Source organism: Lolium rigidum, chromosome 7 (assembly GCF_022539505.1).
Source record: "Lolium rigidum isolate FL_2022 chromosome 7, APGP_CSIRO_Lrig_0.1, whole genome shotgun sequence".
NCBI classification, from domain to species: domain Eukaryota; kingdom Viridiplantae; phylum Streptophyta; class Magnoliopsida; order Poales; family Poaceae; genus Lolium; species Lolium rigidum.
This window is the reverse complement of record NC_061514.1, coordinates 117,446,605-117,518,511: the sequence shown is the minus strand read 5'-3', so window position 1 is coordinate 117,518,511 and position 71,907 is coordinate 117,446,605. Positions and strand designations below refer to the sequence as shown.

The 71,907-nt window shown below is 43.8% G+C and overlaps 4 protein-coding genes across 4 annotated transcripts; 1 reads left to right on the top strand and 3 right to left on the bottom strand.

Moving 5' to 3' along the window:
• Positions 1–16,404: 16,404 nt before the first annotated feature.
• On the bottom strand, positions 16,405–20,517 carry LOC124671889. The gene is made up of 6 exons (XM_047208209.1): positions 20,107–20,517; positions 19,508–19,594; positions 18,329–19,006; positions 17,656–17,757; positions 16,531–16,824; positions 16,405–16,458 (listed from the first exon to the last, which is right to left on the bottom strand). Exons 1-6 carry the CDS (start codon positions 20,515–20,517, stop codon positions 16,405–16,407), a joined length of 1,626 nt encoding a protein of 541 aa, XP_047064165.1.
• Positions 20,518–26,694: 6,177 nt separating this feature from the next.
• Positions 26,695–31,070, bottom strand: LOC124671888. The gene is made up of 11 exons (XM_047208208.1): positions 30,678–31,070; positions 29,606–29,665; positions 29,395–29,457; positions 28,888–28,983; positions 28,629–28,691; positions 28,348–28,443; positions 28,083–28,142; positions 27,279–27,674; positions 27,046–27,155; positions 26,818–26,925; positions 26,695–26,722 (listed from the first exon to the last, which is right to left on the bottom strand). Exons 1-8 carry the CDS (start codon positions 31,068–31,070, stop codon positions 27,279–27,281), a joined length of 1,227 nt encoding a protein of 408 aa, XP_047064164.1. The 3' UTR covers positions 26,695–26,722; positions 26,818–26,925; positions 27,046–27,155.
• A 5,507-nt stretch (positions 31,071–36,577) lies between these two features.
• Positions 36,578–41,296, bottom strand: LOC124671887 (protein NRT1/ PTR FAMILY 6.4-like). The gene is made up of 4 exons (XM_047208207.1): positions 41,155–41,296; positions 40,858–41,075; positions 40,230–40,756; positions 36,578–37,388 (listed from the first exon to the last, which is right to left on the bottom strand). Exons 1-4 carry the CDS (start codon positions 41,294–41,296, stop codon positions 36,578–36,580), a joined length of 1,698 nt encoding a protein of 565 aa, XP_047064163.1.
• Positions 41,297–45,230: 3,934 nt separating this feature from the next.
• On the top strand, positions 45,231–51,009 carry LOC124670693 (plant UBX domain-containing protein 4-like). Its single transcript, XM_047207167.1, has 4 exons — positions 45,231–45,432; positions 49,045–49,339; positions 50,206–50,301; positions 50,395–51,009. The coding sequence occupies exons 1-4, from the start codon at positions 45,263–45,265 to the stop codon at positions 50,767–50,769; spliced, it is 936 nt and encodes a 311-aa protein (XP_047063123.1). The 5' UTR covers positions 45,231–45,262; the 3' UTR covers positions 50,770–51,009.
• Positions 51,010–71,907: the final 20,898 nt, after the last annotated feature.

The window sequence follows — 71,907 nt, the reverse complement described above, 5'->3', positions numbered from 1 at the left end:
GGCCCTAGCGTGTGGGGCCCCCGTGACTCCTCCGACTCCGCCCTTCCGCCTACTTATAGCCTTCGTCGCGAAACCCCCAGTACCGAGAGCCACGATACGGAAAACCTACCAGAGACGCCGCCGCCAATCCCATCTCGGGGGATTCAGGAGATCGCCTCCGGCACCTCGCCGGAGAGGGGAATCATCTCCCGGAGGTCTCTTCATCGCCATGATCGCCTCCGGATCGATGTGTGAGTAGTCCACCCCTGTACTATGGGTCCATAGCAGTAGCTAGATGGTTGTCTTCTCCTCATTGTGCTATCATGTTAGATCTTGTGAGCTGTCTATCATGATCAAGATCATCTATCTGTAATGCTACATGTTGTGTTTGTTGGGATCCGATGAATATTGAATACTATGTCAAGTTGATTATCAATCTATCATATATGTTGTTTATGTTCTTGCATGCTCTCCGTTGCTAGTAGAGGCTCTCGCCAAGTTGATACTTGTGACTCCAAGAGGGAGTATTTATGCTCGATAGTGGGTTCATGCCTCCATTGAATCTGGGGGAGTGACAACAACCTCTAAGGTTTTGGATGTGCTGTTTCCACTAGGGATAAAACATCGATGCTTTGTCTAAGGATATTTGTGTTGACTACATTACGCACCATACTTAATGCAATTGTCTGTTGTTGCAACTTAATACTGGAAGGGGTTCGGATGATAACCTGAAGGTGGACATTTTAGGCATAGATGCATGCTGGATAGCGGTCTATGTACTTTTTCATAATGCCCTGATTAAATCTCATAGTACTCATCATGATATATGTATGTGCATTGTTATGCCTTCTTTATTTGTCAATTGCCCAACTATAATTCGTTCACCCAACATGCTATTTATCTTATGGGAGAGACACCACTAGTGAACTGTGGACCCCGGTCCATTCTTTACATCTGAAATACAATCTATCGCAATACTTGTTCTTTATCGTTGTTCGCAAACAAACATCATCTTCCACACAATACATCTAATCCTTTGTTTACGAGCAAGCCGGTGAGATTGACAACCTCACCGTTACGTTGGGGCAAAGTACTTTGATTGTGTTGTGCAGGTTCCACGTTGGCGCCGGAATCCCGGTGTTGCGCCGCACTACACTCCGACACCAACAACCTTCACGTGCTCCTTGACTCCTACTCGGTTCGATAACCTTGGTTTCTTATCGAGGGAAAACTTGCTGCTGTGCGCATCACACCTTTCTCTTGGGGTTCCCAACGGACGTGTGTCTTACACGCAATCAAGCTCTTTTTCTGGCGCCGTTGCCGGGGAGATCAAGACATGCTGCAAAGGGAGTCTCCCACATCCAATCTCTTTACTTTGTTTTTGTCTTGCTTTACTTTATTTTATTTACTGCTTTGTTTGCTCTTATATCAAAAACACAAAAAAAATTAGTTGCTAGCTTTACTTTATTTACTGTCTTGTTCTCCATATTGAAAACACACAAAAATTAGTTACTTGCATTTACTTTATTTAGTTTACTTTATTTACTACTGCTAAAATAGGTACTGTTGAGAATACTAAGTTGTGTGACCTCACTAGCACAAATAATAATGATTTCTTATGCACACCTATTGCTCCACTCGCTACTACATGCAGAATTCTTTGAAATTAAACCTGCTTTACTAAATCTTGTTATGAGAGAGCAATTTTCTGGTGTTAGTTCTGATGATGCTGCTGCCCATCTTAATAATTTTGTTGAACTTTATGAAATGCAAAAGTATAAGGATGTAGATGGTGACATTATAAAATTGAAATTGTTTCCTTTCTCCTTAAGAGGAAGAGCTAAAGATTGGTTGCTATCTCCGCCTAGAAATAGTATTGATTCATGGACTAAATGTAAGGATGCTTTTATTGGTAGATATTATCCTCCCGCTAAAATTATATCTTTGAGAAGTAGCATAATGAATTTTAAGCAATTAGATAATGAACATGTTGCTCAAGCATGGGAGAGAATGAAATCTTTGGTAAAGAATTGCCCTACCCATGGACTAACTACTTGGATGATCATCCAAACCTTTTATGCAGGATTGAATTTTTCTTCGCGGAACCTATTGGATTCAGCTGCTGGAGGTACCTTTATGTCCATTGATACGTCTCCGACGTATCGATAATTTCTTATGTTCCATGCCACATTATTGATGATATCTACATGTTTTATGCATACTTTATGTCATTATTATGCGTTTTCCGAAACTAACCTATTGACGAGATGCCGAAGTGCCGGTTCTCGTTTTCTCGCTGTTTTTGGTTTCGAAATCCTAGTAAGGAAATATTCTCGAATTGGACGAAATCAACGCCCGTGTTTCTATTTTTGCACGAAGCTTCCGGAAGACCGGAGGGGAGACGAAGTGGGGCCACGGGGCACCGACACGAAGGCGGCGCGGCCAAGGGGGCTCGCGCCGCCCTAGTGTGTGGCCCCCCGTCGGGCCTCCGACTCCGCCCTTCCGCCTACTTAAAGCCTCCGTCGCGAAAACCCTACCACGTTCGACGAAACCGGAGAAAACCTTCCGCAGCCGCCGCCATCGCCAAGCCAAGATCTGGGGGACAGGAGTCTCTATTCCGGCACGCCGCCTGGACGGGGAAGTGCCCCCGGAAGGCTCCTCCATCGACACCACCGCCATCTTCATCAACGCCGCTGTCTCCCATGAGGAGGGAGTAGTTCTCCATCGAGGCTAGGGGCTGTACTCGGTAGCTATGTGGTTCATCTCTCTCCTATGTGCTTCAATACAATAATCTCATGAGCTGCCTTACATGATTGAGATTCATATGATGATGCTTGTAATCTAGATGTCATTGTGCTAGTCAAGTGGATTTTACTTATGTGATCTCCGGAGACTCCTTGTCCCACGTGTGTAAAGGTGACGAGTGTGTGCACCGTGTGGGTCTCTTAGGCTATATTTCACGAATACTTATTCACCGTTATGAATGGCATAGTGAAGTGCTTATTTATATCTCTTTATGATTGTAATGTGTTTTGTATCACAATATATCCGTGTGCTACTCTAGTGATGTTATTAAAGTAGTTTATTCCTCCCGCACGGTGTAATGGTGACAAGTGTGTGCATCGTGTAGTACTTGGCGTAGGCTATGATTGTGATCTCTTGTAGATTATGAAGTTAACTATTGCTATGATGGTATTGATGTGATCTATGCCTCCTTTCGTAGTGTGAAGGTGACAAGTGTGCATGCTATGTTAGTACTTGGTTTGGTTATGTTGATCCGTCATGCACTCTAAGGTTATTTAAACATGAACATTGAATATTGTGGAGCTTGTTAACTCCGGCATTGAGGGTCCGTGTAATCCTACACAGTTAGTGGTGTTCATCATCCAACAAGAGGGTGTAGAGTCTAGCATCTATCTATTTATTCTCGTTATGTGATCAATGTTGAGAGTGTCCACTAGTGAAAGTATGATCCCTAGGCCTTGTTCCTAAATATCGCTATCGCTGTTTGTTTACTCGTTTTATTGCATCTATACTTCCTGCAATATTACCACCATCAACCACACACCAGTCCCGGACAGACAAAGCACTTTTCTGGTGCCGTTGCTACTGCTCGCATTTATTCATACCACCTGTATTTCATTATCTCTTCGCCGAACTAGTGCACCTATTAGGTGTGTTGGGGACACAAGAGACTTCTTGCTTTGTGGTTGCAGGGTTGCTTGAGAGGGATATCTTTGACCTCTTCCTCCCTGAGTTCGATAAACCTTGAGTGATCCACTTAAGAGAAACTTGCTCAGCTGTTCTACAAACCTCTCGCTCTTGGAGGCCCAACACTGTCTACAAGAATAGAAGCACCCGTAGACATCAAGCACTTTTCCGGCGCCGTTGTCGGGGAGGAAAGGTAAAAGGCACTCATACTCCGGTCCCGGGTAAAGTACTTTTCTCGTTGTCGTTGTGTGTGTGCTCGAAGCTATTTCCTTTAGATCCTGCAATTGCATCTTTTTGTTTCTTGTTTACACTAGTTAGGCATAATGGACAGCAATGAGCTTCTTATTCTATTTCCTGATTTAAGACATGGATGGTTCGATGCGAAAATTAAAAAACCTATGGAACCTTATTTGCATGCTGGTAGTAATATTAGTATGAACGCTTTGAACACCATTGTTGATAATGATATAGAAAGTTCTAAGCTTGGGGAAGCTGGTTTTCATGATCTTTTTAGTCCCCCAAGCATTGAGGAGAAAATTTTCTTTGATGATACTTTGCCTCCTATTTATGATGAGTATAATGATAGTGATCTTTTGGTGCCACCTACTATGGAGAGTAAATTTTGTTGTGATTATACTATGCGTCCTACACTTGATGAGAATAATAATGATAGCTACTTTGTTGAATTTGTTCCCACTACAACTAATAAAATTGATTATGCTTATGTTGGGAGTAGTAATAATTTTATGCATGAGACTCATGATAAGAATGCTTTATGTGATAGTTATATTGTTGAGTTTGCTCATGATGCTACTCGGACATTATTATGAGAGAGGAAAATATGGTTGTAGAAATTTTCATGTTACTAAAACACCTCTCTTTTTGCTGAAAATCTTGAAGCCGCACTTGTTTTATCTTTCTATGCTTGTTGCATTATGCTTCATGAATTTGTTTATTTACAAGATTCCTATGCATAGGAAGCATGTTAGACTTAAATGTGTTTTGAATTTGCTTCTTGATGCTCTCTTTTGCTTCAACTACTATTTCTTGCGAGTGCATCATTGAAACTGCTGAGCCCATCTTAATGGCTATAAAGAAAGAACTTCTTGGGAGATAACCCATGTGTTTATTTTACTACAGTACTTTTGTTTTATATTTGTGTTTTGGAAGTTGTTACTACTGTAGCAACCTCTCCTTATCTTAGTTTTGTTGCATTGTTGTGCCAAGTAAAGTCTTTGATAGTAAGGTTCATACTAGATTTGGATTACTGCGCAGAAACAGATTTCTTGCTGTCACTAATCTGGGCCTAATTCTCTTTAGGTAACTCAGAAAATTATGCCAATTTACGTGAGGGATCCTCAGATATGTACGCAACTTTCATTCAATTTGAGCATTTTCATTTGAGCAAGTCTGGTGCCTCAATAAAATTCGTCTTTACGGACTGTTCTGTTTTGACAGATTCTGCCTTTTATTTCGCATTGCCTCTTTTGTTATGTGGGATGGATTCCTTTGCTCCATTGACTTCCCAGTAGCTTTGGGCAATGTCCAGAAGTGTTAAGAATGATTGTGTCACCTCTGAACATGTGAATTTTTATTATGCACTAACCCTCTAATGAGTTTGTTTCGAGTTTGGTGTGGAGGAAGTTTTCAAGGGTCAATAGAGGAGAATGATATACTATGATCAAGAAGAGTGAAAGCTCTAAGCTTGGGGATGCCCCGGCGGTTCACCCCTGCATATTTTAAGAAGACTCAAGCGTCTAAGCTTGGGGATGCCCAAGGCATCCCCTTCTTCATCGACAACTTATCAGGTTCCTTCTCTTGAAACTATATTTTTATTCGGTCACATCTTATGTACTTTACTTGGAGCGTCTGTGTGCTTTTGTTTTTTATTTTTGTTTGAATAAATGCTTGTGTGGGAGAGAGACACGATCCGCTGGTTCATATGAACACATGTGTTCTTAGCTTTTATTTTTCATGGCGAAGGTTGAAACTGCTTCGTTAATTGTTATATGGTTGGAAACGGAAAATGCTACATGTAGTAATTGGTAGAATGTCTTGAATAATTTGATACTTGGAAATTGTTGTGCTCATGTTTAAGCTCTTGCATCATATACTTTGCACCTATTAATGAATAAATACATAGAGCTTGCTAAAATTTGGTTTGCATAATTGGTCTCTCTAAGGTCTAGATAATTTCTAGTAAAGAGTTTGAACAACAAGGAAGACGGTGTAGAGTCTTATAATGTTTACAATATGTCTTTTATGTGAGTTTTGCTGCACCGGTTCATCCTTGTGTTTGTTTCAAATAAACCTTGCTAGCCTAAGCCTTGTATCAAGAGGGAATACTTCTCATGCATCCAAAATCCTTGAGCCAACCACTATGCCATCTGTGTCCACCATACCTACCTACTACATGGTATTTCTCCGCCATTCCAAAGTAAATTGCTTGAGTGCTACCTTTAAAAATTTCCATTCTTTACCTTTGCAATATATAGCTCATGGGACAAATAGCTTAAAAACTATTGTGGTATTGAATATGTACTTATGCACTTTATCTCTTATTAAGTTGCTTGTTGTGCGATAACCATGTTCCTGGGGACGCCATCAACTACTCTTTGTTGAATATCATGTGAGTTGCTATGCATGTCCGTCTTGTCTGAAGTAAGGGAGATCTACCACCTTAATGGTTAGAGCATGCATATTGTTAGAGAAGAACATTGGGCCGCTAACTAAAGACATGAATCATGGTGGAAGTTTCAGTTTTGGACATATATCCTCAATCTCATATGAGAACACTAATTGTTGCTACATGCTTATGCATTAAAGAGGAGTCCATTATCTGTTGTCCATGTTGTCCCAGTATGGATGTCTAAGTTGAGAATAATCAAAAGCGAGCAATCCAAAATGCGAGCTTTCTCCTTAGACCTTTGTACGAGCGGCATGGAGGTACCCCTTTGTGACACTTGGTTAAAACATGTGTATTGCGATGATCCCGGTAGTCCAAGCTAATTAGGACAAGGTGCGGGCACTATTAGTATACTATGCATGAGGCTTGCAACTTGTAAGATATAATTTACATGATACATATGCTTTATTACTACCGTTGACAAAATTGTTTCTTGTTTTCAAAATAAAAGCTCTAGCACAAATATAGCAATCGATGCTTTCCTCTGCGAAGGACCTTTCTTTTACTTTTATGTTGAGTCAGTTCACCTATTTCTCTCCACCTCAAGAAGCAAACACTTGTGTGAACCGTGCATTGATTCCTACATACTTGCATATTGCACTTGTTATATTACTCTATGTTGACAATTATCCATGAGATATACATGTTATAAGTTGAAAGCAACCACTCGAAACTTAATCTTCCTTTGTGTTGCTTCAATACCTTTACTTTGATTTATTGCTTTATGAGTTAACTCTTATGCAAGACTTATTGATGCTTGTCTTTAAGTACTATTCATGAAAAGTCTTTGCTTTATGATTCATTTGTTTACTCATGTCATTACCATTGTTTTGATCGCTGCATTCATTACATATGTTTACAATAGTATGATCATGGTTATGATGGCATATCACTCCGTAAATTATCTTTGTTATCGTTTACCTGCTCGGGACGAGCAGAACTAAGCTTGGGGATGCTGATACGTCTCCGACGTATCGATAATTTCTTATGTTCCATGCCACATTATTGATGATATCTACATGTTTTATGCATACTTTATGTCATTATTATGCGTTTTCCGGAACTAACCTATTGACGAGATGCCGAAGTGCCAGTTCCTGTTTTCTGCTGTTTTTGGTTTCAGAAATCCTAGTAAGGAAATATTCTCGGAATTGGACGAAATCAACGCCCAGGTTCCAATTTTTGCACGAAGCTTCCAGAAGATCGGAGGGGAGACGAAGTGGGGCCACGGGGCGCCGACACAGTAAGGCGGCGCGGCCAAGGGGGGGTTCGCCGCCCTAGTGTGTGGCCCCCCTGTCAGGCCTCCGACTCCGCCCTTCCGCCTACTTAAAGCCTCCGTCGCGAAAACCCTACCACGTTCGACGAAACCAGAGAAAACCTTCCAGAGCCGCCGCCATCGCGAAGCCAAGATCCGGGGGACATGAGTCTCCGTTCCGGCACGCCGCCGGACGGGGAAGTGCCCCCGGAAGGCTCCTCCATCGACACCACCGCCATCTTCATCAACGCTGCTTGTCTCCCATGAGGAGGGAGTAGTTCTCCATCGAGGCTCGGGGCTGTACCGGTAGCTATGTGGTTCATCTCTCTCCTATGTGCTTCAATACAATAATCTCATGAGCTGCCTTACATGATTGAGATTCATATGATGATGCTTGTAATCTAGATGTCATTGTGCTAGTCAAGTGGATTTTACTTATGTGATCTCCGGAGACTCCTTGTCCCACGTGTGTAAAGGTGACAAGTGTGTGCACCGTGTGGGTCTCTTAGGCTATATTTCACGTAATACTTATTCACTCGTTATGAATGGCATAGTGAAGTGCTTATTTATATCTCTTTATGATTGCAATGTGTTTTGTATCACAATATATCCGTGTGCTACTCTAGTGATGTTATTAAAGTAGTTTATTCCTCCCGCACGGTGTAATGGTGACAGTGTGTGCATCGTGTAGTACTTGGCGTAGGCTATGATTGTGATCTCTTGTAGATTATGAAGTTAACTATTGCTATGATGGTATTGATGTGATCTATGCCTCCTTTCGTAGTGTGAAGGTGACAGTAGTGCATGCTATGTTAGTACTTGGTTTGGTTATGTTGATCTGTCATGCACTCTAAGGTTATTTAAACATGAACATTGAATATTGTGGAGCTTGTTAATTCCGGCATTGAGGGTTCGTGTAATCCTACACGATTAGTGGTGTTCATCATCCAACAAGAGGGTGTAGAGTCTAGCATCTATCTATTTATTCCGTTATGTGATCAATGTTGAGAGTGTCCACTAGTGAAAGTATGATCCCTAGGCCTTGTTCCTAAATATCGCTATCGCTGTTTGTTTACTCGTTTTACTCGCATCTATACTTCCTGCAATATTACCACCATCAACCACACACCGGTCCTAGACAAGCAAAGCACTTTTCTCGGTGTCGTTGCTACTGCTCGCATTTATTCATACCACCTGTATTTCACTATCTCTTCGCCGAACTAGTGCACCTATTAGGTGTGTTGGGGACACAAGAGACTTCTTGCTTTGTGGTTGCAGGGGTTGCTTGAGAGGGATATCTTTGACCTCTTCCTCCCTGAGTTCGATAAACCTTGGGTGATCCACTTAAGGGAAACTTGCTACTGTTCTACAAACCTCTGCTCTTGGAGGCCCAACACTGTCTACAAGAATAGAAGCACCCGTAGACATCATCCATCACTTTGGGGGCGGCAACAAAGCTTCTTGATAATATGATGATCAATTACTCTGAATGGCACACGGAAAGAGCTCCACAAGGTAAGAAGGTAAATTCTGTTGAAGAAACCTCCTCCTTGAGTGATAAGATTGATGCTATTATGTCTATGCTTGTGAATGGTAGATCTAATATTGATCCTCCTTTAGCTTCATTGGTTTCCCAAGAAGAACATGTTGATGTGAATTTCATTAAAAGTAATAATTTCAACAACAATGCTTATAGGAATAATTCTGGTAATAACTATAGGCCATATCCTTCTAATAATGGTAATGGTTATGGTAATTCTTATAGTAGACCTGTTTCGCCTAATGAGGAAAAGATGTTAGAAATTGAAAGAACTACTAAGAGTTTTATGCAATCACAATATGAGCAAAATCAATTGTTTACTAAAACTATGAATGAACAATCTGCCTTGTTGAAAAATATAGGAAATCAACTTGAAAATTTAAATATGGAGATTTCTGGTTTGCAAACTAAGCTTTCAAATGCTGAAAACCGAATCTCATACATGTCTGCGTCACAATCTTCTTTAATTAATAAAATGGCTGCTAAACCTGAGGATATTGATAATAAAAAATTTACCAGAGCAAATACCATCCAAGTTCGAATTAATGAGAATATTAGATTGATGGCTGAATTGCATGCTAGGTGGTAAAGAGAAGAAAATGAAAAACTAGCTAAGGAAAATAATGTAGCTAAAGTTTGGACTATTACCACCACTAGTAATGATAATGATTCACATGTTGCTACACCTCCTACTATCAATGGTAAAATAATTGGTGTTGGCAATGTTTCTACTCCTAGTGTAAAGCGTGCAAAATTGCCTGAAACTGCTAAAACTGCTGAATTTTTTCAAAATGTTGGGGACAATGATCCCATTGCTGTAGATCATAATGGTTTAGATTTTGATGATTGTCACATCTCTGAAGTTATAAAGTTCTTACAAAAACTTGCTAAAAGTCCCAATGCTAGTGCTATAAATTTGGCCTTTACAAAACATATTACAAATGCTCTCATAAAAGCTAGAGAAGAGAAACTAAAACTTGAAACCTCTATTCCTAGGAAGTTAGAAGATGGTTGGGAGCCCATCATTAAGATGAGGGTCAATGATTTTGATTGTAATGCTTTATGTGATCTTGGTGCAAGTATTTCTGTTATGCCTAAGAAAATCTATGATATGCTTGACTTGCCACCATTGAAAAATTGTTATTTGGATGTTAATCTTGCTGATAATGCTATAAAGAAACCTTTGGGGAGGATTGATAATGTTCGCATTATGGTTAACAATAACCTTGTCCCCGTTGATTTTGTTGTTTTGGATATTGAATGCAATGCATCTTGTCCCATTATATTGGGAAGACCTTTTCTTCGAATTGTTGGTGCTACTATTGATATGAAGGAAGGTAATATTAAATATCAATTTCCTCTCAAGAAAGGTATGGAACACTTCCCTAGAAAGAGAATGAAGTTACCTTATGATTCTATTATTAGAACAAATTATGATGTTGATGCTTCGTCTCTTGACAATATTTGATTCACACTTTCTGCGCCTAGCTGAAAGGCGTTAAAGAAAATCGCTTATGGGAGACAACCCATTATTTTATTTCTGCACTTTTGTTTTATATTTGAGTCTTGGAAGTTGTTACTACTGTAGAAACCTCTCCTTATATTTATTTTATTGCATTGTTGTGCCAAGTAAAGTCTTTGATAGTAAAGTCAATACTAGATTTGGATTACTGCGCAGAAACAGATTTCTTGCTGTCACGAAATTGAGCCGCCTCGTCTGTAGGTAACTCAGAAAAATCTGCCAATTTACGTGCGTGATCCTCAGATATGTACGCAACTTTCATTCAATTTGGGCATTTTCATCTGAGCAAGTCCAGTGCCTCTAAAAATTCGTCTTTACGGACTGTTCTGTTTTGACAGATTCTGCCTTTTATTTCGCATTGCCTGTTTTGCTATGTTTGATGGATTTCTTTGTTCCATTAACTTTCAGTAGCTTTGTGCAATGTCCAGAAGTGTTAAGAATGATTATGTCACCTCTGAATATATGAATTTTCGATTATGCACTAACCCTCTAATGAGATTGTTTTGAGTTTGGTGTGGAGGAAGTTTTCAAGGGTCAAGAGAGGAGGATGATACAATATGATCAAGAAGAGTGAAAAGTCTAAGCTTGGGGATGCCCCCGTGGTTCATCCCTGCATATTTTAAGAAGATCCAAGCGTCTAAGATTGGGGATGCCCAAGGCATCCCTTTTTCATCGACAACTTATCAGGTCACCTCTAGTGAAACTATATTTTTATTCCGTCACATCTTATGTGCTTTACTTGGAGCGTCTGTTTGTTTTTGTTTTTGTTTTTGTTTAAATAAAATCGGATCCTAGCATTATTTGTTTGGGAGAGAGACACGCTCCGCTGTTTCGTATGAACACATGTGTTCTTAGCTTTATTCTTAATGTTCATTGCGAAGGTTGAACTACTTCATTCATTGTTATATGGTTGGAAACGGAAAATGTTGCATGTGGTAAATGGTATAATGTCTTGAATAATTTGATACTTGGCAATTGTTGTGCTCGTATAGATCATGTTTAAGCTCTTGCATCATGTACTTTGCACCCATTAATGAATAACTACATAGAGCTTGTTAAAATTTGGTTTGCATGATTAGTTTCTCTAGAGTCTAGATATTTTCTGGTTAAGGTGTTTGAACAACGAGGAGACAATGTAAAGTCTTATAATACTTACAATATGTTCATATGTGAGCTTTGCTGCACCTTTTATACTTGAGTTTGCTTCAAACAACCTTGCTAGCCTAGCCTTGTATTGAGAGGAATTCTTCTCGTGCATCCAAATCCTTGAGCAAAAAACTATGCCATTTGTGTCCATCATACCTACCTACTACATGGTATTTCTCTGCCATTCCAAAGTACATTACTTGAGTGCTACCTTTAAAATTCTATTATTTGTCTTTGCAATATATAACTCATGGGAAAATAGCCTTAAAAACTATTGTGGTGAAGAATATGTACTTATGTGTCTTATTTCTTAATAAGCTGCTTGTTGAGCGGTAACCATGCTTCTGGGGACGCCATCAACTTTTACCTTTGTTGAATATCATGTGAGTTGCTATGCATGTTCGTCTTGTCTCGAAGTAAGGGCGATTTTCATGATCAAATGGTTTGAGTATGCATATTGTTAGAGAAGAACATTGGGCCGCTAACTAAAGCCATGATTCATGGTGGAAGTTTCAGTTTGGACAATTAATCCTCAATCTCTTATGAGAATATTATCTGTTGTTGAATGCTTATGCACTAAAGAGGAGTCCATTATCTGTTGTCTATGTTGTCCCGGTATGGATATCTAAGTTGAGAATAATAAAAAGCGAGAAATCCAATGCGAGCTTTCTCCTTAGACCTTTGTACAGGCGGCATAGAGGTGCCCCTTTGTGACACTTGGTTGAAACATATGGTATGCAATGATAATCCATGTTAATCCAAGCTAATTAGGACAAGGTGCGAGCACTATTGGTATACTATGCATGAGGCTTGCAACTTATAGGATATCTTATACATAACACATATGATTTATTACTACCGTTGACAAAATTGTTTCTATGTTTTCAAAATGGAAAGCTCTAGCACAAAAATAGTAATCCATGCTTCCTCTCGCGAAGGGCCAATCTTTTACTTTATTGTTGAGTCAGTTTACCTATTCTTTCTATCTCAGAAGCAAACACTTGTATCAACTGTGTGCATTGATTCTTACATGTTTACCTATTGCACTTGTTATATTGCTTTGTGTTGACAATTATCCATGAGATAAATATGTTGAAGTTGAAAGCAATTGCTGAAACTTATATCTTCCTTTGTGTTGCTTAAAAGCTTTCTACTAAGAATTTATTGCTTTATGAGTAACTCTTATGCAAGTCTTATTGATGCTTGTCTTGAAAGTACTATTTATGAAAAAAGTCTTTGCTATATGATTCATTTGTTTACTCATTATCTTCATCATTGTTTCGAATCGCTGCATTCATCTCATATGCTTTACAATATTATTGATCAAGATTATGATAGCATGTCACTTCAGAAATTATCCTTGTTATCGTTTACCTACTCGAGGGCGAGTAGGAACTAAGCTTGGGAATGCTTGCTACGTCTCAAACGTATCTATAATTTCTTATGTTCCATGCTACTTTTATGATGATACTCACATGTTTTATACACATTATATGTCATATTTATGCATTTTCCGGCACTAACCTATTGACGAGATGCCGAAGAGCCGCTTGTCGTTTTCTGCTGTTTTTGGTTTCAGAAATCCTACAAAGAAAATATTCTCGGAATTGGACGAAATCAACGCCCAGGGTCTTATTTTTCCACGAAGCTTCCAGAAGACCGAGGGAGAAACGAAGTGGGACCACGAGGCGCCGCCACACTAGGGCGGCGCGGCCTAAGGGGGGCCCGCGCGGCCCTAGCGTGTGGGGCCCCCGTGACTCCTCCGACTCCGCCCTTCCGCCTACTTAAAGCCTTCGTCGCGAAACCCCCAGTATCGAGAGCCATGATACGGAAAACCTACCGAGACGCCGCCGCCGCCAATCCCATCTCGGGGATTCAGGCGATCGCCTCCGGCACCCTCGCCGGAGAGGGGAATCATCTCCCGGAGGTCTCTTCATCGCCATGATCGCCTCCGGATCGATGTGTGAGTAGTCCACCCCTGGACTATGGGTCCATAGCAGTAGCTAGATGGTTGTCTTCTCCTCATTGTGCTATCATGTTAGATCTTGTGAGCTGCCTATCATGATCAAGATCATCTATCCGTAATGCTACATGTTGTGTTTGTTGGGATCCGATGAATACTGAATACTATGTCAAGTTGATTATCAATCTATCATATATGTTGTTTATGTTCTTGCATGCTCTCCGTTGCTAGTAGAGGCTCTGGCCAAGTTGATACTTGTGACTCCAAGAGGGAGTATTTATGCTCGATAGTGGGTTCATGCCTCCATTGAATCTGGGGGAGTGACAACAACCTCTAAGGTTTTGGATGTGTTGTTGCCACTAGGGATAAAACATCGATGCTTTGTCTAAGGATATTTGTGTTGATTACATTACGCACCATACTTAATGCAATTGTCTGTTGTTGCAACTTAATACTGGAAGGGGTTCGGATGATAACCCGAAGGTGGACTTTTTAGGCATAGATGCATGCTCGGATAGCGGTCTATGTACTTTGTCATAATGCCCCGATTAAATCTCATAGTACTCATCATGATATATGTATGTGCATTGTTATGCCTTCTTTATTTGTCAATTGCCCAACCGTAATTCGTTCACCCAACATGCTATTTATCTTATGGGAGAGACACCACTAGTGAACTGTGGACCCCGGTCCATTCTTTACATCTGAAATACAATCTACTGCAATACTTGTTCTTTACTGTTCTTCGCAAACAAACATCATCTTCCACACAATACATCTAATCCTTTGTTTACAGCAAGCCGATGAGATTGACAACCTCACTGTTACGTTGGGGCAAAGTACTTTGATTGTGTTGTGCAGGTTCCACGTTGGCGCCGGAATCCCTGGTGTTGCGCCGCACTACACTCCGCCACCAACAACCTTCACGTGCTCCTTGACTCCTACTGGTTCGATAACCTTGGTTTCTTACTGAGGGAAAACTTGCTGTTGTGCGCATCACACCTTCCTCTTGGGGTTCACAACGGACGTGTGTCTTACACGCAATCACGGCCGACTTGTCAATGAAGATCGGATGGTGTCGTCCGTGCGCGCGTGGCGCGTCTGGATCAGCTGCATAGGAAGTAGTACAGGCCATGTGCATGCACGTTGCCGGCGCATGCATGTGCAATGGTGCAGGCCACAAATACCTTCATGCGTGCATCTCTGGTGTAGACGCAGCATGTTGCCTGCTGAAGACCGGTGGGCTATTGCTGCATGTCGCCGAGGCGCCGCGGCTGCGAGTCCGATGCTGGGCGTCGTGTTCCACGCGCGTGGCAGCATAGAGGCCACCTGCGAAACAGTCAGCGGCGGATGGATCTGCACTTATTTTCACCGGAGTTTAGGGTCATGGTTTAGATCTAGGGATTTATTTGGTGGCTAATCGAATCTAATCTAAGAACAATTTCGAAAACTGGATCTAATCTATTCTAAAGAAACCGATCTAATCTTTGATTTTGATCGGGTGCCGCGCCCCCGAGGAGAGATCTCCCCGGGGGCAGCGTGATGCAGAAGTGGTGGGAGGACCTAGGATCGGCGCCGTGAGGCTAACCGCTCTGATACCATGTAGAAAATATAGAACCCTAATTCTTGTGTGCAGTATTGCCATGATCCTTTGGGGGTATATATAGAGGTACAAAGAGGAGGTAGATGGTACCAAATCCTAGTCTATCTCTATCCTAGTATACACACGTATAGTCTAACAAATTTGTCCTCCCTGTTCCTCTGGAGGATTACAAATTAAACTTGATTTTCAAGGAAACTAGCTAACTTCCCGATATGGTTTATATTTTTACCATTCGGTAGAAGTCCAATAACGAACTCTAACACAACTGACAATCCCTGATCTCCATGGACCATGCAAACCTACAGTGGCCAGCATATGTGCAAACACCTCATTTTGGTTCTGGAACAGACAGCTCGTAGAGCCTCTTCACCAATTGCCGGGTCCTCTTTTTTTTCTCAAGCAGCAGCAATACCAGTGTTGGCCCGGGTGTGACATTCCATAAAAATAGAAGATTCACACTTGTCCTATCATCTCTGATCATGCTTCGTCTGAACTTCAGGACCCTCTTGAACATCTCACATTGCTCTCTCCGAGTGTTTGAGAAAGAAGCACTACTCTCTCTCTCTCTCTGAATGTGTTTGACGGTGACACTCGAACCTTGACAGCGCCAAAAATGAAAGGAAAGAATTGAGATCTGCCTCCCACCATGTAATCCCTGATATGAACTATGGCTGTAACCATTCTGCCTTTTCACAATAAAACTAGTGCAGGGGACCCCTTCCTACTTTCCAACCCAAAAAAGTTAAACAGTAAATAGAATAAAACATGCAAGACTGGGAGTATGCAGCAGCTTTCATGTATTAGTTTTAGATCATAGTAGTCATTTTTTCCTGGCTTAAAATTAAATAAGCCGCAAACAGCAGCATGGCAGCTGCCCCAAAGGTGTCGGAAAAAACAGGGATGAAACACCTGCTTTCTAGCTGATCTCACATTTTCGAACATATAAAATTTTCTCCTGCCTAGCTAAGTCTAACCCCAAATATATCTTCAGCGAAGGCCTCACCGCGGCCGCTCCTTCGCGACCTCCACTCGCAGGGGACGTCCCTCCATTATCTGCAGAACACGCTTCATCCGGTTAACTATGTAACACAAATGACAGCAAATCAGAACCAACAGTATACTGACCTGTTTGTCAAGGGCCTCAATGGCGACGTACGATTCCTCCTCCGTCGCCATTTTGACAAACCCAAATCCTCGCGAGCGCCAGGCCCGTCCATCATGCTCCTTGTCGACGACTCTAGCCTCAACCACTTTTCCATGCTGGCTGAACAGCGCCTTCAACCAAGAGTCACTCGCTTGCGAAGGCAGATTGCCCACGTAGAGTCTGAACGGTGACTTGGATTGACACAGGGGAGCTTCCACCCGGGCGACTCTCCGAGCTGCCTTGTGCTGCACAGTTAGACGCCTCCCGTGCATTTTCTGTCCAAATTTAATGTCAATGATCAGAAAAGCATGGAATTTATTCGTTCTTTAGCATAAGCTTATGTGGCATATGAATTACGTATGACACTGACCTCCAGAAGTAAAGAACAGCCAAATGAATTAGATTCATGAGCATTCTCATGTGCATCACATATGAATGAATAAGCTGGTAAACAGAATGAAGAGGGCGATGACTAGGTTGGTTCAGACTAAGGTTCTCCTCATATAAGGAAGTAGGAACACTGTGGTGTACATCATTGAGATTTCAGAATGATAAACCAATACCACATCACCACCAGAACTTATTACATGAAAAGATGCCAATGCAAACAAGGAGCACCCCATTTGACTGTATTTGAAAGCATATAAATTACTAGCCCAACTATGAGCACAGGAGATGCAGGCAAGACGGAAGTGGTTCATGATAACTTATTGATATGCAGGCTCCAGTTAGCCCAGGCACCAAATAAATCAATTTCCACATTAATTAAATTATGAGAAAAATACACGTGTCACAGGTGTACAACTATTATATGCGGGTCAGCAAAATTTCCTGTAAATTTGTGCATTTCCCTCAACTATTGAGAGTAACAAACTAGATGCATCTACATTTGTAATTTTGATCCCTCTTTCTCGTTTCATTTGTGCAGGACACACAATTTTTTTTCCTGTGTTTCCAATTTTCTACCATTTACAATATTAACAAGGGGCTCATTGGAGCTCAGGTTCCAAAAACTCCACACCAAACAAGCTCTTTTACATATTATGAAATTCAGAAAGTACATAGCAACTAGCCCCACCAAATTATAATTTATAAAATGTACTCACAAAGCCATTGAACATCTCCACAGCTAGCTCTGCCTCCTTAACAGTACTCATGGTGACAAACCCAAATCCACAGCTCTGCCATGTTTGTCTGCTGTACACAACCTATGCATTCAAAAATTAGAGACTGTGTTTCAGAAGAAAGAGAAAACCAGATACAAGAGATGCAATAAATTATATTTGCCTCCCAGCAGCACTGATGAATATGCATAACACAGCACATGAATATCATAACGAAGGCGAATAAACAGCAGAATGTTCATAAAACATGTATTCAAATCATTTCACAGCTTCTTAAGAAGCATCACACGCCTAACAAATCAATGAGTAATGACCGCCAAGTGGCAAAACATAAATCCGATGTAGCTTGTAATCAACAGGCATCACAAACATCCTGTGAAAGCTAAAACATTATCACAGAGAACCTGATTCTAACCAAAACATATCAAGCTTACAGAGCAGAAAAGTAGATTCAAGTAGATACACCACGCAAGCTTCAACAGCGCATATCACATTACAACTATACAGGAAGTGCAAAGCAGTGTCATGTTGCAGAAGTTGTTACCGGGTCAATTTTTTAGCTGTGTGTATACACATTATTAAGAACTCAAGGACTTAACACACTTGTGCACAGAGCGGTGAACAGACAAAGATAATGAAAAGCAAAGTGGCTTACTTCTGAGAACTCAACAAAACCGGCTTGCCCAAAGAGCTCGTCCAGGTCCTCACGGACAATGTCATAGTGTAGGTTCCCCACGTACACCTTGGCCTTCTCAGATGTGTACTCGCCATCCTCCTGAGACGTGTACTCTTCGTCCTCCTCCTCAGATGTGTACTCTTCGTCCTCCTCCTCAGACGTGTACTCTTCGTCATCTTCCTGCTGGTACGGCTCTTGTCCACAGGGTGTATGGAGGCGGGTAGCTTGAGTGGTTTGAACATTGTCTCTACCTCTTCCCTCTCTTGTCAAATGGGATACTCTTGGTGCACCGACAGTTTGCCCTGCATTAGGTAAGACTCCCTGAAGTATGTGCCTCCGTTGGTTTTGATGTACAACATCCAGAAGGGGGCTTCCATTAGTAAGAGAAAAGAGACCAAAACCTGACAAGAAAAATGGATCTGACTGTAGAGCTGAGACTTGACGCTGTATATCTTGCTGTCTGAGTGGCACCATTGCTGGGTACACAACATTCTGGTGTTTCTCTGAATGAGATGCCGGCAGATGTTTGCACTTGAATGCCTGCCTCAGTGTTGTCCACCTAGTTTCCTTATCAGTAGCATGACAATGATCATCAGTAGAGAGACCTTTGCCCCAATAATTGCATGGAGCTGGAGCATCACATACAAAACAGTAGCACTGCATTTGAATAACAAAAGAAGTCAGCATCGGGAATGGTGTTTTGGCACCCGGGAGCATATGCTCCCGGTTGTTAAACTTCATTTTAAATACACTTTCAAAATGTTGAAAAATTCAAACACAAAATTTAGTGGGTACATTTCGAAATTCTACACGTTCACAAAGTGGTTCCACAGAAAACCGACATTTTGAGTGTCATCGGTAAAAAAGACAAATTTTGATGTAGAAAAAGGTTGTGTACGAGATGTTTTGTTTTTCTTTTTCATACAAGTCACAAAAAATGTCGGTTTTTCGTAAAACTTGATGTGCGCACGTAAAATGTCGATACGTAAGCGAGAAAATTTTTGTACGAATTTTTTCGACATTTCAAAATTGTTTTACGAGTGGCAGGAGCATATGCTCCCATGTGCCGAATTGAATTTCTGGTCAGCATCTACGAAACTATTGTCTACTGAGGACTTCGATACTATATTCGTTGTGTCATCATATTGGAGTGCTTACCATGCTACAATGCTTGACGTGAGAAGTGGCGCTGAAGCGCAATTTAGAACATAAATGGCGCGAGTGAGGAAAGTCCCTGCACGCTACCTACAGAAGCATAGCCAGCTATTAATGCCAATGTCAAAGGAAAGTTATGCTGCAACAGTAAGACCATTTCATCTCTACATATAGCCTCCATATAGCAAGGTATTGCTTGTAAGGCATGCACAATTTAAGTACAGTGAAACGGATCATAACTTTATAATGTAACCTGGCCTATCTCTGCAACTGCAGTTCATATAACCATAGACAAGACAAATAAGCAAACATGGAACTCACAAGTACACAAGTACTTAACCGGAGGTTATGTCCTGAAGCAGTGAACACACGGCACTCTTGAATTAAACGCATGCTCTATAAATCACCTTTGCTACTCACACAAGCCAAATCCAAATGAAATCGGCACAAGATAGTCGCGCACACACTCAGTACACATACCCCATTTCGAAAAAAAAACACACTCAGTACACATCACAATTCATCTCTACAGGTAGTCTCCATTCTCCAATGTAGCAATGTATTGCACAAATTCGTAAATTCGGTACGGAAGGTACAAATACCTGGCCTTTCTCTGCAACTATCTGCAGTTCATCCAAGCCGCCATCAAATCCCGCACTTCCCTTCTCCTCCCCAACGGGCACCACCCCATCAGGGTCGCTGTCCAGAACCACGCAATCGTCGTCTTCCTTGCCGGCGCCACAGGACTCGCGCTTCTTCTCCACACCAAGAACGCAGCCCCCAGTGGCCCCTTCATCAACAGCATCGTGAAAACGCAACTTCCTGGCCACGGGGGTAGATCCGTCGTCCTCCTCCTCGTCGGAGCTGATCTCCACAACCTCCCGCGGCGGCCCCGTCCTCCCGCCACCAGGATTTTTGGCAAGAGCAGGTCGATCAGACAGAGATCCAGAGCTTCCACTGACCAAGAAACCCTTCGCGAAGCCGCAGAAGCCCGAGCCGTCGCATCGCGCCATGGATCCGGACCGGAGCCCCGGGGACTGATGTCAGGAAACGCCTCCGGTCTAGGAGCACCTCGCACGAGCGCGTCGAAAAATGCGGCAGATGCTGGCTCGATCGCCGGAGGATTCGGCGGCGATTGGGGGCGAGAACGAGAAGAATGGGGAAAGAAAAACGACTAGCTCTGCCCCTGTACTGTCGCCGGGGATGTGACGGCTGCGGGAGCGGGACCCACCAGTCTTTGAAATTTGAACTCGTTTGGAGAAAGCTGCCGTCTCTGATAATTGCGGGCTGGGCCGGGCAGACGGGAGCGCTCCTCCATGGGTTCATGCCCCGCTGCAAGTGTTGCTCCGGCCCGTAGACGCTGGCCGTCCACACCCGAGACTGGCCGACTAGGACACCAATAATTCTTTTCCTCAAAAAAAAGGACACCAACAATTCGTGGCTTGGCATTATAACAAGTTCGGTCTATTCTCAGTCCGCTACTGTCAGTGGAATTATAAGTTTGGAAGAAATAATATAAATGAGACCATAGCAGAAGGTGCAAATAATTTAGTTTGGAAAAAATTATGGAGTTTGGAGATTCCGAGTAAAATCAAAATGTTTTTCAGCGACATCGGCTGCAACCATTTATGATGATCGTAATATTCTATGGAGTGGGTTCGGCAATGTGTTTATTGAGTTTTGTAATAGGGAGGCTAACCAGGTAGCACACGAGCTTGCTAGATTTTCTTGTAGTTCTGGTAGTTCTTGTACTTGGGTCGGTGAACCCCCTAGTTTCATTCTCAGAAAAGCTCGTAAACGATGTAACTATTTTGTGATGAGGAGCAGCAGGTTCCAGACGCACTCTTTTCCTTCCAGGGTGCCGAAGGGGCTGGAAGGTTTTTAATGAGACAGCCTGCTATCCATATATAATGGAAATTGTTAAAAAAAACAATTCCACTCTGAAAAGAAATAAGAGTTTGACTAGCTAAATAAAGTCTATTCTTTTTGTAGTCTCCATTGCAACGTCTACGTGCTCTCTAGAACAGAAGGAGAAGACAGAAGAGGAACTACTCCCTTTAATTTTAAAATAAAACCATGATAAGAATTATGAAACAGATGGAGTAGAATTTCTACTACGCAACATATATTTCATGTCCGCATAAGAAACTAGCCATGTACTTTTCCATATCGATCGTTTGCAATGTGTGCAACATCGCTTGTTAAAACCATTTTGATATAGGAGTAGTTAGCATTGGTATGGCCACCAGGTAATTTGTTTAGCTTAGACGTGTTACAAGTTACAACTAATCTTATTCTTAATTACTGTTTCTTAAGAGTTAAGAGCAAGTATAACAAGGGGATAATAGACCACTAACTTACATGATATTTTTGCCTATGTGTGCTTTCCCCCGATCCATAATAAGTATCGGGGGTTAATTGCAAATTTTCTCAAATTTGAATTACCCTCTCCCCAGTAGTTATTATAGATCGGTGGGAGTATATTAAATATGAAGAAACTGATAGAGATAACATTGTGAAAAGTATAGTCTAATAGCCAAAATTATGGTCTACCTTACGATATAAGCGGTCGCCCTTTTGAAGAGATGTAAGGAGATGAGAAGAGGGGAAAACAAGAGAACTTATTGGCTGAAAAAAAAGGAGTCGGAGATCTCTCTTTGTCACTCGCCTTAAGCCTTGGGCACGCTTCAAGAGCTAGAACGCCTAACATTACTAACCAAAGGGAGTATAGTGGACAATTTTAAGATTTGATGTAAAATGCATCCTGCTCTGCATCCAAGATTACTTTGTGAGTTTCGTTTATGACATTTTCCCGCTAGTATTTGTTGGGTCAGTGAGTGTGCCATGTAAACCCTATAAAACTTATTAGGTCCGAAGTAATAAAAAAATCATGTCTTGCTTAACATTAGGTCCAAATGTCAGTACGTCACAATATATATAGATCCTCACTCGATGGCAGTGGTGTCACGCATGCACAATGATTTATCAACTCTAATTAGGCGTCATGCATCAAGAGAGCTAGGGAGTCATAATAAAATGGTTAAAATACTAGGCCTTCCACAAACCGGTACCGTGTGAAGTGGCAACGCCATGGTAGCAAAAAAAAGTGGTTTTGTTTCAATAAGGAAGAGACGAACGATAAATTCAATGAAAATAGTATGCTAGAAGATCATCATGTTTATATATGCTACATTGCTACTAAAGACAGTAAAACACTCTTATAAGATAGTATCATAAACTGCTAACATCATAGTGCACGGTACTTAGAGTGTGTCGTGTTGGCACACGCGCTCTCGAGCCCCCTTTTTCAAGCTTTGAAAACAAAGCACCAACATGTAGTCAATGATTTATTCTAACCCGTATGTAATTTTTAGTACGGAATACCTTATATTCTATCATTGGCAAAAATGACAATAATTCAGATCTGTGAGTTCCGAATCTTCTAAAAGTTGTCCAGTTTACCTTTTTTACTGAGCCTAAAATACAAGATACTTCACATTGAATATGTGCACGCTCGTATTGTACCTAGTTGACTGCATTCAGGTTTTTTTGGGGGAATTTTTGAAAGTTTGTGATCAACTTTTCAATTTTCTTACAGCTCTAATAGCACTTTCCGACGATACTTACTCTATATATTTATTAGCATTGTGAGTGGACTTAGCGCTCCACGTTAGTTTCACTTGTTTTTTTAATCGGTCTCAACTTTGCCACAATGACTCTCTAACTATCGGATACCTGGTGAGGTGTTTGAGCTCTTCTTGTCTTATCAAGAAAATACACCTGCACTATATTGACGATCGAGCAGGTTCCGGGCCTGAAAGGAGAGAAAAAAAAACTCCCGGATCTCTAGGCATGCTAGCTTCTACTCATCTTGCCATACATTTTGTAACAGTCGTGGAGTATGAATGCTTCGACGGTGCCCCAAAATGTTAATGTGAATGCTTCGGCCAAGAGGAGTCCCCACCCTCCGAACACCCATAACGCCGTCACACCGAAGTACACACCAAAGATCGGTACGAGCATTGCCAGGAAGCCCTGATCAGAAACATAGAAACGTTCATTAATTAATACAGGCCACGCGAGTTCAGAGAAAATGTCATAGATGTTCAGAACTACTCAAGCAAGTAAGTACTCCAGACCTTACGTAATTACATCAAATAACTTAAGGCGATCTAAGACCCAACCATCCAATTCAAGCAGAGTGTAGACCATTGATCTATAATTCTTTTTGTTTGCGCCAGTAAAATGAAAGATATTCGTATAAATAAACTACTTAACCCATTGGCGGATAATGACACGAGAAAAAATGTTTTTAGATTATAAATTAAAGTTTTTCCTAAGATTGGCACCAGACAATTGCATACAATGACTTGTTTATATGACGCCTTGAGGGCAATTCCGCCATCAGTGAGGTCTAAAAGAGTAAACGGAGTCGATGTACAAAACAACGGCATAGGTTTAGGTCAGCATGGCAAATCTGGGTTCCTACCCTTAAAGGGTTCGCCATAAGACTCCACTATCACATTTTAAAAAAAAAAACAATGTGCCATTTAGGCACCTTAATTTAAGAAAATAGAAAGAGAAGATACAATGTATTCTTTGTTAAAAATTAATTAAAGTCTAAGGGTTGTTATAAATCAAACCTCTGTAAGCCTAAATTTATATTCGAAAAGTGTTAATGCCAGAGTATATAATGATGAATCTAATGAAACTAAAAGTTTTACGTGTTGGTATTTCTTTAAAGTTGCTCAAATCTTAAGTAAGTTGACTTATATTAGTACAACCCTACAAACTCAATTATTTTGAAACTGAGTGAGGGATATACTTTATTTTTCTAAAAGAGTGATGTAGAGGCTCTACATTGTGTGTTTTTTCAAACTGTCTTTTAGCAATTTGACTATTCTACTTTATTGCTTAAAATATAGATTTGCTTCATAAGACTACAAATTAATGTTTGACAACAACAAAATTATACTGTAAGAAGGAAGACAACAAGTTGTTGCCTACTAGAAGGATATCCTGCATGTTGTAGTCACTATTGGAATTGCAATAATGGGCATAAAGAGGATGATGTGGAAATTTAGACGACTAAAAAAGAACAAGTACAATAATGGGCATATAGCTCTCCTACGTGGCACTTTTAGATGTGAAAAAAGTAAGAAGAACCCACCTTTATGTGTGCTACTAGATAAATGTAAGAAATAAGAAGCCAGATCTACAATAGTGTACAAATACCATATTTTAATCGAAAATCCACTTATGATCTTGGGTGCATAAGCTCCTTCCACCGGAGACATCATTTTAAAATGTTAACACATAAAACATCAGGATGCATGCATGCATGACATTCTTTGTTGGAGTTTTTTGATTTCTAATGTGTTTAAATCTTATTTCAAAAATCATGAGCATATGTTCCCGGGTGCAAAAACACTATGCTTTACTTTAATGTGCATGTTAGCGATTTAGTTGATTATGTATGACATGGCAAGCAGAAAGTGCTATTGGGGCCTAGGATCACTCGAATGCAAATGAGGGGAAAAATTATAACCAGTCTCAAATCTTAAATATGTACATGTCTAATATGTACGAACCAAATTTCATCAAAGTATTCTATCATCTGTGATCTACGCAAAAGAGGCAAATGATATTTTTGTGAAATATTTCATCAAATATTTCACCAAATTTCATTAAATGATATTTGGATCCACAAATATGTGAATTTTTGTGTAGCTTAAAATACAATGTATTTTTTAGCGGAACTTCGTACACATGCAGGTACTCACTTGGAGTATGCTATACCGGCTGAGCGTTCCCGACTTCCCGTTTCGCTTAGAGGGTGTCTCAGGGTATGAAATATTCCCGGTTCATAGTTGATGAGGGTTTTTCGCGTTTTCAAGACTTGTTGGCATTACTTTCACTCATTGTCGGATATGTAGGTGTTGTGTGCTGGCTTTAAGTTTCTTTATGTATAATCTTTATCAGACCTTTGCAAGATAAAATAATAAAGAAAGTTGCATCTCTATCGATGCAGAGACTAGGGCATAGCCTCTATTTAAAAAAAAAATCACATTAGTATCTATCCACCCAGAAAACCAGTTTTTTTTTACGCGTTTAAATAGCATTTTTCTATAGCCACCATTTGGATCTACTAATTTTGTTTTTAGGTAAGATAGAAGAAATACAAATCCACCTTATTTTTTTTTATAAAGAAATCCACCTTAATTAGGAGTAGCAAAAAAAAAACGATCAATTAACCTAGGCCAGAGACTTGGGAGTACGTTGCACATACAGCACAGAAGCGGCGCCCGAAGTCATTGCACTGATCCTCGTTCTCGAGAGCCGCCTCAACGTCGCGCTCTGCCGCCCGCGTCGTCGCCGGCGACATCAGGGGGTCCTGCATGTGGCTGGCCGGAGTTAAATCCGTACGCTCGGTTTATCCCGATTATGTGGAGGAGGAGAGGACGATCATGATAATTGCCTCCACACATATCTCATGCATTATAGTGTCACGCTGAGACGAATCCCGTGTTCCTTTACATCTCTGAATAGTTCTCGCTCGGGAGCCTGACGGAGATGACTTCGTCTCTGTATCGATTCAGAACTCCACTTTTATGCGTGTCACAACCTTGCAAAGTGTATCTGGAAGTCACCAGATCTATAGAACATACTAGCATAAAGCCAATCAGCCAGTAGCATCCATGATCAGAAGGGAAACATCAGTGTTGGCCATCAGGGGTGAAGCATGTGTAGTTCAATCGATTTGGAAAACGTCAAGCTCAGCAGCAGTATAATGCAAACCGTGTGACTGCGGCAATCCCAGCATGAATATATCGCTCAACTTTAACCTGTACGCATAGCCAAAAGTGCCAACAGCCATCCAGGACAAAGACCGAAAAGCTAACCTATACAGCTACGCCTACACTTACCGGACGCTCTTGTCAAGATAAAAACAAAGTATAACTAGCTTAGAAACTCTAATACAGGCCAGTAACAGAACAACTCTCATACTACCAAGTTTGGTAGTATGTTACTGAAAACAATTGGACTACGTGGAAAAGCACACTTTTGCCAGGCCAATAAGCTGTTCAAATAGCAAACAAAAATCATGTTCACAAAATGAACCAAATGGTCCCCAAGAAAGGACATCCGATGAATCCCCTGAGCTGTCCACCACATTGATGTCAGCCATGTCCCTAGCTTGCTCACACTTGTACAGATCTGTAGCAGTGTAACCAACAATGATGAAAGTAGATAAAAACTGAGAACTTGTGGTTTCTACTCTACTTTGCATCCTGTCAAATACTAGCACTTACCATCAGCAGCGGTATCAGGTCAATGGTGTGTAGTTTCAGTATCTGCAATGAGTGGTATTCTCGCCCCAAAGTTCACATCTAGCAGATATTGTCAGCAAAATAGATCATCTACAGGAAGCAACAGGATCATATTCCATACGTATGCAAGCAACAAGAGCAAATTCCACATATAAGACAGATCATATATGCATCACAAAAATATACGAGCTTCCAAAAAAGAATCTTCACCTTGCCCTGGCATGGTCACTTCAAAATAAAATATGTGCAGCAAACATCTTACATCACTTGTATTCGACATACAGATTATCAACATGGATCCATCTTCGGATAATAAAAGTCTGCAGGTAAAAGGAGCACATAAAACGTCTGTTTCAGCTCTCTAATGAAAGAAAGCACTAGTATGGATCAGTAGGTAGTTTACTGAAAGTAACAAGAGATTTCCAAACATAAATAAAACATACCTAGGCTTGATAGAAGTTACGAATCCAGGCCACTAGCAGCAACACGCCGACACCCAGATACAAACATAAGTACACCCAGAATATGGCCGTCATGTGCTTAAAGCTTGATGGGATTAATTCGAACAACACATAAACCACCAACAGAACTGTAGCCATGACAGCTATACCAGTGATCCAGTACACAGCCTTAATCCATTTACTTCGACGTGCCAAATGTGATAACACATAACCACCCATGCCAAATAGAGCCAATCCACCAACAGAGAAGGTAAGGCAGTAGTACTCTGGAGAAGGTGTTTCTTCACTTTTGTGCAATATCCATGGTACAAACGCCAGCATGAAAAATACGAAATCACTCAACATGCTTTGACACTCCTTTAGATAATTAGCAGCCTCCTGCCAATTGTTGAAGTCGTGACAAGGTATTGTTAAGAATTTACAATAAGGAGCTACTTTTTTAATGTATATTCCAAAAGAAGCTTCAGTAGCTGATTTTGTATTATTAAATTTTTGTCCACTAACCCATTTTTGCTGCCCTATCATGGAGCTACATCCCACAATTTGTTAGAGCTATTGTACCAGATTTTAATAGAGAGAGAGAGTAAAGATCCAAGTCTATGTTGAAGAAACAATAGCCAAGGAAAAGTTCTGCTACTATTTAGGTATCAGAAAGTGTGTCCACATAAATATAACAGGTAGTTGCAGATTGATTGTGACCTAGTGCTGTGTCACATGGAGCTGTAAAACGTTTTTTTTTTTTTGTAGATATAGACAAACAGTATAAAGAGTGATTAGCTTAAGAACCTTCTGACTCTTCTCTTCTGTTTCCCTTTTCTCTCGCTCTTCAATTTTTATCTGGAGGATCTGAACAAGAAATTGTATCACAAACCATATAAGTTTGATTTTAGTGAAAGGTTGCAAATATGAAATGAAGCTTGCGCAAGCATTTTGAAGAATAAAATAAGTGTACAAAACATTCAAGTAGTATCATAGCATGTTATAAACTTGTGTACATAGTCGAACATAGCCAATAAAAGATTCATATCTAGCAATTCATGGCATTTTGTACCTCATCAGCACATGAAGATAAACTCTCTAAATGCTCAGCAATGACCCAAGATGTTGCAGCAAAATCTTTCATGTCACTTGATATCTGTTCGACAACCTGATATATATAAAAGGTTATACATTTCTTTGTCATATTCTACACCCACCATTACAATAGCAATTTGATAGCCATCATCTGTCTCCACTGTGACAAACCAGTCACTATCCCTCATTCTGTACCAATGCAGTTCAACATTCGTATTTATTACATGATTTTTCATGAAAGGTGATTATGTTGCATACCTTTTGCCTCTCTTGATCTTCCATGTATTCTTTCTCTCTACTATCCCTTACCATGACCAGTTCCTGTGCAAAGAAAGCAGTCCCATAAGTTGATTCTGAAAACTACCTCCTAATTGTAGACCTATGCCACATTTACTCTCCATGTAATACCCTGATATCCCTTCTTATAAGCAGCCACCACAAGATCAGATCAGGTAGTTGGCAATAGCTAATATTAGGTTCATATCCACTGGTATTTGATTGAAATTGCATTTTTCACCTGATTAACATGTGAAGATAAACACTTCAAACAGTCGGCAATCTCTCTTGATTGCACAGATATGTCTTTCACATTGTTTGATATCTCTGCAACCACCTGCTACAAAATGCTACGCTGTTAGTTTTGGAATATTCAGTACCCACCCTTATGATAACAATTTATAAGAGAAAAAAGGGCCAGCACCATATATCATTATGGCTAAGAGAAAAGAACTGTTCTATTGGACACAGAACAGGATCTGGGCCCAAATAAGAAAACAAAAAGGAAACTGAAAAGGGGGTCAAGCGACCAAACTAAAAAGATGGAAAACTAATCTAAGGCTTGACTGACAGAAAAAAGTAATGCCTTAATGGGCATTAGGTGCAATCGTGCAAGGATAGCAATTAGATAGCCCTTATTTGTGTTCCCAATTAAATACCACAATTTCTCTTTCTCATAGCCAACCAATGTACTCCTGCATTCCCTATCCCTTGAACGGTTCTCATGAGAATTGGCTGTATCACATACCTTTTGTCTTTTCTGATCCTCGGGGTCTTTGTTTTCTCCATCTTCAGTAATGATATCCAGTGTCTGTGGAAATCAAACATGCACCAAACTATCACAGCATGACACACTGAACCTTATGCTGTTGCTCACAAGGCTTCCTCGTCCCTAACCAATGCAGCCCGACATTCCCAATTCATTGAAAGACTTTCATGAGCACTGTTATGTCACATACCTTTTGTCTCTTCTCATATTCCGAATCCTTTTTGTCTCTATTTGTGGTGACTGCTAGCTCCTGTCGAAAGAAACATGTATCAGTTGTCACAACATGCGGCGCTGAACCTTCGGTTTCTATTTGACAAGATTTTCATAATCCAGAAAATTACAGCCACTGTGTCCAGATAATATCAGCAACTTCCAACATGCGAATGCAAGACAATGTTGGAGAAATAAATAGTAGGACAGCGGATAGCACATTGGTTTTGTCGCTCAAAGACCTGAGAACATGTATGCATAGTTAATTATAAATATACTGGTATTATGCATATAAGAAGAAAATAAAGACAACACAAACAATAATCTTCCGTAAATGAGCACATTAGACATTTCACAAGAGACAGCTTTCTCAAGAAGTGCCCGGTTGACTCCGGACCTGCCGACCAAGTCCACCAGGATGCTTTAGGGCATTTTGTACTTACTATGTGTAACACATTGCACATGTTAAATCTGCTAGCATTTTACGGATTAGTACACCAAATGAACTCTCCCTCAGCTTACTTATGAGGCTCTAGTACATATCAGCTGTGGAACTCTAGTTCTGTATTGTTGGATAAAAGAATACCCAAACATTCGATAATAGTTGCTTCATGCTGCCAGCAGGTGCCTCCATGAAGCAGCTTTGTGACAAGACAGGTGAACGGGATTGAAATATTCTAGACTACTAGTCAAAGTTCAACAAGAATGAAAGCTTAAATATAGCACCCCCTAGTTGATTTTCAGAGACTGGCTTTCAATGCGACGTTTCCTTTGCATACAAAAGTGAGGAGGAGCATGTAGCAGGAGGGGGCTACATCGTTCATCGGCCCGGAAACCACCAATCTAAAATGCTAGAATCTACTGTAGTTATCACACGGCGTCACAGAAGCCGCTCAAGCATTAGCAACCACTGCGTCACAGACCGCTCTAAACCGTAGTGAATAAAACGAGCCATGGTTGCGGGATGGAGGAGATAAAACGAGCCATGGCTGAAGGATGGAGGAGCACCTGCAAGTAGGACTCGTAGTCGACGGGACGCAGCTAGAGGGGACAGTCCCCGGCCTGGATTTGGAGCCCGGCATCCCTGCAGCTGCCGTGGAGCCCATGGCGCCTGGCCTGGGACCCCTGAGCAGAGGCTTGCGCAGAGTTGACGCGGGGCTGGATGGGGAGCCCGCGCCTCCGTCGGTGTCGGAACTGCTGCTGCCGTCGCTCGCGACTGGCACCCAGAGCCGCGCCCCGGCGTCGAGCACCTTCCGCGCGATCGGCGCCATGGCCTCACGCGACGCGTTCGAACTGCTCGACGTAGCGCCTACGAGGCTTCGCAAGCACACGTACTTGGGATTTGCGGTGGGGCGAGGTGTCGAAGGGTGGTAGCCGACTCCCTCGGGGTCGGAGCAGCTGCCGTCGTCACCGCCGCCGCTGGCGACGCCCGCCGTGCCGTCCATGGTGTGGAGGTGCGGGCGGTGGGATGGATTCGGACTTTGCAGCGAAGTGCTTAGAAAAGGTGGAGAAGCGGAGCGCCGGGGCGCGGGCGTGGGCGTAGCCGTAGCCGAGAGCGCGACCGGAGAATGTCCAACATGAGGAAGCTTCTAGATTCATCGGCGATTTAGACAAAAATAACCCTTTTCAGCACAGACCCTCCGGCCAAACTATTTCACCCATCTAACCCTTTTGTATGGCGCCCCTCCCATCGGCGCCACACCTCACTGTGTGGTGCCCATGCGAGCGGCGCTACACATGCATCCGCCGTGGCATGGTCGACGCTGATGTGTGGTTGACGCTGACGTGGTAGGATGTGTGGCGCCGCTCCCGTCGGCGCACACATTGAAAGTGTGGCGCCGATGACAAGGGCGCCACACATCCACTTATAATAGCCCAAAACATACAGTAAGACAATTCTCTAGGGATTTAGCCGTTTTGGCAACCCTGTTTGTGTGGTGCCGACGACAAGGGCGCCATATTGTGCAGTGTGGCGCCGACGTCTTGGCGCCACACAAACAGGGTCGCCAAAACGGCTAAGGACTAAGCGTTCGGAGCTCCTAGATGTTTTCGACATATAAGTTGATATAAGTTGACATGTGTGGCGCCGATGCCATGAGCGCCACACGGTGCAGTGTGGAGCCTATGCCATGGGCGCCACATATTGACTTGTGCTAAACCACGAAAATTTCAACCATATTTTCAACAATTTTGAATACAACATTGCACACAACATCTATCAGACAACATAATGGTTCAGAGTACACATAAGATTCGACGACATCAAGGTTCCAATTACAATAAGTTTCGACGACATGAAGGTTCGAGAAGATCAAGGTTCACACAAACATCAAGGTTCGACAACATAAAGGTTCGACAACATGAACCTAGCCAAACGGACATCACTGCGTGGTACCCTCCCCCCTCGCCTTCTTCTTCTTAGATTCTTCAGCCAGTTCTTCCTTCTCCCTTATGTCACGAGCCAACTGAACCACCGAGTTGAAGAAATGGTGGCGCTCCTGCATCTTTGAAGCTTCCGCTTGAGCTCTTTTCTCCTTTATGCGTTCAGCCTCCTTAGCCACCTCCTCTAGGTGCATCCTATTGGCCCTCTCCCTTGCTAGTTGAGCAAGTTGCCAGTTCCTCTGGAATTTTTCCCTCCATAGACGGCCCGTTCGGCCTGGAGCTTCTCATTCCTCTTCTTCTCGTGCCATAGGTATTCCTAATACTCCCTTTGCATACGGGCACGCTCGGTCATCTTCTTCCCGTGCTCCTCCTTCTCCTTCCTCGCAACTTCTTCCTTCTCCCTCTTTTGCACCGTCCTCACAGCCTCCTCCCAAACGGACTCCTCCTTCTTATTGCCCTCCCACGCCCCCTTCCCCTTGGTGGGTAGAGTTGCCATACCTGAAAACAAAATTGAAAAAACCAAAGTTACTCATGGAATAGGAAAATAGAAAGTACAATACAATTAATATATTGGAGACACATACAGATAAGGCCCCGCTAGGTATCCTAGCATACTAGTACCCCGACGTCCACCATGGCGACCTCTACTAAACCCTACATGAATCCTTGGTTGCCTTGGAGCTTATCGCCATTGTGCTTGATGCCTTGGGGCTTGTTGCCTTGGAGCTTGTTGCCATGGGGCTTCTTGCGTTGGAGCTTGTTGCCTTGGAGCTTGTTGGCTAGGACCTTGTTGGCTTGGAGCTTCTTGGCTTGGAGGTTGATTTGAAGCTTGGTGGCTACTTGATTGTTGGCTTGTGCTAGCATCATTGCCCTTTGACTTTTTCCCGGATTGAGTGGTCCATCTCCTCTTGCGTCCAATATTTATCCAAATCACCGACATTGTTGTCATTCATCTCGAAACCATCATCACCATCGTCATGCTCGTCATACTACTTCTCCAACAAAGGATCTTGGGCAATGGGAGATTAGACAATGGGAGATTCGGTGGCTTCTTCTTGGCTCATGGGTGGTGGACTCCTAGCTTGAACGGGGGAGGAGCGTCGGTTAAGGTCAAGCTCGATACGAGCATCAACCGTCTTGGTTGCAAACAACTCCAAAGCCTTGTCTTGTGATTTGGCCACCGTCTCCTTGTAAACGGACCAACGTTGCTCGGAGTTGATACGCATTATCTTCCAACGGGTGTGCATTTCAAACCCCACATTATGTCTTCCCTCTAACTCAACACCATCATTTGGCTCATTCCAATTCAACTCAATCCTCACTTGTGCTACCACCTCCGCAAAGCTAGGGCTAAGGTCAAACACCAAGTCAACCTCTTCCGATTCCGGCTCTAGGTTTTCCTTCAAGAAAGCATCCTTGTCCACATGATGAACATCAACAATTCTTTCCATCCCTCTAGCATAATGTGAACAACACATACATACATGTGTTCATTAGTTACCATAATCAACATAATCTACCCATACAACCTAACACACTACCATTTCTCCTACTTCAATAATCCTAACATCCAACCAAATCCATATCCACCCTCAAATCAACCTAGGGTTTCACATCTAGGGTTTCACATGTAGATTCAATCAAATACACAAAATCAATGGATGAAAAGAAGGGGAACGGAGGAGATTACCACAAGGAACGGGTTGGGAACAACCTCCACGGGCAGATCTGATGAAATCCAAGAGATTTGAGTAGGGATTTGAGGGAAGGAGAGAGAGAGCCGACCGCCTTTTCTTGAGGGAAGAAGAAACAGAGAAGACTTTGGCTGGGTCGGGCCGGGGCGGGCTCGGGCGGCCACACATAAGTGGATGTGTGGCGCCCTTGCCATCGGTGCCACACTTTCAATGTGTGGCGCCGACGGGAGCGGTGCCACACTTTCAATGTGTGGCGCCGACGGGAGCGGTGCCACACATCCTGCCACGTCAGCGTCGACCACACATCAGCGTCGACCGCGCCATGTCGGATGCATGTGTGGCGCCGCTCGCATGAGCGCCACACAGTGAGGTGTGGCACCGATGGGAGGGGCGCCACACAAAAGGGTTAGATGGGTGAAATAGTTTGGCCGGAGGGTCAGTCTGTGCTTTTCTTTCAGAAAAGGGTTATTTTTGTGTAAATCGCCATATTCATCGTCGAAAACTTTTTTCCCCGTGCCGGATTCGCACCGTCGCTCCTTTGCGATTCCAATTTTTTTAATATAACATGCATTAAACATCCTTTCTCTGCATAACTAGGATGCTCAGTGGTAAAACATGACGAAAAAAGGAGGGCCAGTTGCTTGTAAAGTCAAAAATATTACATACGATTCTTGCAAAAAAATATAACCAAACCAACAGAGAGAAATAGAGAGCACCCAGCTAGGAGCTGAGGATTTGAGGGGAAAATGTAACTACGAGATGAAATTTGAGCTCCAGTTTGAGCTAGCTTTGACACAGACAAGAAGAAACAGAGAACATCCAGCTAGGAGAAGGGAATTTGAGAGAAGCAAGATCTAGAAGAGGGGATTTTGGGAAACAGGAGAACTGGAGCCGAGAGAGATGAGAACGACGTATACAGTGGCGATACCTAGACGATGAAAAGTCGATCGGTCGGTCCTAGTCCTCGCCGGATGGACGGATGGGCTTGGGCTATATGCAGTAGTAAAAAAATCACTTTGAGAAGACTGGGCCAGAGCCCAGGATGGCCTCCAAGACGCTCGGCCAATGCTCACAGCCGGCAGGAGGTGCGCGACCGTCATCATCTGCTGTGGAGCAAGCCAACCCCTTCTCCTCATCATGAGAGGTCAAACCGTGCCAACGCCTTTAGGCGGAGGGCGCACGGTATGTGCTTGTAGCTCGACCACTGCGTTGCCGCCTGTCATGGCCGCATCAGATGTTTGGCCTGCCGTCGGTCTGGCCACCGCGAGCGTCCGAGCGTGACTTTTGGCAGCATCAACAAGCCAATCAGGACCCCATCTACTCCAGTCCGGCTGCATGTAGTCATTGCCTTCCTTTGGATCGCTAGCATTGCAGCCAACCATCTCTGTTGCTGCTAGCCCGTTAGTCTTAGCAGATGTCACCCTAAAGTTAGTTTTCGCGGAGCAAGCCGAGATGTTGCATGTTGAGCTGCAAGGCCTGGCTTTCTTAGCTAGAGGATTTGGTCGGTCCTTTGCGAGTTGTGGCGGTCTCCATGCAAGGCTGGGTGGAGCAATTTGGTAGCTTTATGGAGGTGGTCGAGGTTGCTCTAGAGAGGATCTCTCTTGCATCCACAATGATGCAGCTGTCTCCAGCGTCGCTCCGATGGCTGGGTGCAATGTTCACGGCGCGGATGATGTGGCTTATGATCTCTTTGGATGTTACTCCCCTCGTGCTAGGAACAACTCGGCGCCCTCCATTTATGTGGCTTCCATGGAGCGCGGGGACTCCCAGCTATTTAACATTCCGGTGTTCCAGGTTGTGCTCATCCAGTAAGAGTTTCTTGTGGAGCCGTTTGGGACTTCTCCAATGGAAGAGCTGAAGGATTGCGCTATGCCTAGCCCTGAAGTGAAGACTTCGAAGAAGATTCCCCAGGTGGTTGTTGTTGATCCTTAGGAGAGGGCCTCTCCTTCATGGTTGGGCGAATTCCTCGAAGAGCTTCTTTCCGCTCGGTGGTATGTTCACTCCCTCTCTCCTTGAGTGACGCAATTGTCGTTTGTTCATGAAGATATGATATTCCATTGGCAAAGCCTGTGGAGTATAGGAGGGCGGAGGCTTTTGGGGAATTACCAAAAACTAAGAGCAAGGGAAAAGCCACCAAGGAGGTCCTGAATGAGAAGATGCAACATTATCTGCAGATGTACAAGAAGCAACACGCGTCACAACAGGTGATTGAAGCGGTTCGCGTCTTAGTAGAGATCAATGTGTGATCACTCATGTTGGGAGGGTGCACAACGGTGCACTCCTAGTGGCGAGAGTTCGTATGTGTTTGCAAAGATTGTTTTTGTTGGATACCAGGCGTGGACTATGATCTTAGATTTAGGGGCTCTTTTATCTGGCACAAATGATGTGTCATGAGTTGTTGTGTGTGGTCTTTTAAATTAACTGTGCATTGTATGGTTTTTGGGTCCAACTTTTCTTATTAACTGCATCAATTTTCCCCTTCACCGCTAAAAAAAAAATATTTGAGTAATTTAAGTAAGATTGTGGTTTTGCTAAGGAATTGATCATTGTAGCGGATTTTTTTAAAAAAATCTTCTTCTTATTTTTAGGTTGTGGGCATCTATAAGATTGATAGAGCAATGCATTGTTGCAGAAGTTAGATATAATTGATATTTTCGTGATATTAATATATATACTTCTTATCAAAATAAACTCCAAGGAATCTAAAAAAAAAGATAAACTCCAAGACGAAAAGGAACACCAAGAAACACCACATACACAGCGGCAGTACAGGCTTCCAGCATATTCCACCCTACACGTCCATCCCTTTCATCGTGACCGTCTCCTTGACATTCATTGATCACGTCCACCTCCGGGCGCCAACCCGCCTCTAGCAGCTATACAGTCCCAGCCGCATCCCCGGCGTCCGACATTGTGCGCTTGTACTGGTGCCGACTGGCGAACACCAAGAACACCACGAAGTTGGCCACACCGAGCAGCGCCAGCATCCAGTAGAAGAGGTCCAGCTGGCCGTCGTCAAGGCGTCCCCGTATCCACGCGCCCCTCGTGGCGGCGTCGACGGCGAGCACGAGGAAACTGCTGAGGAAGAAACCCATGGCCAGCGTCGACAGGAACAGGCCCGTGCTCATGGACTTCATCCGCTCGGGGGCCTCCCGGATGAAGAACTCCAGCTGCCCCACGTACGCGAACGCCTCGCCGGCGCCGACCAGGAAGAACTGGAGCACCAGCCAGAACGCGCTGACGGTGCCGCCGCCCGTGGACGCATCCCTGCGCTTCTTCTCGACGATCGCCGAGACGGCCATGGCGAGCGTGGCGAGGACGAGCCCCGCGGCCACGCGCTGGAGGGAGGTCAGACCGTGGGGGTGCCGCGTCAGGCGGCCTGCAAGAGGCACCAGGAGGCGCTCGTTGAGCGAGGTGAAGAGGAGGACGGAGAGGACGAGGAAGACGGAGAGGGACCCCGCTGGCACGACGAAGCCGCCGCCGCCGACGCGGCGGTCCATCTGCTCGGCCTGCTGGATGGAGAAGGTGGCCATCTGGGAATAGATGGTCCAAAAGATTATGCACGTGGACCAGATGGGGAGAAGCTGCACGACCATCTTCACCTCCTCCACATCCGTCACCGTCAGGCCCGGTAACGCCGCCGCCGTCGCCAGGTCGGCCTCCACAATGGCTGCTTTGTCCAGACACCTGCACAGAGAAGACGAATGGTTAAAGCTCTATCTACTCCCTCCTGCCCATTATATCCACAACTAGCTAAATACCGGGGCGGTGCTACGAGTTAATTATAAATTTATAATCACTAATGCACTCAAGTAAGAAGAGGGCCTAGCATATAGCATCAAAGCGGCGCTGATGTGATAGCGGTCGGCTTGGTAAAGGGCTCAAGTAAGAATATATAACACATGGCAAGCTCGATTCAGAGCGTGCTCTGATATCGATCCTGCAGAACAAAAAGGCAAAGAGATGTTCACCATTCATCTCACACTCAAGAACACAGTGTTGGATCAAATTACAGTCCTAAAAGCTCAATCTACTCCCTCCTGCCCATAATATCCATAATATGATGCGTATAATTTTTCGTGCAAGTCCAAATCTAGCAAAAAAATGTACAAATATGGATAATAATATGAAGATCTACTATATCATACGCATATAATATGAAAGTATATTTCATGATGATTCTAAAAATATTAATTTCCCATCGTATATATTTATATTTTTATCAATATACATGGTTAAAACTTTATGAAGTTTAACTTTGACCAAACTTTATATGCAACATATTTTAGGCAGGAGGGAATACTATCTATCGTGCATGATAGGACACGTGTTATAATTCACAGTTTGCCAGATCGCTTCACCACGCAAAAGCTTGTTTTCTACACCATATGCAAAAGACATGGCTAGCATGCAAGGTCTTTTTTTAAAATTGCGAAACACAATAGATATACACGCTTAGAAATATGTACATATACTTACTCCTATAAATAAACGTATATCCTACCCCTACGAGTATTTCTAAGAGACCGAGTCTAAGAAACTAAAACTAATTTGGCTGGTCTTGAGATTGATGAAGTCACGACATGCGTCTCGCTGTCGAAAATGACGCCGCTGAAGAATATTTTATCTTTATGAGATATCAAAGTATTAAACATGTGGTTTAAATTGTGATGGACTGGGGTGTCACTGCCCTTACAACTATCCAATCACATGTTGATGCACGGTCTCTATAAGTTTCTTTTGCATATGAATCAGACTGAAAGTTGTGAAACAAAATAAAACTTAGCAAAACTTGCAACGTGAGCAGGACTGAACAGTACTAATCGTGCACGCTACATTCGTCGGACTCATGGACAGTTTGCAATGCATTGTCCTACCACCCAAGTAAGTTTCAGCGTGCTGCAAAATAATGTGCAGTGCTCTGAAAATGCATCGGAGATTGGCCCCCAAAATGTCACCAACACATGCACTAGTGTCAGCGATTGTTTGGAGGTGGATTTGCATGGCATGTTGGCCTAGGTCCTTCGGCGTCCAGCTCCAAGTGCCTGGCTGCAGGCAACAATTCTGCATGGGCTTCGGTGTGTTCGCGTGGCAGCATATGATCCTGACTTGGGGACGTACGCCATCATCACAATTCACAAGATCTATTACTAACCATCACCTCATGCGATCGATCTGGTTCCTGGTAAAGTGTTCTGGCTTTTGGACAAACGGCATGTCACGCTAACATGCGATGTGTCTGTAGTTAGGTACTTCTGTAAATGCTTCAAAAAGACATTTCTGGTAAAAGATCCACTGGTTTCTTGGATAGAGTAATGCTACACCTACGGAATCAATCTACGGAATCAGTGTACGGACATGGGGTGGGATCATGTGATTGGAAGGGACTCAGTAGTTGCCCCGGGTTTTTCTCAAAGAGTCAAACCATCGATTGCCACGTCTGTCCGTAGGCACACTCCGTAACAAATTTGCCCGTAAGCCCAGCATTATCGATAGTTCCTGGCACGTCTACTCATGTTGGTTCCCGTTTCCAGCCAAGATTGTGCGTCTTGCATTGGCAAGAAACACGGCTTGTCGTCTTCACCTTCTCTTGTACTCCTAGTAATATGCTAATTTCGCCTGCCTTCTAGCCATGACCGGAGAAAAAATATTGTTTTTAGACGCCTTTCATGAGCAGCTATCGTGCATCAAACATCTTATCTACTACTTACACCTATCTAAGTAAAGTTGCGACACTTATTTTAAAACGGAGAAAATACATTTCATCTAGTGGAACCCAAAAGCGGAGCACGTCTCATGCATATGCACAAGTGTAGTACGTGACTACGTGCCATTCTGAGTAACACTCTAGGTGAACATGAACCGAACTGGTCATCTGCTAACACTCTACTACTCTTGTTTGCTACTGCTTTTACTTTAGGACTCGGAAGTAACCAAATACCCCAATATGAAGTAATGGAATACCGCAAAATTCTAAAGCTAAGTTTCTTTTTTTTACTAGTTCTAAAGCACAGTTAGGACCACGGAAATTCAGAATAACACAAGTATGCTCACATTTTTTTTCTGTGGGTATGTGCTAACTACTCCCACCTTCCTAAATTAGAATGACTATAGTTTCTAGCCAAAGTCAAACCTTTTAAATTTTGAGTAACTATGTACAGAAAAATATCAACATCTAAAATTTTAAAAGCACATGATATGAAAACATATTTCATGATGCTTTTAAAAATATTAATGTGGGATTATAAATATTGACACTTTTTTCTATATAGCAGGTCAAACTTTAAGAAGTTTGATTTTATCCAAATATTATAGACATCCTATTTTGGGATAGAGGGAGTATATGACATCTGAATTTTACTACTCTCTCCAACCCAAATTAATTAACTGTAGCTCAAAAATACAGTTGTACTAGAGACATAGTATATGGCTGCTAACAATTGATTTGGACATGAGGCAGTAGCATTTTCACAAGTTAACATGGTCACGCAAATACACAAAACAGAGCCAGGCCAAAGAAAGCAATACCTAAGCCTGTCCGTGTGTGGCACCTTGGCCTCGTGGAAGCCGTGGAGCTCGCTGGCATCCGCCGGGCACGGCAGCCTCCGGTTCCGCCACGCCGCCCAGAGCACACGGCCGATCACCGTCAGCGGGCTCCCCTGGGGCCTCCTGTACCGGTACCGCGGCGTGCCGGCCGCGAGCACCACCACGGCAGCGACCATCACGGCCGCCGGCACTCCGTACCCCCAGCCCCGGCCGACGTTGTCCTGCACATACACCAGCACGGTGACCGCAAACAGCGAACCGAGGCTGATGCTGAAGTAGAAGCGGTTGAAGAAGAACATCATGGCCCGCTCCTCCCGAGGGTCGCGAGCGTCGAACTGGTCCGAGCCGAACCCGGACACGTTCGCCTTCAGCCCGCCGGCGCCCGCCGCGATCGTGTACAGCGCCGAGTACAGCATCGCCGGCTTCCCGCCGCTCGCCGCAACGCAGCCTGCCGCCGCCATGATGCACCGTGGAGGCACCGCCGTGCTCACCGCTAGCAGGCTCGTACCCTAAACCATATTCGATCGAGCAATCAATGGTGAATTGCATGGTAACGTCAGGTACTCGACATATGTGATGAATAACAAGAGGAAGTTGGCGTGCTACTTACGACGGCGGTGATGGTTGCGGAGATGGCGATGGTGATGTAGCGGCCGAGCTTGGCGTCTGCGAGGAAGCCGCCGAGGAGGGCGAGGAGGTTGAGCGTGCCCATGAAGTTGGTGACGATGTTGGCCGACTTGGCGCTGGAGAGGTGCATTTCGCCGGTGAGGTACGTCACCAGGTTCATCGAGATGCCCACCACGCACACCCGCTCCGCAAGCTCCGTGCCTGAGACCACACAGAAACACATAGCCATGAGCAGAACCTTGCCGACTTCGACAGCGTGATCTCATCACTGTGCACGTACCCAGGATGAGGCCGGCTCCGAGCCATCCCCCGGCGCGGGACTTGTCCACCGGTTTGCCCTTGAAATCCACCACCAGGCCATCGTCGCTGCCATTGTCGATGCAGACGCCGACAGAAACCTGCGCCCGCCCACGCACAAACATTTGCCGTTACAACTTACAAGAACACCGAAACGAATCGATCACTACATTTCGATCAATGAACACAAGTAAATCTTCATCTACACATGATACTGTGATAGCTATACGGACCATGTTGCCTTCTACAGTAGGTTACTGCGGAGAGGGCGGGGAGACGATCGAGTAGAGCGCAGAGAAGAGCGTCGTTGTCGCAGGTCGGAGACGGAGAGGGGATTTTATAGCGGGAGGAAAGAAAAGTGGGGAAGATTTCCATGCATTTCCTGTGGGTGGCAAAAGCAAATGATTGAGCAGAAAAAACGAAGCAACTGTTCTATTTTTCTTGAGTTGCAACTAAATAAACCTCATTTATGGATATTACCTCGGTTCCAAAGTTTAAGACTTATATTTTAAAAAAAGAGTCAAACCAACTAAGTTTGATCAAACTTTTAGAAGAATCTATCAATAAATGATATTTTGTAGATACTATATAAAAATATATTTTAATATCTATCTAATGATATTGATTTGTATTTTGCATGTTAATGATTTTTGATAAAAAACGTAATCAAACTTGACATGGAGGTAGAACTGCCTACACCGCAACATGAACATGACGAGTCTTACCGTGCCACAATTTTCCTCTGCTTATTTTTGATTGCCTTCCTCCATCCCCTTCTTCCTTCTGCGGCATCGTCTTCTCTCACTCCACTCACATGGTCATTTTATTGTAGAAATGTTACGACGTCAAAGACAAATGCACCGGTGCATTGATAGGGCATCACTCTAAGTCCGAGGGGTTCTAATCTTACCTATCTTACGGGTGGACGTCGGTGAACCCCATTTGGACCACGTCCTGACATTATCTTTTTTTCTTATCCTCCTTTAACGCCATTCTCCATTCTTCCAACATCTTTTCTAACCCCTCCCTACCCCACTTCTTCATTATCCTCTCCTCTAACTCCATTCTCTCTTTGGTCATCCTTCCTCTTTTCCAGTCTCCCAATACCCCACTTCTTCATTATCATCTGGATTAGACGGTGACAAACATACATTCGAAATACCTCGAAGCAAACATTAATGTGTTAGATTGGGTGATCTTGCAATGCGGTCAATAACGAAATAACTTAATCTTTCGCACCACACAACGCCATGAAGGACATGCATTTAGCTCCAAGGAATTTCACACTGGGGATTTGCACATCTGCTACACTTAATTTTGCAATTTAATTATTTGTCACAATCTGTGTCACTAACATGTGGTGGTCAATGTGGCAAATAGTCAAATTTCGAAGTAAAATGTGCAAATATTCTGTCAATTGGTCCTCTAACCATAGTTTAGCTCGGTGGTTAGTTCCTCCTCGTCATGGTGTATACGGTTATTCTCTAATCAACGAGTGGTGCCACCACCCATTGTTGTTCTATTCACCTCACCGCATCATTCTTCCTCCTTCCCTTTTTTCGACCTCCTCTCATTGCTCCTCTTCTTCGTCATCATCCATATCAAATGAAAATTGAGCGTTCGCTGCAAATACCACAAAGCAAACGATAGTCTATTGGATTACATCAGCTTGGAATGTGCTGACTAAACATGTAGCCTAATAACAATTCTCATTGCACCACACTAGGAGCGTTAAGTTATAAAAAATGGTTTTCTCTCTATGCACTTTTGATTGGCCCTACTCTATTCAAATACAGAAATAGGCAAACGAGTCTTATATATACTCCCATGATTTGTCATGCATGCATTCTATTCGGAAGAGGCAAGTTCTATCTTAACTTCTTCCTCTACATTTAGCTATGAGCCAATTCCGAACTAGCTTGTACTCCTATAATTCGACAAAGAACTTTCAAACCTTGACGCATACATCTAGTTACGCGCTGACGCATGCGATAGCTAGCCGGCCAGTGTTGCGAGTCTGACCGTGCCAGGAAACGTACGGTACCTGATAAGCGGATCAACAATTGGATTTTCCGATCAAACGCCATGCACCTTCAAAGGCTCAAGCCAGAGACATCGTAATCAAACCGGATAGATGGAGCTTCTTATACAAGGAGTGGCTCTTTGATTTTATACCAAGATCGTCTCCCCAACAGCTGACTGTGATAGATGTTGCTGTTTGGCATTTATTTACGGGAATCAAGGAATGGTGTTCGTAATGGAGATAACATAAAGAATCCCAAGTCTCTTGCTAAACAAATTAAGGTATATGTTGATATGATCCATCTGCATCTTCGTAAACCGATTTCTAACAACATGTGTGAGCCCAAGTTGGTAAAATGGACTCCATTGCCGGAAGGAACGGGTTGCCTCAACGTTGACGCATCTATGTTAAATCCTCCAACCGAATGGCACTTGACATAAAGACCACAAACCACAAAGGTAATTGCTTGTCTGTCTGCAGCGAGCTTATTTATGAGGTCACATCGCCTGAACTTGCAGAAGCACTAGCCATCAGGTCTATTATATTTCACTCTCGGGAGGAAGGTTTTAACAAGATCATGTTAGCCTCCGAGGCTTAGACTGCCTTTATGTGATGCAGCGCATCAACAGTCTGTCCCAAGATCGGTCATTCCTGGGAGCAGTCAGTCATCCAGGCGAGAAGGAAGCTATTTTCATTTTAGTTTTTGTTCTTTCTTGTATGCCACAGGTAAGCTCAATGAATCAACACATGTAGTAGCTAAACGGTCTGAATTTTCTGGTATTGTTAGATTTTCTGCTACACCGGATAGCACCCAGGAGATACTTTAATGATGTCATTGAATCAACAGTGTTGTGTTCTGAAAAAAGCCCGTGTCATTGTATTAATTTGGGCGTGAATAATTCTCCTCTGTCAAGTGTGAGGGCGCTTTCATATTTTAAAATCTCAGTTGTAACTAAAAAAATCACAGTTGCATCTCAATTTGCAAGTGGAAAGATCTCAGTTGTAACTTCACTTTAGCTAAAACATCTTAGTTGCAAGCAACACTGAAAACCGAAAAATTTAAATTGCAACCCGACTTACAACTCATAGAACACAAGAATCATGGTACAAATCTAGTGGTTTTACTCGACCAAGAACTAAGTTGTCAGCTATATGAGAACTAGCAAAACCATATTTATTTAGCTAGATACCATATAAATATGAGTTCGTTGACAATGACAATTGCCGAGACAAAGACGCAAAAGAAATGATTACACATGCCTCAATTCAACCATTCATCTTGGTCCGAACTATGGGCCGAAGAGGGGGTCCTATTTGGCGCTTCACGCATCGGCGAGTGCATCAACGCCTATAGAAGACCGCAAACGGGTCGCGTCCCACCATCTCCGCACCGTGGTCGTCCTCTTGCCCCAACCTTCATCTTCCTCATGAGAGCCTGACCAACTCATTGACCCCCCACCTCCAGCGCTGACAATGCCACCACCCGTGGTCGTCACCGTGGGACCAGCCCGCCCTCCTCGATCGCAACCCACCACTAGTCTAACATTTCCCGTTACCTCCCTCTAACCACTTCCCTGTCTCCGAACCCTCCCAACACCCCTAACTCTTAAAACCTCAACACTGTGCACCTTGTCTTCCTCGTTGGGCCGTTGTCCTCTTATTCTTTGGCCGTCACTATGGGTCGGCCTAGAACAGGGGTATGAGCGTCGGAGGTTTACGCGTCAAGAGGACAACGGACAAGTGAAGCGTCAAATAGGGTTTGGCGGAGACAGGCCTGACGCAGAAGGACCGGAACCGGGAGACAAGGAGCCTACACGTATATGGGCTCATAGTGGGCTGGGCCACATCCGCCCATGCGGGCTCCTGGATCAGGCACGGGCTCCGTAGAGCCTTAGATTTTTTTCCCCTTCAATCCTGCCTATTTTATAGCGTGATACCCCCGCAACCGCAGCTCCGCATATCCCAAAACTAACCGCGTGCGCGACTTGCGAGCAGACTACACGCAGCTTCACACGCGACGAGACCCGACCCACGAGGCCAAACCCTACCTCCGCGACCGACGTCGGCGATGAGCTCCTCCAACGGCAACGCCGGGAAGAAGCCGGCGCCGTCCGGCGGGCGCGGGGGCATCCGCACCCTCGCCGACATCAACCGCGGCCCCGCCGGATTCCCCGGCGCGGGCGGCAGCGGCAGCGACTCCGACGAGCCCCAGGAGTACTACACCGGCGGCGAGAAGAGGTACCTCTCCCTTCCCCTCCCCTCCCCTCCTAGCAGCCCTTGTTTCATTCCCGCTCGAGATTTCGCGGCGATCGATCACGGTAGGCCATCGGGATCCCCTGCCCGTCTAGTTAGGTCCGGCGATTAGGTCGCTCACGAGTCGTCGGATTTCGATTTGTTCGGCGGTTGATCTGTTCTATACTTACCTTGGTTGGATCCATTGCGAACTGCGCGAGATACGTGTTGAACCTTGCTAGGTGAACGCTGACCACCGAGTACTGAGCGGTAGCCATGGTGTTCAATGCTGCTCGGATTAGATCGGCACCAACTTTTGGAGATTGGTACGGAATTAATTCGTGGTCTGGATTAGTTTGTTTCTCTGTTTTTTTTTGCATAATAGTGGATTAGTTTATTTCCGTCATGCATAGTTACGGTCGAAGTGTGTAGGTGTTTACTTGTAGATTTAGATTTAGATTTGGGGGAAGTTTCTGCTAACGTTGTATTTTATAGGGTGACATGTGAAACGTCCACCCGGAAAAACAGTGCAAAAGATTCAGTCCACTTTATAATGCACTTATGTTATCACGATCCATTCCTATTTTGTTTCTTCTAAGTTGCCTGTTCTGAATCGATTTGTAGTGTCCTCAAATCTGTCATAGGAATCTGATCACCTAATTTTGTTTTTAGTTTGATGAGTAGAATGGCAAGGTTACTTGACCTAGTCGTTCCTCAACTCTCATTAGTCAGTTATTACTTGCAATCTTTCCTAAATATTATAGGATGATCACCTCTCCTACAATGAGTTAGTCTCCCCAAACTCCACCCATTGGAAGATTGGATTGGTTTAGTTTCCCTCTAGTTCCAAACTATTGTATCCGGAGCTCCAGTGCTAGCATCAGTTTGCTTTTGGCTTGGTTCAGCTTCCAGCAGTATGGATTTAAATGATCTTGTGATCTGTGTAATGGCATCTCCATGTGTAGTAGGTGACTGTCCTTGATTTTCTGTCATAGTGTTAGTACTAGTTACCAGCGGCAATAAACTATGCCTATCTGCTAGCTGCTCTATGTAATACATTGTCAGTTATATGGTTGCCATAATTCATCTCTCAGTCGTCATTAGGTTCAGTAATTTCTGATATAGCTTCATGACTCCACTTTGATTAATAACATCTTATATTGTTGTTCAAGATTTTTCTGAAAGATTATTTTCTCATGACCTGCTCTATACTCTATAGACTATATTTTCCATCCATGTTACCACTATAAGAAAAACCCTGTGGAAGGGTTCTAGATTATATTCATGCAATCGGCTGGTTTCAGTATCTGTGTTAGACTGCATACCTTGCCAATGGTTGGATATTATGTTGCTTCAGTACAGGCTATTTTATACCAACGTATTAACCTTGGTCTGCTGTATTTTTTCTGCTAGCTATTGTTTCCATCCATCTGGCATCTGTTAGTCTGCTGGCTAAATAGGTCCACTGCCATATTAATGCATCCAAGGTTATTAAGTCATCACCTAATCGTTGCTATTTCGTGAGTGCTGTGAGGACTGGGAGCGACACCCAGGATTTCTCAGTTAGGGGGGCTCCCAGAAGAAAATGGCGTTGCCATTCTCACCTGAGCGTCGTCGCAGCTAACTGCATTGCTCGGCCAGGGAGAAACCGGTTCCCCCGCTAGGGATGCTGAAGCAACAGTAGAGGCGGGGTTACAGGTTGTGAAGTAGGGCGGCGGTGGGGAGCTGCTAGATTTTCTGTTCTCTTATGTCATGCAGCCTGCTAGCTCTAGTATACTTTTTGGGCCAAATTTTCACATATGGTGGGAATTTGATGCCATATGTGTATAATTTCGTATTTTCATCCTCTAATATGTTACTACCTCTGTTCCAAAATATAAGCCTTTTGATAGAAAGCTAATCTATCTTTCTAAAAAAGGCTTACATTTCGGAACGGAGGCAATATTTGTTAACCCCTTATTTTTTACCACCGCCTAATCGGAATGGTGGGCGCCATGTTGACATTTGTACTCAACTCCACGAGCTCGACTCGACTCTGCGACATAATAACTTTGCATTCATCGTGACCAAGGATTGCGAGTCGACGAGTCGACAGGTCGTTTTGGGGCAGCGACTCAGAGACTAGTCAAGACTAGTCTCGACTCAGCAAGACTCATGTTTAACACTAAATTACTAATGTGTTTAATGTAGGATAGAATATAAGGCTAGGGATAGAGGAGTGGGGGAAAACCTGGGCAATTCCTTCCAATGGCCAAGGCCTTCCTCTTGTCCATGAACCAGCAGCCTACAGGTTGGGGACAGGGGAGTGGGGGAAAACCTGGGCAATTCCTTCCAATGGCCGGCAGGTTCTTGCAGAGGCGGCGGCCAAGGGAGAGAACACCAAGATGTGTTTTGGCTTTTGGGTTTGAGCGGGGGAAACTGTCTCTCGATCTTGGTTTCACGGGGGAACATGGGGGAAAATGGGAATGGGAGGAAAGAATGGAAAAAATTATAACATGTGGGGTCATTTTTAAGTCGACAGACTCACAAACCTGGACTAGTCGAGACTATTCAAGACTAGTCGATCGACTCGATCGACTCATCAAATGAGTCGAGTCGACTGGCCGAGTCGACCTTGCAAATGCGACTCGTAGACTAGTCGTCGACTAGTCTCGACTAGTCTTTCGACTCGCAATCCATGATCGTGACTAAAACGCCTGAGCTTAAAACTTAATGGAAGGTTTGTATATGTTTACAAATTACAGAATGAGGTGAGTTAATAAGACTAGAATGACTATCGCCAGTGGTCCAAGTAGAACCCATCATTGTGCTTTTCCTTGGGTTAAAAAATAATATATTGTTCTCCCTCTGATCCTTAATAGTTGCAACTTATTATGGATCAGAGGGAGTAGTATTTATGACACGGATTACGAGTCGCGACAAGGCTAGTTGAAGTTGTCGATCGACAAGTTGACTAGTCGACGACAAATCACGACTAGTCTCTGTTTTTGAGTCGAACGACTATTTCTGTGCTGGGATAAAAAGGCCTGCCTGTGAAACCCTACCCCTCCAGATCGAAACGGACCCCTCCCATCCAGATGCCTCTCCTCTGGCTGCCCTTTCCCTTGCACCGCCTCTCACCTGGCTGCCGCCAGCTCGCTGTTGTGCTCCACGTCTCCTCCACTGGTCTCCTTCACGGCTGTACCTGGGTCTTTAGCTCCTCCGAAGGCTGCACCAACACCAAGCTAACTCCACTGTCGGCGGAAGCGGAAGTTTAGGCATCAATATAGTATAACACTATTACTAAGCTATGTACTTAGTATTTTTTACTAGTCAGCAGAAGCGCGACTACATGTCGATAAGTCTAGCACTAGTCGAGACTAGTCACGACTAGTCTGTGAGTTGGCCAGCGACAAGGTGCGACTCAGCGACTCGTAATTCTTGATTTAGGGTCTATACTTCTCTGCCTTTTTGTTTCCCTTCTAGAATTAATGCAGAGCATTGAGAGTACATCTCAGTAGTCTTTAGGTTAGGATTTTCAATTGTTTTCATTCTTACTTGAAATAATATTTTAGTTTGGGTTTTTAGTTATTTTCATTATACTTGAATGATTATGAGTCTATCCTTTTGTATGTGCAGTGGGATGATTGTTCAAGATCCAACAAAGAGAAATAATGTGGACTCAATCTTTGAACAAGCGAGAGTAATGGGTGCTCAGCAAGTTCCACTGCCTTCTTTTGATGACCAATCTTCCAGCTCAAGAAGCTTTACAGGAACGGGTCGACTGCTTTCTGGGGATGTACAGACTGCACCATCTGTTCCCGAACCACCTCAGGATGTGCTTCACAATATACATTTCTGGAACAATGGATTCACAATTGATGATGGCCCACTAAGAGGCTATGATGACCCTGAAAATGCAGACTTCATTGAGGTACAGACTCTTCTGGGCACAATATTTCTAGGCAGTTTAAATTTGTAGTGTACCATTTAGCTGTTTTCAGTACTCTTTTCCCCACCTCTCTATCTTGCAATGTGCTGCCTCCATATTTTTTGCATGATTGTTGACGCCTTAATATATATTGAGTTTATATTTAAGTATGTCTGTTATACTTATAGTATGCCTGTTATACGTATAGTGCTTATCCTCCCTTGTTGTCATCTGCAAACTTTTTAGGAAGTTGTACCATACCTCATCAAAGGGTTTCATAAGAAAGTTGCACCACTTATATAGGTATACCACCACTTGCCCATCATGGCAAAATGGCAATTACATCAGTTCAATAACTTCCGTTATTGTTAACTACACTGTCGTGGACCCAGTTTGTGGTAATACCACTAGTACCACTTCCAGCCTGTTCTTGACAGAGCAGGGTATAGCACTCACATTGGGTGGAAACTTAAGCTACAATCTGATTATCTGATTCACTCCTATTTAGCACATTGTAATTTCACTATGCTAAATAATACTATCTGTTGAAAGGGCCATGAAGTTGTTTTTTAGACACCATTTCTTGTCAATTGATCTTTTCCCTTTAATTTATTTGTGCTGTTTGCAAGGTATGGAATTTGTTGAACCTTCTTGTGCCTACATCCAAGTGTTTTGTGTGTTCATCTAGGATATCATCTCGATACTTGCTGGTTTCCACTTCATAAGCCATAGTCAGTTTTGCATTACTGGAACATAATAACAGGGGAACTTCCGAGTCTAATGGATATCTTGACATGAAGAAGTGAATCCTGAATTGTTTGCAGTTTGAAGGAATTGTGCACTAAGTTTACCGTTTCATGTATTTTCAGAGCATCAAGAAGTCGCAGTGCCCCCAGGAGCTGGAACCTGCTGATCGAAGGACATCAGTTCATGTGAACGTTATAAAACGATATGCAGATTATGAGGTAGGCCATTATAAGGCTTAATTTGTTTTGCAGTAGTAAACCAGTAATAAATAGTTAAATGTGCTAACCTTGTTTGTGGTTTTCTTCATCTAGGAACCTGCAAGGCCTCGATCATCTTTCCAGGGTGTTGGGAGAACCCTTGGTGGATCTTCAACTGATGATAGTCCAGCACCAACTCCTGTCACGCAAGAGCCCAACAGTGCTCCCAGGTCAATTAGCTTTGTTGTGGATGACTCGCAGCCGTTTACATCCATACAGCTAAGGTTGGCGGATGGCACTCGCATGGTCGCCAGGTTTAACCTTCACCACACCGTGGCCGACATCAGGGGTTTCATCGATGCATCCCGGCCAGGAGCTGCTCGGCCCTATCAGTTGCAGACTGGCTTCCCTCCAAAGCTGCTGACTGACTCTACGCAGACTGTTGAGCAAGCTGGTCTTAAGAACTCCGTTATCATGCAGAAGATGTAGTGCTCTCACCAAGCTGGGACTTGTCGCACAGGATGTCTTCCCGAGACATAAACTCAGTACTGTTGAACGTTTTATCATGTCGCCAGACACTGCACTTGCATGCAACCTGTAATTTGCCAGAGTACTGGTCTGTCGATAAACATATCCTCTTTTGAAGTCGTCAATGAAGTCTATGTTGGTACTCGTAACTACTATGAATACGTGGGTCTGTCGAAATTATGCATGCCAGGTTATCGATCATCTGTTGTTTCCCTGTATAACTGTTCTACTGTTTTTTTGTTTTTGATCGTATAAGAAGTTGGATATTATTAGGATCTTTCTGACACTCATTAATAACAAATGACTCGAAGAGTACATGAAATTTTCCCTTCAAATCAAATACGTATATGAAAGGGTCTGTCTGTGTAGACTGAGATTCAACTTGCTCCGGTTGCATTTCTTAGGAAATAATTAGCAGATACTCCCTCTGGTCGGATAAAATTGACGCGGAGTGTGAATAGAGAACAGTTAGTCTGCGTCGATTAAACCGGACCAGGTGAGTAGTTATTAGTGTAGTGTTGCTCAAACGCTTTCGATCCCGAAGGGACATCAAGCCTGTTCCAAAAGACACATAAAAGACACATGTAAGATTGTAAGGTGTGGGTACTATATAACCTGACCAAATTACCAAACATACATCCATTCATTTCCTCTCGATCTCCGTATCTTCTCACGTTAGAGCGAGTAGGCTACAAGGAGAGAATGCAGAGAGAAAGAATTTTACGGGAAACAATCCGATGAAAGAAGAATTATGTTAGTGGATAGTGCTACCACTAACACAATTTTAAGAGAAACAAAATAATTTCAAACTTTTATTAAGAGAAAGGAAGATGTTACTAACAAAGCAATAATTGATCTAGGAAGAGCCACATTCACACTCTATAGATACTACTATTGTAATTTAGAATGCATTATTGTATCATGAATCAACACGTACCCTTATAAATTTTAAAGATATCCGAATCAAACGATTTTCATCTTGAAACTGTTAAGATGGAGCAGAAAAAATATTTGCTTTTAACAAAAAGCGACGAATATGAGGAACAAACTCTTAAAAAATTCCCTTCATATTCTTCCGGATTATACTTTACATATATTAAACCATTATCTTATGTTACGTACAAAATAATTTTTCAAAATCTTGATAAATACAAGACTTAGTATGATCGCCTTGGTCATCCTGAAATAGGTATGATGAGAAAAATGGTAATCAACTATGTTGGTCATAATTTACCAATTAAAAGATTTCTTAAGTCATCAAACTTCGTATGCACCGTATGTGTTATTGGGAAATTAATTATTAAGTCATCCTACCTCAAAGTTAAAAATGAGTCGCTTAATTTTCTTGAAATAATTCCAGGAGATACATGTGGTCCAGTACAACCTCTATCTGAGCCATTTAGGTACTTTATGGTGCTAATTGATGCATCCACTAGATGGTTACATGTGTATTTATTGTTTACACGTAACCATACGTTTGCAAAATTAATCGCTCAAATTATCAAATCAAGAGCAAATTATCTCGAACATAGGATTAAAACAATAAGAATGGACAATGCGGCTGAATTCAGTTCACACACATTCAATGATTATTGTATGCCCTTAGGCATTCATCTAAAACATTATGTACCTTATGTTCAAACTTAAAATGGATTGGCTGAATCTTTAATCAAAAGAGTAAAATTAATTGTTAGACCATTATTGCAGAATTTTAATTTACCAACCTCTTGTTGAGGACATGCGGTGTAAACCGTGGATCTAATACAAGTTAGACCAAGTGCATATCATGAAACTTCCCCGTTTTAAATAGTATGAGGCCATGAGCCAAGTATTCCCCACCTACAAAAGTTTGGTTGTATTGTATACGTACCGATATCACCACCCCAACGTACCAGCATGTGCCCCCATAGAAAACTAGGAATATATATGGGATATAACTCTCCATCAATTATAAAATACTTAGAACCCCTAACAAGGACCTATTTACATCCCGATACGATTATTCATTTTTGATGAGACCATTTCCCAACATTAGGGGGAGAAACAAACCACAAAAAATGCGAGGAAATAGATTGGAATGTAACATACATTTAATCCTTAGATTTACGTACTAAAGAATCTGAATTTGAAGTTTAGAGAATAATAGATTTACAACAATTTGCAAACAACTTGCGAGAAAAATTTACTGATCACAAAGGTGTCACTAAATCATATATCCCTACAGTCAATGCACCAGAACGAGTACATGTACCAAATAAAACTACCCAACTTACAATTGCAAATAAAAGGGGGAGAAATCTGGTCTTATAGGAAAAGGCTTATCCAAATCCACCGCGGAAACAAAGGAAATCTATGACGGTAAATGAAAATCAACCTGAAGTTGATAGACACCAAGATGATGTTCAACATCAAGAACCTAGCATAAATGTGCACGCAAATTCTAGTGCTGGGATATCGAAACAACCAGATTCCGTTGTTATGGGAAATCACACGTTGCATGAAGAAACTTATGAAATTTCCATAAACTATATCGATTCAGGAGAATCATATAATAGAAAGACTACAGTTGCCGACACATATTTTTCTTCTAAAATTGCTTGGATTCACCTAAATGGAAGGAATCAATTGAGGCAGAACTGCGCTCGCTTAACAAAAGAGAGGTATTCTCTAAACTAATACCTACTCCTCATAAAGTCTTCCCTGTGGGAGGTAAATGGGTTTTTGTTCGAAAAAGAAACGAAAATAATGAGGTGGTGAGATATAAATCAAGACTAGTAGCATACGGGTTTACGTAGAGACCCTGTATCGACTACAACGATACATATTCTCCTGTAATGAGTTGAATTATGTTTCGATATTTAATATCATTGGCAGTACAAATGAATTTATCAATGCACCGTGCTGTGGTTTGTTGTGACCCCTTCAGGTGCTCTCGATGGCTTGAGAACGGTCATCGGGAACATGACTGCCGTAACGCCTGGTGTCCTCTCAGCTAGATAGCATACCTTGTCGCGTCATCGCCCCGCCAGGAGAATGCTCCTCGTCGGGCCCAGGTTGAGGTCTCGCTCTCGTCTGATGTGCCTCGTCGTCGGCCCTGGGCATCAATGGTTTCTGCTCCTGTTGGCTCTTTGGCCTTGCGGGTATGCAATCCTCTTTGGAGAATTAATCTGAGTTATTTCAGGAGGTCGTCCGTCCTCTTCATGAGGCTGTTGACTCCTTACATGGTTGGATGCTAGCAACTGGGGGCTTTCTGGAGCTGGCGGAAGCATCGTTGGGTAGGCTCTCCCTAACACATGTCGATCCTCTCGTTCTGCATGATGATGGCAAAGTGGGTGCAAGCAGAGCGGGCCTTCATGGCTGCTTCTCTCCTCGTGCTAGGGCGAGCTCGGTGATCACGACTCCGGTCATGCAGATCATGCATGAGCTCGTGGAGTTGTGTGGTGGTGTGCTTACGCCTCCTTCCGTCGAGGAAGTGAGGCCAGTCTCGCACGAGTCCTCACATGTGTATTGTCCTCCATGTCAGGCGCTTGGCTTTGAGAAGTGTGCCTATTGACGCTACGGTATCCTCTCTCTCTCGCCTAAGTTCGGGAGGCAGGTGGTGCCCGGAGCTGTCGTCGTCAGAGAGGTTTGAGATTTTCTCGCCACCTTGGTTGTGGCCTTCCCTGGATCCGCAATTGGTTGATGGGTGCACCCCCTCCAATGGCGTGGCCTGTCTTTCTCAGCGCGGCGTTGGAGTCTCGTGTTCGAGTGTTTGTTAGCGTCGTTTTGTGGTTTGTCCGGATGTGTTGGTTGTGTGGGTTTGGCCTAGTTGATGTAGATTTTCGCCTGGTTTTCTCCTAAAAAAGGGCACCCTCTTCTTAATTAATGAATGAGGTAAGGTTGTTGCCTCTATTTCATTTTTTTATCAATGCATTTAATGGATGTAGTGACTACATATCTATATGGGTCACTCGATGCAGATATTTATATAAAAGTCCCTGATAGACTTAAAATCCCTAATCCAAACACATTTCGCAACATGTATTGTGTGAAATTACAAAACTCACTCTATGGCTTAAAGCAGTCGGGTAAACTATGGTATAACAGGCTTAGTGAGTTCCTTCTTCGAAAAGGATACTCAAATAATGATGATTTCCCATGCGTTTTCATAAATAAATCCTCATAAGGATTTTGCATCATCTCAAATTTATGTTGATGACCTCAACATCATTGGTAACGGAACAAATATATCTGTAGCACATAATCATTTAATGACGGAGTTTGAGATGAACGATTTGGAAAAAAACAAACTCTACTTTGATTTACAATTTGATCATCTCCCCTCAGGAATACCCACATATATTCATAATGTTTTGGAACAAATCAATATAGATAATCATATCCATCCAAAACACCCATGATATGGAAAAGGATCCTTTTAAACCTAGGGATTATAACGAAGATGTATTGGGACCTGAGTTCCCATACCTTAGTGCCATAGGAGCACTAATATACCTTGCTAATTGTACTAGGTCAGCTATTGTCTTCGCAGTAAATTTACTAGCTAGACATAGTGCCGTTCCAGCAAAATGCCACTGGGATGGAGTGAATAATATCTTCATGTATTTACAAGGTACTAAAGATGTTGGGTTATTCTATCCAAAAAAATCAAAACATGACTTTGACTAGCTATTCTGATGCCGGCTATCTTTCTAATCCCCATAATGCCAGGTCACAAACTAGATTCGTATTTTTATACGGTAGAACGACTATCTCATGAAAGTCAAGTAAATAGACTATAGTAGTAACTTCCACTAACTATTCTAAAATAATTGCATTATACGAAGCTTCACGTGAGTATGTATGGCTTCGCAGAGTGATTAATCATATCCAAACATCATGTGATATCGGTTCATCAGAATCACAATTATCTATGAGGATAATGTCGCATGTGTTTCTCAAATGCATATGGGATACATCAAAAGTAATATCACTTCTTTCCTCATGAATGACAGAAAATGGAGAAATTGATAATTTACAAACAAAATCATGTGACAATCTTGTAGATTTGTTCACTAAGTCTTTACCGGCGTTTCAAAAGTGAAATCATGGCATTGGTATGAGACAACTACGAAATTTGCAAAGTTCGGGGGGAGAAATATCCTAAAGCTAAACTTACTAATAAATAAAATATTGTACTCTTTCCTAATGAGTTTTAATGAGACAATTACTGTACAAACGATGTAGTATCAAATTTCTATAGTAACGGTTTTAATGAGACAATTACTATACCAACGGTATATCAAATTTCTATATTTTCGCCTTATATTTTCTCTAGGACTTTTAGAGGATACATTTTGGTCAAGATGGGAGATTATCAAATTTTCAAGATTAAGAACTATTAAGATTTTTAAGCACTCAAGACGCTATGGAGAATTTCAAGACATTGGAGATTTTGTAGACATTGTTTCTCAAGGGGGAGTGTTAGAAAATAATTAGCAGATAGTTATTAACGTCAGTTTTAGGCTAATATAACAGTTATGATTTCCTATGGGATAACTGCCTACAGTTAGCGTTGATCAAACGATGTCGATCCCGAAGGGACATCACGCCCTGTTCCAAAAGACATGAACATGTAACAACCGGCATTTTAAGGGACGGTTCGGGTAGTATATAGACCTAACCAAATTATCAATACATACATCCATTCATTTCATCTCAATCTCTGTATCTTCTCAGCATTTTATTTTTGGCAGAAAAGTGAATAAGGGGCTCTGGAAATTTGCCATTTCACCCTACAACAAACAAACTGGCCTAATGTAGTCCGAGGATCCGCCAGATTTTATTCATGAGCTCCTCACAAACGATGTAGTTATATACTGATCCTGAAGCAGCATGTTTCACACATACTTTTTTCTTCACCAGAGTACCTGACAGGACTGAAAGGTTTTCAATGAGACGACCTAACTTAATATATTTTGCTTCCTAAAAAAACTGGCCTGATGTAGTGATGTGGCCCAGCATTGAATCTGTTCACTATCCCTGTGTAAGCCACCGATCAGCAGTCGCTGCGCCGCCGCCCGGCCTTTTCCGAGGTGTGATTTCCGTTCCCATGTTCCCGCTGCTCGGCGATCTCCGGCGACGCCTTCTCGCCTCAGCCCCTAGACCACCACCCTTGCCCCGCCTCTCCACCATCACCTCCACCCAGGCAACCCGCGCCCCTAACACCCCGGTGGCCGTCCTCTGGGACCTCGCCGCCTCTCGCCCGCCCTCCAAACTCCCCCTCTACGACTCCGCCGTCCGCCTCCACCTCGCCGCCTCCTCCTTCGGCCGCCTCCGCCTCTCCGTCGCGTTCCTACACCCCTCCCACCGGCTCCCCGACCCCGACCCGTCCGCCGACGCCAAACACCTCTGCCGCGTCTGCGGCCGCTGTTTCCGCGCCCGCGACGCGCTGCTCCGCCACTTCGACACCATCCACACCCGCGAGCACGCCAAGCGGCTCGAGCGCATCGAGTCCTCCCGCGGCGACCGCCGCGCGCGCCTCGCCGCGTCCCTCTCCCTCAAGCTCTCCAAGTACGCCAAGGCCGCACGCGAGCTCACCGCCGGCGTGAACCCCGGGTCCCCCGCCGACGAGCTCCACCGGGCCGGAGTCAGCGCGGAGCTCTCCCGGCACCCGTCGGCCTCGCTTCGGGAGCGCGCGCAGGAGGTGCTCGACGAAGGGTCTGTGAGGTGCCTGGTGCTGGTGTCGGGGCAGGACGCGCTCTCCCCTCTGCTGCGGCTCGCGAGGGAGAAGGGCGTGCGGTCGGTGGTGGTTGGCGGGGAGTCCGGGCTGGCGAGGTTGGCCGACGTGGGGTTCACCTGGTCCCAGGTGATCGCCGGGAAGCCCAGGACGGCGGCGCCATCGCTGTCCGGGAAATGGCGGGACAGGGATGTGCTTAAGAGGCTGGAATGGAGGTATGAAGAGGACGACGACGAGGAAGATGTGGTGTTTGAGGAGGATGGCGATTTGGATGGGTCAGAGGAGTTGCTGGGGAGCGCAATCAGAAAGCCGTGGTGGAAGCTGGACTCTGACGGCGAGGACTCCTGCATTGGTGGTTGATGAAATGGTAAACCGCCGTTTTGCATGTAAGTTTGATAGTTTATGCTCATTTGCTACTTGGAATGCAATCCCTAAGATTTCAGAATAACTACAGCATACGTCGAAGAGTGTCGAATCTAAAGTAAAATGGTAGGCAAAGCTTAACAAGTATAACACGAAACTGTTGTGTCACCGCGGGGTGAAACAAAATTCAGAAAAGAATTACACGAACTTACAAACGAATAGCATATTTTAGTATGGACATATTGCGTTACTTTTGTCTATTTTCTAGTGTTTGGTCGAATTCGGTCAAATTTGCCTCAGTAGCAACTAGCCAGCCACCAAAGACATGATCCCCAAATCCTGTCTGCAACCAGTGCAGCAACCAACTAATGAAGCAATCATCAAGAATTAAAAAAACTAAGCCACCGGTCAAATAAGGGAGGGTGGGAGGAAAGAAGATAGTTTTGTGAACGCCAAACCCCAAACCACCTAATCTCACGTGCACCATTGTTCAAGGTCAAGCCCACTGCCTGTTCATCCTTCGTCACATCGACCAGCCATTGTTGTGCCAACAGGTTGTGACCCTGCAGTGCTAAGGGGAAACCATGGTTGAACCTGAAATTGGATGGTGACAACTCTCGTGTTAGAGGTTGAATAATGAGTGGTAAGTTACTAAATTTGCACATAAAGTGGGTGCTCATTTTATGCATGGAAGGAAGTACAGACCAATGGGACCATAAAGTTGAGTAATATTTTTCCACCTAAACCGGGGTTATGTATGGAAAAATCTTTGTTCCAGTCTGATAAGTTTGCAAGGGGTTATGCTAAGCAGGAGTGCAGTTTTAAATTATCTGAACTCATGTAACTGCCCTTATGTCTGCATGCCATTTGTTCCCTTTCCGTTCCAGTATTAACCTCTAGCGATCCATATCAGACTCAGAACGAGGTTTAAAATGGACACCAAGTCACCGACGGATGTATACTGCCAGTTTTGTAAAGAGGTTCTATATTAGAATGGTGCAACCTTTCTATTTACAGCATCTGTGGTAACTTAATATTACTGAAATGTTGTTCATACTGCATAGATGGTGTGATACTGCAGCATTTATTTTATTTATTGGATTTCTTACAAGTTCAGTACTTCAGTATAACTGTCATTTGTTGCACCGTTAGCACAAACTCCGTATGAGTGAGAAGGATCCTCATTTGTTGCACTGTTGACACTGCAGCATTTATTTTATTTATTGGACTTCTTACAAGTTGAGTACTTCAGTATAACTGTAGTTTATTTCACCGTTATCACAAACTCCATATGGTTAAGAAGGGTCCTAATACTCTCCTTTTTTTGACATTCAGATGGCACAAATGGTGTATATGATCTTTGAATTCAATATTGAAGGGTTTGGTCATGTTATGAACTAATGCACCTGAAACATCTGACTCTCTAGAGAGGCTGGCGAGCAAGTCATTTGCAACAACAACCGAGCCAAGCATCATACTTCTGCAAATACACTAGTACTTGTTTGGGATATGCCAGGTTTTGAAAGCTTTTCTGTATTTAACTATTTAAGTGTCAGTAAACTGGATGCAAACACCAAGGAAACCGGGGTGAAGTAAACTTGCAGAGTTTCAGAAGAAAATAAGCCAGCTAAGCAGAATGTATAATGCACTAGAAGTCCCTTATGTAACCTGAAGTTGATTATGCCATATTAACGCCTTCGTTATCAAAAGAGGTTTTGTGTAGCTTTATTTCGAGAACGCCGGTTCTGTGTACAGTGAACTGGGAGCAGGTCGAAGGGAAGCGGCAAATTGTCCATTTAGAGAGCTCTCTAAAAGATTTGCTGTTTCAGTTTACACCGACACTTCGATGAAAGCGGGAAATCCCACTCTCTGAATCCCATTCATATAAGTCTCCGTTTCTCATCTCAAACACACATTTAATACACCATAATTTTGATTCAACACGGACAATCCACAAAACAATATGGCAGTCCAAAACAGAATAACATGACGGGGCTTTATTAATGAGTCAAATCAAGCAAAGGGTACGTGACATGTCTTCTGATGCTGGGAGGACAAGCAGCGGACGGAAAAGGAGTTTGTCGCCACTAATCTATGTCCGTCTGGTGCTGTGATGGTCGCGGATGGTTTTATACCAGTTGAATGGATTCTTGTAACATTAAGCAACCCGATTGTGGAACAATCAGGACTTGCATTCGTCTTTAGTTGAACTTTTGAGTCTGAGAGATGGATTATGTGCAATTAGATGTCACAAGCCCACTTTTTATTGTAAAAAAAACAAATATCTCTCTCTCAAACACAACATTTGATGATACAACACAACAATTCATGTAAGAACCATAATAAATAGTCCAATAGAAAACAACATGATAGTTCATAATAATCTAGGAAATCAAGATAATAAAAAATACAGTAACTTAGAGAGTACAATAACAAAACATGTCTAACCGATCAACATCAACATCAACCAACATCAACATCAGCAGGAAGCAACAACAAGATGATTTGGTATTTCACCGTGCAGAATTAAGTATCACCAAAAAAATTCCATATGGGCTTGACAAGATCATCTTGAAGCCTAGAGAAGTTTCTCTATTCCTGATTGCAAGATGGTTCTGAATAGACACATCAAGCTCAGGCGTATGGCCCTGAGATACAGTCACACTTTCTCCCGCATATTTGTAATTGTAGTCTACTTCTTGGCCACACTCATTTTAAATTATCATGTTATGCATGGTGGCATACACTATCATGATTTTTCTAGGGTTTGTTTATCCCAAAAATGTCCTGCTCCATGGACAATGGCAAAATGAGCTTGTTGAACTCCAAATGCTCGTTCGACATCCTTTCTAATTACTTCTTGAGGTTTGGACATGCATTTTTTCTTTCTGCATTGTGGAGATTGTATGGTCTTCACAAATGTGATCCATTTGGAACAAATACCATGTGCAAGATAATACTCCCTTAGTGTATAAAAGATATCTCAACTTTGTCAGTTGAGACATCTTTTAATGGATGGAGAGATTACCCATATAATTATGATCATTGATGGTGTAATGCACCACTAGAGTTTGTCCTTGAGGTTTGCAAAGAGATAAGAATGATGACGAACATTAATATCATCGTGAAACCCTGGCGATCCAAAGAAGACATGCCAAATCCAAAGATCTTGTGATGCAACAACCTGCAGAATGATCGAGGGATTCACATGTGACCGATATACTTACATTGCCATTTGGTGCGATGATTTTTTCACTTCCAGTACATACAATCTAAGCCTTCAAGTGGCGCCGGAAGGATTTGCTCGGCGGCCTTTGCTCAACGTCGAGCCCCGATTCAGAGGTCGTCAAGTTTGTCGGGGAGAGAATGTCGTTTGCCGAGCCAATATTTTCAATGAGCCGTTTTCCTGTTCCATTGGACACCCAAAATTCTCCTTGCCGACCCGTCTACATCTTCCCTTGGACTTGCGTTGACAGTGAGCTCTTCCTTTGTCGGTTACCCATAGAGTGAGGACGTGCGCATGCCGGCAGATGCGAGGGCCATGAAAACGAACAATTTGTCAATAGTTGGTCCACTAGTCAAGGTTAGGGATGACAATGGCTAATTGTTTACGACTATATTTTTCTTCAATTTATATGATGCAAAAGCGAGTGTTTTTCATCTATTTATCCTTGTTGGAGATGGGTATAGGAAAAACTTACCCGTTGAATACTTGAATGACGGGTAATATTTGAGGGGCGCAGCTGTGGCACCAAAGCGGCTGACCCGGCTGACACCAAAGCCGGCAGGCATCGTCACGGCCGCGCGGACCATAAATGTCATCGTGAGAGCGCCGCCTGGTAGGCTGCCATCCCGTGCGGTGCGCCGTGTTATTGGTGGTTCCAGCGGGCGTACTCTCTGCCAGGCTGACTAATCGTGCACGCAGCCGCGCACAGGCGGCGGACGCGTAGTACTAGCCTGCCGCCGTGGGCGGCTTGTCCCCGATCCCGTCCCGCCGGCCACGGGTCGCGGGGTCCCTACCCGTGCGCAAAGAGTCTGTTTGGATCGCAACCAAAACCAACCATACCAAAATATTGGTCAGCCCATGAGATTTGGTAGCTGTTTGGATTAGTGCCAAAAAGTTGGCTGGCCTGGCGCGCCCGCGACCGGCCCGTGTAAATTCTTGCCAACGCGCGGGCAAACTGAGGGCGCTGAAATCGTGCACCAAAATATTGGCATCCTCACTTCCCGTCCCTTTCTTGGTGGGCCCGGTCTACTTTTCCTTTTCTTTGTCACGTGGTGCATGCACATGATATATATCTTGTAATTAATTGATCGGTCCTCGCCTGATTAGCAAGTGCATGCAGGTCCGTTTGATTAGATGCTTCCGGCCATAGTAATCAGACACAATTTTTTCTAGTGATTTTTATTTTCGTTTTGCTGAATTTATTTTTTCGTTGGGTGTATAATTATTTTCTAGCAAACCGCAACAGTATTTTTCTAGGAGCACATTTTATTATCCGTTTGGTATATTTGGTGTGTTAGATAGTATTATTACTATGATGACCCAGTCATAGTTGGTCACAAACCAAACATAGGTCTACTTTACCAAAATTTTGGCTGACATAATGGCTACAAACCAAACAGCAATGACTTGCCAAAATTTTGGTCATGCCCTAGCTTTGGTCGTGCCAAAATTTTGGTGGGGCTTGTTTGGGCTCAAACCAAACATACCCAAAGTGACCATGCATAGGAGGGGAGTGAAAGGCGAATCAGGTCGTTCCTCATCAACATGGTTAACCTCCATGTACATGTATGCATATGCACTGATGCACGGACGTAGCGGTGATTTCACAGCAAATCTTTACAAAAAATCCAAACATAAAGGGGCCCGTGGAAATCAAACGAAATAGAATACTCTCCATCATTTTATTATTATTTTACTAGCTTGACAAAAATGAATAAAATTCAATGGTATATTTGTTTGTGGCATATGTCTAATATTTTGTTGATCAGATTAGTGGCCAAAGTTTTCTCCTTAAAGTCTGTATTATCCTAATAAAACAGTATGGAAGGAGTAGTAACTTGGTTTAAGCAGATGAAAAAGGTTAACATTGCATAATGATACAGTTGTGTTATACAAATGAACACGAATCTTGGTTCGAAACTAATTTGCCCCAAGAAGGGAAATTATAGGTTGGTATTTTGTAAATAGTAGGTGTCTGTCCGTAATAAAGAGACTTTTAAGCAAAAAAAATAAGCAAAAGATTGCAAGCCCAAGGATTAAAAAATTTAGTCCCGCCCCTACCATTGGATTCACACAGAAAAATCTAAAGATATGAATTTTGTTTACAAGTTCTTAAAGGAAATCAAACATTAGCTCTGTGAAAAAATAATTCCTTTGGAAGTCTCAATGCATCCTCACATTTTCTTATGTCACTTAATTATGTCTCTCTCTCTCTCTCTCTCATCAAATAGTAACACACAATCTCTGAAAATTGTTGTACTTTTGTTGTGCGACATTCAAAGACTTCTTCTCAGCTACTTCTGTGATTGTGTTTCTTCATTAAACACACTATAACATCCTTGTGTAGCATCCAAAGGCCTCTACTTAGCCACTCCGGTGATTTTGTTATTGATTAAACACACTCTAACATAACAGTGCTTCTTTTTTCAGCCATGATACATGCTAGATATACTCTCTCTGTCTCGGTTTAACATGCACACACGCAGTTTAAGACGAACTTTGATCATTAATTTGGTTAACACAATATAAATTTTATGTCTACAAAATCCATATCATTAGATTCATATGCAAAAAAGCTTTTCAATGATATAATTTTTGTGATAAATGTTTCATATTTTATTGACCAAAATAATAGTCAAAGCAATTTCTTAAACTACGTGCGCGCATGTTAAACCGAGATGGAGGGAGTAGCTGATATCATGGAATACCTAAGATGTATGAAACTGAACTACTCTAAAACTTCTGTTTGGATGATGATTAGCTAGCTACCTCTAAAAAGGAACCGCAATCTAGAAATTATGTAGCAGTAAAATATATGAAGATATAACTTCGTTGTAATCGTATGGGGATCTTTGATGCTATGACTTGCAAATAATATTTGGAGGACTGTAATCCCTAGGTACTTATTTATATGGGTTCTTTGATTTGTATGATTTCTAACCACATTTTCCCCCCTTAGAACTCATTTACAAGGCCCGTTCTAGTCCCATGATTCTCAAAACGCATGAGCAGGAAAAATACATGATCTACGTACGTAACATGTACATCTTGAATCCTATAGGATTAGAAAACTACATAAACTTGCATCAAAGAATGTTTGACGCCAAACCAAAAACAAAGGAATTACAGAAGAGGGTTGAGTGTAAGTTGTGTGCATTGCTTCGATGCAGAGACCGGGGTGCCATTCCACCCTACCGAAAAAGAGAGGTTTTAATGAATGATCCTGTGGAATGTTCTGAAGGATTACGATCATGTCCTACATAAGAAATTTGTAAGGATCGAAACCTTCATAAATACTTTGAATCAGAGGATCACATTTTTCATAGGAAAACTCACATCCACTTCAACCTGCTGGGACAAATAATCCTATGCTTTTCCTATAATCATGAAGTATTAGTTGAATATTTAATGACATTCTGATTATGTGTTTTCTGCTAAACATACATTTCAAAATTTCTGCAAATCAAAGGGGATATGAGAAGTAGAAAACCACTATACAATTAAGGTCTAACCTACTTTGCAATTTTACCTCTTCTCGGCTTCTCGTGTATCATTTTGATATGTGTATACTCTCCAAACACAACTTCGATCTATATTGGTGCTTCTTGAAATGTATTTTTAGAACATGCATCAAGAAAATTTACAGAAGTTGTTACGAAAAACAGAACCATATAGTTTATGTGAACTCAAGGGTGACATATCTTGAATGGAGGGAGGAGGTGAATACATCAACAGTTAGTTTCTCGTATCACATTTTCTACGTGGATTACTAGTAATCCATATACGACCATTCATATTTTTACCCCTTGTGTTTTCTACTAATTAAGTGTATACCCTATTTGGATTTTTGCTGCAATTTAATGCTCACATCGATAGGAAGCTGTTGCATATCCTACAAAGGATTGCATTGGAAAATTAAGGAAGAGGTAGCATTATTCATGTGAAGCTAGATTGACTACCTGAGCTATTGTCCAACACAAGCTATCATGACATATTAGTTGGCACGCAGCGCGCTAGTACTACTGCTAGCTAGGTCGACGGAGTGCTACTGCCGAAGAGATTTGAGGCAGCCAAGAGCTCTTGCTAGTCAGGCAGGCCAGATCATACTGCCAATCGATCGATCTACAAACAAACTGCAAATCGATCGACCTAGAGGTTCCTAAGAATATCGCAAGGAGATCCACGAAACTAATGAAGAGCAAACACATGCATCAGATCGATCTACAAAGAGTGGACCAAAACAAACAAAGAGGGATAAACTTGTGGTGTTTGCCATATGAAGGGACACATCAATAATACGATCGGAAATACAAAGGATGAATAACATAGCACATAACATAACGTTGCATGACATACTTTAGCAATCAGCAGCAGCTATCGTCTCTGTCTTGCATAAATAGATCACCCTAGAAAGAACACACGGACGTCGATTCGGACCAAGTTGCTTGATTCCCCATGGCCATGGCAGCGTACGAAGAAGAGGCAGCAGGAGTTGTGGAGGAAGAAGATATGGGGAGGAGATGGGTCGAGCTAGAAGGAGATCAGGTGCAGCGATCTGATGATGGCTTCTTGACTCACATGACGAGTACCGGAAGAACCCAACAACCAAATCATCATGATGCACCTTCTCTCTCTAACACCTCACCCTCTGGCCACCTCTATCTTCTCTCTCTCCTCCGTCCCCCCTCGTACACCAGCGCAGGCCTCTCTCTCTCTCTCTTCATGAACTATAGCTCCCCCGGCCTCTTCTTCCTGGAAGTAGGTAGCACTGAAGAGAAGCGGTGGTGGTGGTGGTGGTGGTGATGATGGCGAAGGGCCCAAGGAGCTCGAGGCAGCATGATTGCTTCTTGGAAGTAGGGGGAGGAGGACGAGAGGCTCCTCGCATCACATGGTGTGGAATGATGAAGGCCATCGACACAAGCCACACACGTCCTTTCTTGGTTTCTTGAGCTTTTGATCTTCTTTCCAGGGGTCTCCCTCCCCACTCTCTCTCCACTCTTCTCCCCTGATGTGATTGTGACGGTAGTGGATACCGGATGGTGGTGATGAAGTCTGGCTATAGTCTACAAGGTTTTAGGGCATTTTAAGGCCTGTCAATAGCTTGGCCATCCCTTGGCGGTTTACACAAAAATAACCTTTTGTGAGAAAAAAAAAACCGCATGAAATGACCCACCGATCAAACTATTTCACGCCTCTAACCATTTTGTGTGGCGCCCGTGGGAGCGGCGCTACACATTGTCAGCTGGCAGGCTCGAGCTGCCACATATGACAGAATGTGTGGCGCCCTTGCGAAGGGAGCCACACAAAAGGGTGTGGCGCCCCTGCGAAGGGCGCGACACGGAAGAGTGTGGCGCTCTTGCGAAGGGAGCCACACAAAAGGGTTAGGAGCGTGAAATAGTTTGGCTGGAGGATCATTTCATGAAATTCTTCTCCAAAAAGGTTATTTTCATGTAAATCGCCCCATCCCTTGGTTCCCTTGGGAGCTGGGACCAGATAAAAACAACAGAAAACAAAAAGGCCAAATATGGAGTGCTCCATCTATTTCAAAGAATATGAAGTTTTTTTTTTTAAATAAAGCCAAGTAAAGTTTTCTAAACTTTTAGAAGAAACTATCAAAAACTATAATTTTACATAAATATTATATAACAATATATTTCATATTATACCCAATAATATAAATTTTGTATTTTACATGCTAAAGATTTATTCTAAAAACTTGTTCAAAGTTTACATAGTTTGGCTTTTAAAAAAAATACGGCTCATTCATTGGAACGAAGGTAGTACAAGGTATTCTAGGTCACTTTTTCAAAAAAAAAAAAATTTTAAAGTTGCATAGCTAAGTTGTATTTGGAGTATAACTGAAGAAGTTTGATGCAAAACATACAAAATTATGGCCTAAACAATTTGAGATTTTCAAAAGTAGTAAGCTAAAAAAAGTAGCGAAGAAAAGTAACCATTTTCATTTTTTAAAAGAATCAACAACACATATTTAGTAGTATGGGAGAGAGAAAGAAGGGGTAGGTGGGAATTTGAGTTGGTGGATGATTCTCACACGAGTCTAATTAGGGTTTGTTCAGGAACATGGATCTTGTGCCCTCTAGCCACATCTTTTTTAAAGAATGTCGGCATCAATTTTTGTAATAACAATCTAAATTTGCGTCAATAAAAACTTAAATCTGGGTGGCCGGGTTGTACATCAACTTCTCTAATGGACTGCAAGAACGAGAAAATGCTAGAGTATGAAAAACTTAGAAATTCAAAAAAGAAAACACAAGATTGCTAGTCATAGAGCTACAAAAACATCGGAAAACTCCAAAACTAGTCATGTTGGTGAAGCACTGGAAAAATACATCGATCGCACTCAAATGAGTGCAAAATGTATCTCCACCGACGATATTAATTGAAGTTCTCTGTCCTTTGAACCGGTCCCTATTGAAAAAAAGTGAGAGTTGAAGTTAAAGACAGATGTGAACCATATAAGAAGTCAATCTAGGAAAGTGCTTGCCTCCTTGGTGATGCTCATCTTTTGGGAGATTTGATAAGAGAGAAATGCACGAGTCATCGGTGACATGGCTTGCGCCTGCGTCATGCACCTTTCTTCCCCTTTTCTTGCTGCAGGGTTGAGTGTTGAATATAAATATAGTGCCTAGCTCTTTTTCATTGATTTAGACTTTTGGAAACTTGGATATTGCAATTTCTTTATAGTATTGAAGTCATGAGGTTCCCAGTTCACGCAATAATAATAATAATAATAAATACGGCCTACATCGAACTCATACTAAGAACTAAATTAGCCTAGGCATGAGAGGAGCCCAATGCTGCCTTTAGGTGCATGAACTAAACCAGCATCAAATTCTTGGTGACGATGCTAGACAGAAAGCACACACTGACTGAACTGTCCAAAAAAGGAAGGAAAAAAAGGCTGTCAACCTCAGCTTTGCATGGCCCTACACTGATGCTGAAAGATCTTCAGTGATCTTTGAATTTACATCACCCTCGAAAGAAATCTTTGAATTTACAGTGGCATGCTTGTGCGCGTCACAGCTGATGACCGTCACTTCGACATATATCTATACATTTTCCGGAGGGCAATCGGATAGAGGTGACTCATTCGTACCCTCCAGACAGGCGCATCGTGTAGGAATTGACCGATGCTCTGTGTAATAATTTGGGGGATAGATGCTCCCTGAAGCGAAAACAATCGATGGACACACGACATCTCGGTCCTGTCACCTGTAAATTCGGGGTGTCGGGGCAGCGTTTCGCTCATTTTACCATGTGGATTTCTGATGACGAGCTGCTCTTGCATCATGCTGTGTTCCGTGTCCACTTGTCAAGCGACTGACTGACGAACCACTTGCAATGAGAGGTGTTGAATGAATATGTATATGTATAGGTTTGGGTTTTGTATGTTGCACCTGTAGCGTCTCTCTCCCTTTGTATTCACGTGGAGACTAGACCCGGTCACACCCCTGTACCTATATATGTGCCTCGTGCACGATCAATCAAATCATCGTTGCACCAAATCACTTTTACATGGTATCAGATACCGCACCGATCCCTAACCCTAGCTTCCGCCTCTCCTAGCCGCCGCCGCCGCCGTCTCTCGGCCGCCGCCGCCACCTCTCCTAGCCGCCGCCGCCGCCACCTCTTGGCCGCCGCCGCCGCCTCCCTACCGCCGCCGCCTCCCGCCGCCGCCGCCGCCCTCGGGTCGCCGTCGCCGCAGGTCTCCCTGGCCGCCGCCTCCTCCAAGCCGCCGCGCGTCCTACCCCACGCGCCGCCGCCTCCCGACGCCATGTCGTCGGCCTCCTCCTACTCCAACCCCTTCGCCGGCCCCGACCCCGCCACCATCCGCCTCATCAACATCCGCGATCGCGTCCCCGTCACCCTCGACGCCACCACCTCCTCCTACCACCCATGGAAAACCTACTTCACCCTTCTCTTCCGCGAGGAGAACCTCGCTGGATCATGTTGATGGCTCCATCGACTCGCGCATCATGGCGGCTGACCCCGAGTGGACCTTGATCGACGCTACGCTCATCCGGTGGTTCTTCACCACCATCTCGCGCGATCTGTTCCTCACCGTCATCAAGGAAGGTGACGACGCGCCGCCGTGTGGACCAAGCTCAATGGCTTCTTCACCGACAACAAGCTTCAGCGCCGCGTCTTCTTGCATCAAGAGTTCACATCCTGCCACCAGTACGACCAGACCATCGACGAATACACTCGTCGCCTCAAGCGGTTGGCGGATGAGCTGCGCGACATCGGAGCCCCGATCGATGATGATTTCATCCTCAGCACCCTCATCGCCAATCTTCATGAGGACTTCGGCAATGCGGCTAGCAACCTCACCCTGATGCCCGACCCCTCTTCTTCCAAGTTTGTGTCCTACCTCAAGCTTGAAGAACGTCGGATGAAGGGTGTGATGACTCGCGCGCAGCACCAGGCTCTTGCCGCTGGCGTCTTCCGCGTCGCTCCTCCCACCGCCCCGGTACCCGCCCCCTGCCGCCCCTCAACCGCAGCAGGGCGGTCGTCGCGGCAACCGGCGTGGCGGCCGCAAGCAGCCGCAGCAGCCGCAGCCGCCGGTCCCTGGGGGCGGCCAGGCTCCCCGCGCGATGCAGCCCTCCCCTCCCTGGACGTATGGCACCAATCCTTGGACGGGCGTGGTCCACGCATACTCCATGCCGGTGCCTCGGGCACCCGCTCCGAGCCTCTTCGGACCGGCTCCGTCGACTCACCAGGCGTACTTCGCCGGGCCAGCTGCGTCGCCGCACGGTGCCTCCTACCCGGCCTTCGGCGCTACGCCTCCCACCGCTTCGTACCCGAGCTACTACGCGCCTCCGCCTGTCGCCGTGCCACCCGCCGCGTACCCTCCACAGGTGCCGCCGCCATGGGACCCTGCTCTCCTCGCCGCGCTGCACTCGGCGCCCTCTCCCGCCAACTACGGCGGTGGCGGTGATTACTTCATGGACACGGGCGCTACCGCTCACATGACAAATCATCCCGGTAACCTCACTTCTTCCACTCCCGTCCATACCTCCACCCGCATCACCGTCGGCGACGGTTCCTCTTTTCCCATTACACATGTCGGTAGTATGTCTTTTCCATCCACGTCCACTCCCATTAAGATGTCTAATGTACTTGTCTGTCCTAACTTAGTTAAAAGTCTAGTTTCTGTTCGCCAACTTACTCGTGAAAATCCTATCTCTGTTAAATTTGACGCCGCTGGTTTTTCTGTGAAGGACACCTGCACTCGGACGGTTCTGCACCGATGTGATAGCCCTGCCGACGAGCTCTACCCGGTGCGCCCCTCTTCCACAGCCGCCACTCGCCCAGCCGCCCTCACCACCAGCGTCGACCTTCTCGTCTTGGTCATCCCAACGCCACCGTCTTGCGTCAAATTCTTCAGACTTTTTCATTCTCATGTAATAAGGCCGAACATCATACTTGTAATGCCTGTCGTCTTGGCAAACACGTACGGCTTCCCTTTAGCGAGTCTACCACTATTTCTACTTTTCCGTTTCAGCTTTTACATAGTGACGTTTGGACATCCCCGGTTGCCAGCAACACGGGTTACTTATATTATTTAGTCCTTTTGGATGATTTCTCTCATTACGTATGGACATTCCCCCTTCGTCGTAAGTCTGACGTCTTCGCCACTCTCACTACCTTCTACTCCTATGTCGCCACTCAGTTTAGCCGCCCTATTCTCACGCTTTAGACTGACAATGGAAAGGAATTTGACAACGCTGCTGTCCGCCATCTCCTCGTGTCGCACGGCACTGTCTTCCGTCTCACTTGTCCTTATACGTCTCAGCAGAATGGCCGCGCCGAACGTGTCATCCGCACTCTCAATGACTGCGTCCGCACACTGCTGTTCCACTCTCACGTCCCGCCCCGCTTCTGGCCGGATACTCTCTCCACCGCTACCCTCCTTCTCAACATCCGACCCTGTCGCCCTCGCTGGAACTATGCTCCTCAGCAGCTCCTATTCGGTGTCCCACCGTCCTACGATGGTCTTCGGACCTTCGGGTGTCTCTGTTATCCTAGCACCGCGTCCACTTCTCCTCATAAACTCGCCCCACGTTCCGTTCCCTGTGTCTTCCTTGGCTATCCTCCCAACACCAAAGGTTACCGGTGCTATGATCCCGTGTCCCGTCGGGTTTACACCTCGCGACACGTTTACTTTGATGAGCTTGTGTTTCCGTTTCAGCAGGTTCCACCTCACGGCAGCGTCGGGACACTGGCTGCGCCCGCGCCCCCTGCAGCGCCGGCTGCGCCCGCGTCCCCTGCGACGCCGGCTGCGCCCGCGCCCCCTGCAGCGCCGGCTGCGCCCGCGCCCCTTGCGGCCCCAGCTGCGCCCGCGCCCCATGCAGCTGCACCTCTCGACGGTGTGCTCACCCGTGCTCGGACCGGCACTCGTCATCCGAACCCGCGCTACACCGACCCCGCGTATGCGTACGCTACCTCTACGTCGGTTCCATCTCCACTGCCCTCCTCCGCCCGCGCCGCCCTTCGTGATCCGCACTGGCTTGCTGCTATGCGCGAAGAGTTCGATGCTCTCCAGCGCAACCGCACATGGCAGCTTGTGCCCCGACCTCCTCGTGCCAATGTCATCTCTGGCAAATGGGTCTTTCGGCACAAGACTCACCCGGATGGTTCTCTTGAGCGCCATAAGGCGCACTGGGTGGTACGTGGCTTTCATCAGCGTGCTGGCGTGGACTTCACCGACACCTTCGCTCCGGTTGTCAAACCGGGCACGATTCGCGCCGTTCTTCAGCTTGCGGCCTCT

Bases quoted from the DNA above. Each gene is read 5' to 3' on its own strand.
- LOC124671887 (XM_047208207.1), bottom strand. From the start codon at position 41,296: ATGTTTGTGCGTGGGCGGGCGCAGGTTTCTGTCGGCGTCTGCATCGAC. The intron at 40,757-40,857 runs GTAAGTAGCACG...AATATGGTTTAG, and splicing joins CCGCAACCATCACCGCCGTC to GGTACGAGCCTGCTAGCGGT. The intron at 37,389-40,229 runs GTATTGCTTTCT...TTCTCTGTGCAG, and splicing joins CCACACACGGACAGGCTTAG to GTGTCTGGACAAAGCAGCCA.
- LOC124670693 (XM_047207167.1), top strand. From the start codon at position 45,263: ATGAGCTCCTCCAACGGCAACGCCGGGAAGAAGCCGGCGCCGTCCGGC. The intron at 45,433-49,044 runs GTACCTCTCCCT...TTGTATGTGCAG, and splicing joins TACACCGGCGGCGAGAAGAG to TGGGATGATTGTTCAAGATC. The intron at 50,302-50,394 runs GTAGGCCATTAT...TTCTTCATCTAG, and splicing joins AACGATATGCAGATTATGAG to GAACCTGCAAGGCCTCGATC.
- LOC124671888 (XM_047208208.1), bottom strand. From the start codon at position 31,070: ATGGACGGCACGGCGGGCGTCGCCAGCGGCGGCGGTGACGACGGCAGC. The intron at 28,984-29,394 runs GTATGTGATACA...ATTTTGTAGCAG, and splicing joins AGGATCAGAAAAGACAAAAG to GTGGTTGCAGAGATATCAAA. The intron at 27,675-28,082 runs GTTCTTAAGCTA...AACAATTGGCAG, and splicing joins CAGAAGAGAAGAGTCAGAAG to GAGGCTGCTAATTATCTAAA.
- LOC124671889 (XM_047208209.1), bottom strand. From the start codon at position 20,517: ATGGCGCGATGCGACGGCTCGGGCTTCTGCGGCTTCGCGAAGGGTTTC. The intron at 19,595-20,106 runs GTATTTGTACCT...ATGCTTCTGTAG, and splicing joins TAGTTGCAGAGAAAGGCCAG to GTAGCGTGCAGGGACTTTCC. The intron at 16,459-16,530 runs GTCAGTATACTG...CGTGTTCTGCAG, and splicing joins TTGAGGCCCTTGACAAACAG to ATAATGGAGGGACGTCCCCT.